This window comes from Bufo gargarizans, chromosome 4 (assembly GCF_014858855.1).
Source record: "Bufo gargarizans isolate SCDJY-AF-19 chromosome 4, ASM1485885v1, whole genome shotgun sequence".
In the NCBI taxonomy this organism is placed as follows: Eukaryota; Metazoa; Chordata; class Amphibia; order Anura; family Bufonidae; genus Bufo; species Bufo gargarizans.
The window spans coordinates 429,038,440-429,110,528 of NC_058083.1; the positions used below are offsets into that span (position 1 = coordinate 429,038,440).

At 44.6% G+C, this 72,089-nt stretch overlaps 1 protein-coding gene across 1 annotated transcript; it reads right to left on the reverse strand.

Annotated features, from left to right (window-relative positions):
• Positions 1–30,998: 30,998 nt before the first annotated feature.
• LOC122935472 (heme-binding protein 2-like) lies at positions 30,999–45,598 on the reverse strand. Its single transcript, XM_044291239.1, has 4 exons — positions 45,452–45,598; positions 38,528–38,657; positions 37,042–37,213; positions 30,999–31,224 (listed from the first exon to the last, which is right to left on the reverse strand). The coding sequence occupies exons 1-4, from the start codon at positions 45,596–45,598 to the stop codon at positions 30,999–31,001; spliced, it is 675 nt and encodes a 224-aa protein (XP_044147174.1).
• Positions 45,599–72,089: the final 26,491 nt, after the last annotated feature.

Genomic DNA, 72,089 nt, shown 5'->3' on the forward strand with positions numbered 1-72,089 from the left:
GCGGTATTATGTCCGCCCAAAACGCCTGACAGTGACTGAACGGAAGGCATGCTGATGCAAACTGAACGGATTTCTGTCCATTTAGAATGCATTGGGATATGCCTGATTAGTTATTTTCCGGCATAGAACCCTTTTGACGGAACTCTATGCCAGAAAAGAATAACGCAAGTGTCAAAGTACCCCTAGCATGCTTGACAATAAAATACAAAGTAATACTTACATATGTAGTGAGTAATATCCTAGTTCCGATGCTTCCTGGATTCACCGCTGGTCTTTGCTTCTTGGAACATCTCTATACAAACATGTGACAGCCGGTGATTGGCTGCAGTGGTCACATGTCCATATCGAGAGGGACCGGGATATGCACATGTGAATGGAGCCTTAGTAGTGGAAGTGGGCAGAAGGGAGCAGATAAGTGTGTTTCTTGTTTCATATATGCCATATTCCAGAGCCTAATTATAAAGGGGGTTAAAGCTGGAAATCCCCTTTAAGGTCTGGGGCAGTGGTCCTCTGTACAGCTTCTTTTCTAGAGTCTAGAACCAGCTGGAACAATGCTACTAGCAGATCTCTTATTCATGTCAGTAGATCCTGCTGTGCCGCTTGTATGAACTAAGTAACGGAGCCATTCACTGATTCCGGATGGATCATTCCAACCAATAGTGTAGATATTGTTGGGATCGGTATATATGGGATGGGGGTTAGCAATGACAACATTCAGAGGCTTCAGAGGTTAAAAATATAACTTGGCTTTATTTGGTCCAGCAACAAAACAATGACCTCACATAGAGATCAGTTCACAGATAACAGTATTCAGAGCACAGACGTTCCATTGGGGCTACTGTGCCTTCCTAGACTCAGACCTTGACTGGGCTTGTCAACAGTTTCATGCACCAGTAAGGAGTCCAGCAGCATTGCCTGGGGTAATTGGGGGGAAGGGTGGGATGTACTGGAGGGGGAGGGAATGGCAGGTCCCACTGCCAACCTACCTGCCATTCCAAAAAAATCCAGGCCCGGAAAACAAAGGTACTAAAATCCTCAGTAAAGAAAATTTACTGAGGAAACCCAACTTTCCTGGATTTTTCATCTCACCTACATTTAAAAAATGTAAATGAGATTTACACCCCCTCCAGGTGTCTCCAATCTACCTATGTATTCTATGATAGATAGACAGACAGGGGGACAGATAGAGGGGAAGACAGACAAACAGAAAGACAGACAGACAGATATGGCCACTGTAGATGTTGTTCCAGGGCTTACGGACTAATGGGCATGATGGTACTAAGTTAACTCCATTTAGTCCATGGACCGGCAGCTGCAGCAGGTGTTTTTTTTAATCCATTTACGGAACCGGTTCAGGCGGGATGTTCTCATAGTGATCTTCTCTGTTTTTGATGTTCTCTTTGTGATCTCCTCCTCTGTTTTAGATGTTACCTTCATAATTTTCTCCTCCTCTGTTTTGAATGTTACCTCCATGATCTTTTCCTCCTCTGTTTTAGATGTTCTCTTCATAATTTTCTCCTCCTCTTTTTTGGCAGCTTTAAGTTTTTTAATAATTGGCATTTCTTTCTTGATGTTATCCATTTGTGGTCTGATGTTGTTTTTCTTAATTTTCAATACAGGTTTTTGTACAACTAATAAATGAGAAGGAAACCATCAGCAGGTAGTAGATATAACAGAATCTATCCTTTTAATATTGTGAGCAATGGAGTAATATAGCGATGCAGCTAATCAGCAGACATGAGTTGTCTCATCTCTTAATTCTAATAGAAGGACCCCAATGTGTGTGATGAGCAGATATGAGAGGTAACCCTAAGCTCTGCCTGTACCTTATATATGTTATTATATAGAAATGATTACCTGGCTTCTCCACTCGAACCATCGCTAGATCAGTTGCCTGTTTTTGTTCACGCCGGCGCCAGGCCTTGTACTTGTAACTGTGAGACAGAGAAATGTCCTGACATGAGTCGGTACAGATGACAATCTTCAGTTCCCTATCAGAATATACCCATGACCCCCCTCCCCCACTACAGGGGATGAGATATAAAGGTGCAGTATGTAACAGGCAGGAAGGATATAGTGCCATAGTCTATATCACATCATAATACAGCACCGGGAAAGGGGGGACAGCGGTTACCTGATTATATCCCTGCCCCATCCGGCCCCTGTATTATAACCTTGCCACAGTAGTTACTGAGCCCCCTGTAGGTCAGACTGTACAGTGTATAGAGAATATTGTGATGTGTAGAGTAGAAAAAAATTGGAAACTCACCAGCAAAAGATGACAATTGCATCGGCAACCAATAGAAATATGCCTAGAGGCAGGACAACGCGGTACATGACTGGTAATAAAGACACAAGATGCTCGTTATCAATTCTTATCATAGAGAACATATTCTACAAGACATTGTCCAACATCTCTAGATCCTCCTGATGCCAGCAGTGCCCTTCACGAGGACATCATCAGGTAGGCACTGGCAGCTTGGATGGGCATGGAGGGGGTAATTGCTGGACTGTGGGCTGATAAAGTCTGTATAATGGCACATCATTATATGTTCCAGCATCACTTTATAGGACTAATCCACCAAAGGAGCAGCTTAGTGACTTTTCTCCTCCACTACAGTCAGGGCTTAGTAGAGGATGATGAGAGCATAATTAGGAGAGGAAGGAATTGACTACTCACTGTTATTTGCACCGGCGCTGTCCGGACCGGGGGTTGTCCTCCCTGATCCTGGGAAAGTCACTGTCCATGAAAGAATGAAGGAAAATAAAGACATGAAAGCAATAATAGCGGCAGCTGAACCCCAAAACGGGGACACGAGGAGACAGAAGATAACAATAAATCAGTATTTAGCAAGTGCCCACTAGTGGTGGCTACAGAGAAAATGTCATCATTTAAGGCCATTGAATAAGATTAGAAACCTTGCAGCTTTCTTTCTGAAATATCCTCCCTCTTGTCCAGGGGTTGTGTACAGTATTGCAGTTCAGCTCCATCCAAGTAAATGGGGCTCAGCTACAATGCAGCACACAGCCCACTGTCCTATAACCTGAGCTCCAAGCCACAGAGATACCAGCCAGGTTTGCCTCTAGGACCCGTAATCATGTAAGGATAAATACAATATTCAGCCCCCATTCAGTAAGATAAACCCCCAGTGATAATATCCATTACCTGCAGGTGTTTTTGTGGGCTTTCCGTGTACATAAAATGTAAAAAATAAAAGCAATAGAATAGCAATTCTTCTGAAATCCATTGTCTCCAACAACTAACCCTCAAAAGAATCCAGTGCACCCCAACACATAGAAGCCTCTACATAGCATTGTGATGCCACACAGCTTCAGTATTCTAAGGGGGCCGGGCTTCTTTCTACTGCTGATGTCATCCGAGATCTAGTCTGAATGAAGAACTGTATATAGAGCAGTAATGTTTAAAGGGGAATGCCACTTTTAGTAAACCTTTAATAAAGTCATAAGGATTTTGGGGTTATTTATCAAACTGGTGTAAAGTAGAACTGGCTTAGTTGTCCATAGCAATCAATCAGATTCCCACCTTTCATTTTAGACTGCTCCTTCGGAAAATGAAAGGAGGAATCTGATTGGTTTCTATGGACAACTGAGCCAGTTCTACTTTATACCAGTTTGATAAATGATCCCATTATGTATATTATAGCATCAGACTACACAATTATGATACAGAATTTATACATTCCGAACTCCTAGGTGGCAATGACGACTCTCCTTCCCTCTTTTTTTTTTCTTTTTTTTAAGTCTATGGGGGTCATTTATTAAGATCGGCATTTTATGGTTCAATTTGTTTTTATTGAAAACCATATGCTTTTGAATATATTCAATATGAGAAAGTTACATTGCGCATATGCAATATGCGAAAATTACATATTAAATCAGCATACAGAAAATAGAATCAACAATCATCAATACCAGATGAATGGGGTAGGAGGGGGGAGACAAGACAAAGGATCCAGGGGGGAGGGCGAGGAGGGAAGGAGGGGGAAGGGATTGATCTAGTAATCCATACCAGATATAATTGCAGTCAGACTAGACAGGATACTTTAAGTAATAGAACCTGAGGACAACCAACCCGAGAAACCTGGAGATGCACGGAACTGGTACCAGGCCTCCCATTGTTTAGAGTGAGCAACTCCAAGACCCTGGTCTTCTGCACCCAGCTCTTCCAGGCGTGCCAAAGAATCTAAAGCACCCACCCAAGTGACTCTGAGGGGGCTATCTGATGATCGCCAAGCTCTGGGAATTATTTGACGCATTGCTATGACAAAAAATCTAAGGATACCCTTCCTAACTATCTTAATTCTGCCCGGAAAAACTGAAAGGAGAGCTATCTGGGGCGACATAGGAACATGGATTTTGTATAGATATTCGTATAGCTTGAAGATGTCGTTCCATAGTGTTGCTACTCCCGTACACTCCCACCAGATGTGCAACATAGTGCCCCTATCTTTCGAACACCTCCAGCACGTGTCTGGCACTGAAGGATAGAACTGGTTTAGCTTAACCGGAGTCCTATACCACCTAGACCAGATCTTATAATTGAGTTCCTGAATCTTACAGGAGATCTAAGACTTATGGATGAAAAGGAGAGATCTCTTCCATTGATCAGGTGTAAGAGGATATCCCAGTTCAGATTCCCATGAAAGCATAATTTTCTTAGTTGGGGAAGGGAATTCTTCTGTGTCATCCCCGATCTCTCCCGAGTTCAGAATGGCATATATAAGAGATATAGAATGCCCAGGAGCAGAAGTAGCTAGGCATAATTTCTCGAAATCAGACAATGAGGACTGTAGTTGCATACCGGGTGCCAGAGATCCAGTGAAACTGCGTAATTGTAAGTAGTGAAACCATCGCCCAGGTGAGTCAGGGATACTATGGCCTAAATCTTTAAGATCTTTAATCCCTCCAGTCGAATATATATCTTTGACCCTGATCTGGGGCTTGGAGTGTAAGCCGAGAGCCGGTAGAGCTAACAATGTGGCTGGCATCAACGGATGACCAGATATGTTTGTGAGAGGGCCAGGGATTGTAGCCAACCGGGTCGTGGAGGCAAACTTGGTCCAAATGTGTACTAGAGAAGATAGGAAAGGCGTGTATATAGGCATCTGGGTCAGTGTATTTGTAGGAAACCAGAAAACGCTTGGGATAAGGCCAGGAGCTAGAGCGTGTTCTAATTCAACCCAAAGCTTTCCCTCAAGATTATGGGTTAGGTCAATCACGCAATTGGCGACCGCCGCTCTGTAGTATGATAGGAAGTTAGGCAGTCCCGTGCCTCCATGTTCCCTGGACCTGACCATAAGATTGTAGCTCAACCTGGCTTTGGATCTACCCCATATAAAACGGGAAGCGAGTTTCCTTAGACGTGTAAAGTAAGAGGCTGGGATCCGACAGGGGATTGTCTGGAATAAATAAAGAAGTCTGGGCAGAACGTCCATTTTTAAGGTGTTTATTCTGCCAAACCACGAAACATTTAAAGCTGACCAAGCTTGTAGGTTATTTTCAATGGTGTGAAGTATAGGGAGGTAGTTGAGCTTGAACAAGTGGGAAGTGTCAGAGGAGACGTAAGTTCCCAGGTGTTTAAGCTTACTTGGGGCCCATTTAAAAGCGAATGCGTCTTTGAGTGCAGTAACATCTCGAGAGGGGAGAGAGATATTTAAATGTTCAGACTTTTGGACATTGACCTTGAAGTTGGATAACGTCCCAAAAATCCGAAATTCCTTCAGTACCGAGGGTAGACCAATTCTAGGGGCTGTTAAGTACATCAAGAGATCGTCGGCAAACAGTGACAGTTTATGTTCTATATTGCCAATGTGTAGGCCTCTAATTGCATCATTGGCTCGCAAGGCATTCGCTAGGGATTCCATAACAAGAATGTAAAGAAACGGGGGGAGAGAGGACATCCCTGCCGCGTTCCATTTGATATAGGGAAGGCATCCGACAGGACACCATTGACACGCACCCGAGCAGAAGGGCCAGAGTATAAGGCCATGATTCTATTTATCATCCTGGGACCCATCCCAATATGAATCAAAGTCCTTTCCAGGAAGTGCCAACTGACCCTGTCGAATGCCTTCTCCGCATCCACCGAGAGAAGACACATGGGGATCTTTAGTTGTTTAGCTTTAGAGATCAGACTTATAGATTTGATGGTGTTGTCACGGGCCTCTCGTCCTGGAACAAATCCTACCTGTTCTCTATGAATACATTTCGGTATGTGGGGGTGTAATCTTAAGGCCAGTATTTTGGCAAATATTTTCAGGTCGATATTAAGAAGGGAGATGGGCCTATAATTGGAGCAAAGGGAGTGGTCCTTATCTGGTTTGGGAATGACCGAAATATGTGCTTGTAGGGTTTGAGAGGGGAAGGGGCATGTGGCAGATATAGAATTAAATGCATCTAGGAGTATGGGAGCCATATCCTCCGTAAAGTATTTATAGAAACGTGCGGACAACCCTAGATCGGCATTTTAGACACCGGTCTCTTTTAACCCTATAACTGGCGGTGAATCTGCCAAAGTAATGAATAGGCGACGGCATTTAACAAGAATGATAGTCCTTATAAATCTTCAGCCCCAATGATAGGACAGTGTAAAGGGGTCCTTAGTCTGGGCCTGTGCAAACCAACCTTCATGTCCAGGAAAGCTACCAGAACCTTACAATACAACACTACATAGAGTAACAGAGTAAGGCCTCATGCACGTACCCGTATTGCACCATCTGGATCCCTCTGCGGAATCCGCACGGATGTTGCCCGTGCTTTGGGGACCGAAAATTGCGGCCCTACATGCACGGAACGGCCTTGTGCATGAGGCCAAAGAGGGAATAAGCAGAGTCAAAAACTTTTATTCTGTATATTTATAATTAGAAATATGTTATCCTGCCAAAATATTACCATGCAATGTATAGGACAATTTAAATAGTACTTAAATATACATGAAATAAAAATATACTCATTGCTAAAAAAAAACATAGTGCACCAAAAAGGAGTTGTTGGAATGAAACTTTGTATGTGTGAATGTAATGATGATAAATGTAAGTGATCATAATATTAGAGGGAAATGATAACTTTATCGTGGAAGAGGAGACTCTAGGACTCTGTTGGGCTTCCTCTAGCCAGGATACAGGATGAGATTCAGTTTGGTATGGAGGCATACAGATTCTGTATGGTATCCTGTGGCACATTTACCTACAGATGTTGCGGCTGGGCCAGTAAATCCTGCACATATGTAGGTTGCTGAAGCTGACATCCCAGCAGATCCTATAAATTCTTAAAAAATCAGGTGACAGGGCAGGGCAAGGAAGTGTTGTAATCTGAGGAGACCTGTCAAACCCTTGCTGTTTGCTGGCTTTATCCTGCTGAAATATGGCAGTTGCTAGCCCTGCATGAGAGGAACACATGTGTCCGCAGGTTGTCCTGCACATATCGCTCTGCTGTTAGTGTCCCTCGTATTACTGCAAGAGTCACCGTCGTATGCGATGGCTCCGCAGATCATCACACTAGCAATTGGGACAGTGTGTTGCTCCACAGCAAAGGTAGAATTGAAGAGCTCACCATGAGGCCTCCATACTCAAACTTAACTATCATGGGTTCTCAAACAGAACCGGGTTCATTGGTTAAGACAGATGATACAGTTCCAGTCCATAGCAGTACAGGTTTCTTATTAATGCAAACAAAGTGATGGTGGCTTGCTGTTAATGGCAGGACATGTAAAGGGCGTTTTGACACCAAATTTATTTCTGCTATGCACCTGGAAATGTTCCAGGTGTAGTTCTCAAGACCTGGGAGTACTAGTGTTGTAAATGGTTGTAGTGTAATGCAATGTAATGTAATGACATGTTATACACCTTGTATACCAGCAGATGGGGTATTATTGGCAGTGTTTGGCAACAAAAAATGGGGCTTACCCTCCCATTCCTCCCTGGTCCAACTTCATGTCAATGGAGGGGCAGAGTTAGAGCAGTTTAAAAAGAAGAGAGTGATAAGTGATCTATATCATGCTCATCTAGGCCACGAGGACCACAGAGGAAGAGTGATCAAGCAATTAAACTATGCACACTCTGCTGCAAGGTGAGGGGAAACACGTTAAGACAGCACTACCACAGTGCAGGTGTAACACCCCACAGTGATGTTACCACTCCTGCACCCTGCTACTTTATTTATTGTGCTAAAACAATGTTACGTACAGTACAGACCAAAAGTTTGGACACACCTTCTCATTCAAAGAGTTTTCTTTATTTTCATGACTATGAAAATTGTAGATTCACACTGAAGGCATCAAAACTATGTGGAATTATATACCAAACAAAAACGTGTGAAACAACTGAAAATATGTCATATTCTAGGTTCTTCAAAGTAGCCACCTTTTGCTTTGATTACTGCTTTGCAAACTCTTGGCATTTTCTTGATGAGCTTCAAGAGGTAGTCATCTGAAATGGTTTTCACTTCATAGGTGTGCCCTGTCAGGTTTAATAAGTGGGATTTCTTGCCTTATAAATGGGGTTGGGACCATCAGTTGCGTTGTGGAGAAGTCAGGTGGATACACAGCTGATAGTCCTACTGAATAGACTGTTAGAATTTGTATTATGGCAAGAAAAAAAGCAGCTAAATAAAGAAAAACGAGTGGCCATCATTACTTTAAGAAATGAAAGTCAGTCAGTCCGAAAAATTGGGAAAACTTTGAAAGTGTCCCCAAGTGCAGTCACAAAAACCATCAAGCGCTACAAAGAAACTGGCTCACATGCGGACCGCCCCAGGAAAGGAAGACCAAGTGTCACCTCTGCTGCAGAGGATAAATTCATCCGAGTCACCAGCCTCAGAAATCGCAGGTTAACAGCAGCTCAGATTAGAGACCAGGTCAATGCCACACAGAGTTCTAGCAGCAGACACATCTCTACAACAACTGTTAAGAGGAGACTGTGTGAATCAGGCCTTCATGGTAGAATATCTGCTAGGAAACCACTTCTAAGGACAGGCAACAAGCAGAAGAGACTTGTTTGGGCTAAAGAACACAAGGAATGGACATTAGACCAGTGGAAATCTGTGCTTTGGTCTGATGAGTGCAAATTTGAGATCTTTGGTTCCAACCACCGTGTCTTTGTGCAACGCAGAAAAGGTGAACGGATGGACTCTACATGCCTGGTTCCCACAGTGAAGCATGGAGGAGGAGGTGTGATGGTGTGGGGGTGCTTTGCTGGTGACACTGTTGGGGATTTATTCAAAATTGAAGGCATACCGAACCAGCATGGCTACCACAGCATTTTGCAGCGGCATGCTAGTCCATCCAGTTTGCGTTTAGTTGGACCATCATTTATTTTTCAACAGGACAATGACCCCAAACACACCTACAGGCTGTGTAAGGGCTATTTGACCATGAAGGAGAGTGATGGGGTGCTGCGCCAGATGACCTGGCCTCCACAGTCACTGGACCTGAACCCAATCGAGATGGTTTGGGGTGAGCTGGACCGCAGAGTGAAGGCAAAAGGGCCAACAAGTGCTAAGCATCTCTGGGAACTCCTTCAAGACTGTTGGAAGACTATTTCAGGTGACTACCTCTTGAAGCTCATCAAGAGAATGCCAAGAGTGTACAAAGCAGTAATCAAAGCAAAAGGTGGCTACTTTGAAGAACCTAGAATATGACATTATTTTCAGTTGTTTCACACTTTTTTGTTATGTATATAATTCCACATGTGTTAATTCATAGTTTTGATGCCTTCAGTGTGAATCTACAATTTTCATAGTCATGAAAATAAAGAAAACTCTTTGAATGAGAAGGTGTGTCCAAACTTTTGGTCTGTACTGTATGTATTTTGTCCAGGTCCTCCACAATGTGCATTCCTAATATCTTTCTGCAACTGTTATGTTCATGCCTGGTTCACCAGCAGGTGGCAGCAAACACTGCAGTGCTGTATTTAAGTAGAATTAAACTCTCCATTCCATTCTAGCGTGCAGGGGCACGTCTCTGCTGGACGTGCCCATGCCAGTCAGAGCACCTTAAGATCTGCTGGCCATGGAGGCCAAAGCTTGAAGCCTCAGGAGCCAGTAAGAAAGTTCCCTGGCATAACCCAAGACTACAGAGAAGAAGTGCAGCATACAGAAGAAGCTGAGTTATACAGCCAGCCTGTCAGTACAGCAGTATCAAAGAGAAGGATAGAGCAGAGTTGAGTTTGCCTGCCAGTTTAATTCTAAAGCCTGCAGGAAACAAGACAAAGCCTGTAAACTGTTTGAAGAAACGTTTATTCAAGTAAAGCTGCCACTGAACTTCATCTCAAGGTCTGGACTCAAGTTATTTTTTTCAATCCCTCCATTATTCCCCTTATTTATTGCTTTAGAGCAAAATCCTGGGGTACAGCGGTATCCAGGTAGGAGCACCGTGACATGCATAAAGAGACATTTAGGCCTCACTACACCACTCGGCATTCCTACACTTGGGACGCGGTGTATAGGAGGGGCCTGGGGGGAGGCGTACATTGCACAGGACAGGCATAGCTAAAAGCCTGTATCAAACACTGGATGCCTACAGCTACAGGTACCAGAGTACAGCTGTGGAGAATGGAATCAGGAGAGAGAGACATTTTCAGCTAGTTACCTTCTGATTGTCATCTTCTGCCACTATGATCTGGAAGGAGAAATTGCACTTTATGAACTGTGGTTACATCTGCTGCTAATAAGTTTTTTTGCAGTTAGTAAAGAAAGATGTTCTCTGTCCTATAATCTCTGCCTGGTTCCTTCACATCACTTATTCACTGCACTGAACCCCAGGTAGCAATGGCCTTAGGGAGTACACCGTTACACAACATAACAGTATCTCATCAGGGCCACTACAACTCCCATCCACTGTAATGGCTCCTCAGGGGTCTTCCTGCATTAACCCCTTAAGGACTCAGCCCTATTTCACCTTGAGGACCAGGCAATTTTTTCCAAATCTGACCAGTGTCACTTTAAGTGATGATAACTTTAAAACGCTTTGACTTATCCAGGCCATTCTGAGATTGTTTTTTCGTCACATATTGTACCCCTAGAGTAGAAACTCCATAAAAGTGACCCCATCTAAGAAACTATACCCCTCAAGGTATTCAGAACAGATTTTACAAACCCTTTAGGTGTTCCACAAGAGTTATTGGCAAAACTAGCCGATCCTTCACTAGGTTCATTCAGTCCCTCGCCAGGGTGTTTTGAGGGTTTGAGGTTTATGTTTGAAAACTATATAATTTACAATTTTTCATGCTGATTCTGTTTTTTGTTTATTATCCTAAAACATATGCATGGAGATACTATGCGTGAAGGTGACCAGCATTTGAGTATGTGTTCACATGCATCTATGTATACATACAACTTATGTGTATTATTTGAGCTTCATGTACCAATATATATTGTAATAACTCTGTAACGTGCATTCACACATAAAGCGGAAGTATTCTTTTGCTTATAAAAAATAAAGAATTATAAAAAAAAAAGAGTTATTGGCAAATGGAGATGACATTTCTGAATTTCAATATTTTGGCAAATTTTCCATTTTAATCCATTGTTCCCAGTAACAAAGCAATGGTTAACAGCCCAACAAAACTCCATATTTATGGCCCTGATTGTTTACAGAAACACCCCATATGTGGTCGTAAACAGCTGTACGGGCACACGGCAGGGCGCAGAAGGAAAGGAATGCCATACAGTTTTTGGAAGGCAGATTTTGCTGGACTGTTTTTTTTGACACCATTCCCATTTGAAGCCCCTTGATGCACCCTTAGAGTAGAAACTCCAAAACAGTGCCCCATTTTAGAAACTACGGGATAGGGTGGCAGTATTGTTGGTACTAGTTTAGGGTACATATGATTTTTGGTTGCTCTATATTACACTTTGTGAGGCAAGATAACAAGAAATAGCTGTTTTGGCACCGTTTTTATTTTTTGTGATTTACAACATTCATCTGACAGGTTAGATCATGTGATATTTTTATAGACCAGGTTGTCACGGATGCGCCGATACCTAATATGTATACTTATTTTTTTATTTATGTAAGTTTTACACAATGATTTCATTTTTGAAGCAAAAAAAATCATGTTTTAGTGTTTCCATAGTCTGAGAGCCATCATTTTTTCAGTGTTTGGGCAATTACCGTGGATATTGAATGATTTTTGCAGGATGAGATGACGGTTTTATTGGCACTATTTTGGGGTGCGTGTGACTTTTTGATCGCTTACTATTACACTTTTTGTGATGTAAGGGGACAAAAAATGGTTTATTTAGCACAGTTTTTATTTTAAATTTTTTACAGTGTTCCTCTGAGTGGTTAGGTCATGTGATATGTTTATAGAGCCGGTCGATACGGACGCGGCGATACCTAATATGTATCCTTTTTTTTTTATCCCCCTATTTTTTACTAATTTTGTTTTAACTTTATTTGGGGAAAATGACGTTTTTGTTTATTTTTACTTGAAACTTTTAATTTTTGGGGGGAAAACTTTATTTTTTCAACTTTTTTTCACTTTATTTTTTGTCCCACTTTGGGATTTGAAATTTTGGGGGTATATTCCTTTACAATGCAATCCAATACTTCTGTATTGGAATGCATTGGCTGTATGAGTAATACTGTGTATTACTCATACAGCTTCCGGTGCCTGTGAGATCCAGGGGGCTGGATCTCACAGGCTCTTCACCGGAAGGCAGTGCAGATGCCTGAGGAAGGCATCGCGCTGCCTTCCATGCCATCGGGTCCCCCCCACAGCCCCATGGGGACTCGATGGCACCGCCGCCGCACTATAGAAAGCCGCAAACTGCAGGTCTGAATTGACCTGCGGTTTGCGGCAATCGCCGACATGAGGGGGTCACGGGATTTCCCCCGCTCATTTAACCTAGGTGCCTGCTCAATGATTTGAGCGGGCACCAGGTCCCGATCACCGCCAGCCGGGAGGATGTGATCGGAACTATACATGACATACCGGTACGTCATGGGTCCTTAATGACTTGGGATCCATGCCGTGCCGGAACGTCATGGGTCCCTAAGGGGTTAAAATAAGGTGATGAGACATTCTCTTTTCCTGGACATGTCCACTTGTTTAGCTTAAAAAAAAAAAAGTCCTGCAAAGATATTTAAAATGGCCAGTAATGTCCGGCATTTTTAAGGTAGGGGGCATACTTAAACTTTATTTCAGTGTTTATTTGTGTTTTTTTATAGTCAGTTACAGGACAGGACAGGGATTGTTGAGTATAACTCTGCTAGGGCTGTTATTACTCACCGCACCTTGGTCTTGTGCTCCGGGTGTCCGCCGTTTCCTGACAGCATTCAGCGTGAGGTTGTCGTACACTAAGTATTAACCCCTTAGGGACTAGGCTCATTTTCACCTTAAGGACCAGGCCATTTTTTGCAAATCTGACCAGTGTCACTTTATGTGGTGATAACTTTAAAACACTATGACTTATCCAGGCCATTCTGAGATTGTTTTTACGACACATATTGTACTTCATGACACTGGTAAAATGGAGTAAAAAAAAATGTGGAAAAATTTTCAAATTTCCAAGTTTCAATTTCTCTACTTCTATAATACATAGGAATACCTACAAAAATAGTTATTACTTTACATTCCCCATATGTCTACTTCATGTTTGGATAATTTTGGGAATGACATTTTATTTTTTGGGGCTGTTACAAGGCTTAGACGTTTATAAGCAAATCTTGAGATTTTTCTGAAATTTTCAAAAACCCACTTTTTAAGGACCAGTTCAGGTCTGAAGTCACTTTGTGAGGCTTACATAAAAGAAACCACCCAAAAATACACCCCTAAAGGTATTCAAAACAGATTTAAAAAGTTTGTTAACCCTTTAGGTGTTCCACAAGAATTAATTGAAAATAGAGATAAAATTTCCTTCATCTAAGGACCAGCTGTCGTATGAGGAACTAGTGTCTGAAAAGTCATTGAAGGGGACGGCTGTGTGCTAGTGTCAAGAGTCATATATGCATAATACAGTCAAACAATGGTGAGCGTCATTAGAAAAAACATGACAAAGACATGTTTACAGCAAGCATGATTGGGATATGATTAAGAAAACATGGTCAAGACATGAGTTAGAAACAGTTGGTTGTGAAATGATTTTAAGAGACGCATGATTAGAGCAGGGAACCAAAACACGACTACAATGGTGGGGTCAGTACATAATCACAGGGAGGTATCAATCGCAGGATGCTACATGATTAGGGAGTACTACATGATTAGGGTATACTGTCACCTTTAGAATCTATGTATTGGGTGCAATATCAGGGTCGTCTGGGTTGCCTCATGGACGGTACCCCTGTTGCACTACCACAAATTGACCCCCTATATTCACCCTGTCAGGAGGTGAAGGCATTCGAAGTATCACGTGTGGCCACAGAACGTGTGGCCACTGTAACAGTGTGTCATCCACAGGTCCCCCATAACAGTGTGTCATCCACAGGTCCCACATAACAGTGTGTCATCCACAGTTCCCCCATAACAGTGTGCATGCACAACATTATCGTCCATGTCCAGAATTCCTATTGAAAATGGAAAGTAATAAAAATCCACGCCAAAACTGCATCAAAAAGTGTTTTATAAAATGCGTCAGAAAAAACACATCCCAGAAAAAACTGAGGCGGATTTTGCATTTGGTTTTTTTAAGCACAGAAAATACTATGTGTGAACATACCGAAAGATGCTGCCGGATCAGCAGTTTACAGTAGAAAGGCAAAAGAGAGATAATGTGGCGTTATACAATCAGCTGCTGTGGTTGCAACCGCTGTCTGTGCTGCTAGTCCAATATTTCAGGATTTGGGGCTCCACTTTCAATTTTGCCCTGGGCCACACTTTGTCTAAAAACGGCCCTGGGGTTTGGTATGGTGGGGTCGTTTCAATTTTTTACCTCAGGCAGCAGAAAGGTTTGGTGCACCCCTACCCCTTCCCAAAGCGCTGAGGGAAGGTGGGGGGCCTAAGCTGAACTCTTGTACCAAGGCCCATGAGCCTTTAGCCACGCCTCTGACCCTCGGGTTAGCCCTAATTCACATATCACTTCTTCATACACAGCACATGTATCCATTTTCCAGCTCTTTCTTCCTGACAGCACCACAGGTGGTTGTTCCCCTTTGACCCTCTTGGGACAGGAAACAGAGAGGTTAAAAGGTCCCTTCCACCTCCACCCACCGGTGTTCTTCCTGTTCCTACAGGGGATAGACGCAGAGAGGTTTCCTGCTCTAGCATTGAAGAGATTCTACAAGAACTTTTAGGGCCTAAGGCTGGGTCTAGGATCGGGGATGACCGGCCTCTCCTTCCAGGTCTCGAATAGTCTTGCTAACACCTCTCTGGGAAGAGGTCCCTTACCAGCCTGGAACCCACCTGGAGTCAGAGCCAATAGGTTCTATGATGGCCTGGGTCGATCGGTGGGTTCTCCTCGTTCTTTCCCTATAAGTGGCCGTGCCAGTACCTTCTAAGCTGGAGGTCCCCTGGCTTGCTCCTAACCCCCATGATGTGAGTAATGCACCTGGTGGTGACCTCATTATGGACAACTATGGGGTTATGGAGCTTAGATCTGCTGTTCCTTAATGGAGTTCAGCAGGATCGCGCCTCAGTCCGCCTGAAACAGTCAGTAGCTGGGATAGTGCCTTGTCTTCTTACCAACGCTGCGTATGCGAGTATTAGCAGAGGCTGCATGACAATATTAGTGCTTGTTTTGGTAGCACATACTCCAAGATAGGTGGTAATAACCTAGGGGCAAGACCTTTCAGGGAGCTGATTAGGGATATAAAATTTGATGCATTGCGGATTTGATCATTATTCCCAGGTTTAGTAACAGTTTGGTCAGATGTGGTTTATAGGCATGTGTGGCATGGGGCTCGGTAAGCGGATCACTTGAACAAAGCCCTTGTAAAGGTGAATCAGGCAGTTGGGAGATTTATGTTGAGGAATAGGGCCATAGCTGTGAGACATGCGAAGTTGGAACAAGACTCTGGGGCATTTTTGCAGAGTGATGGGGTGCATCTCAATGCGATTGGTATGGATTTGTGGAGTCTGGGATTGCAAGAGGGCATTGAGACTGCCTTAGGAATTTGGAGGGACGCACATGCCTTTGGGTTTAGGCCTGTGCATTCTTGGTGGTGGGAGGTCCTTGGAGTTGGTGGAATAACAGGTTCTGGAGGATGGGAGGGCTCCATGGTTAGGGCTGGTCTCCCCTGGTTGATATGTTCGGGGCAGGGTTTTTAGGTCCATCAGTGATTCCTCCAAGCTGGCACTTATCGGCTTTACATAAAACTGAAAAACCACAAAGCTGCTTTCATAGAGAGATTTATCAAAGTGGTGTAACGCAAAACTGGCTTAGTTGCCCATAGCAACCAATCAGATTCCAACCTTCTTTTTCCAAAGGAGCTCTGAAAAATGAAAGGTGGATTTGATTAAACTCTTCTGGAAGCAGTGATTTTCTGTTTTTGCTTTTTTGTTTTTCATTCCCTGCTTTCCCGAGCCATATATTTTTATTTTGCTGTTCACATAGCCATACGAGGGCTTGTTTTTTGCATGACAAGTTGTACTTTCTAATGCAGCTATTTCATATGGCATACAATGTAGAGGGAAGCTGGAATAAAATTCCAAATGGGGTGGAATTGGGCGAGGGAGATCTTTATTCCGCCAGAGTTTTATGGGTTTGGTTTTCACGCCTTTCACTTTGTGGTAAAACTGACTTGTAATCTGACTTCATTCTCCAGGTTAGTATGATTACAGCAATACCACATTTAAAACGCAAGAAAGACTATATAATATCAACAAAAGGAACTTTTTTGAAAAAATATTTTTTCTCGTCATTACCGTATTCTGACCCCCATAACGTTTTTTTTATAATTATATCTACAGAGATGTGTGCAGGCTAATTTTTTTGCAGGACAATTTGGAGTTTTTGCCGATACCATTTTGTGGTGTGTTATTTGATTACATTGCAAAAATGTATTTATGAAAAGTGAAGTGATAAAAATAAAGACAAATCAGCCATTTTTTTATTTTATTTTTAAATTGTTACGCCATTTATTGTATGGGATACGTTTTATATATTTTAATAGGACAGGCATTTTCACACATGGCCATGCCCATGATATATTTTTTTTTATTATTATTTATTTTGATTTTGGGGAAAGTGAGGTAAATTTTATTTTTAGACTTTGTTAGTTCCCAATTGGACCCTAACTAGCATTTATTAGGCTACTTTCACACCTGCGCTAGGTGCGGATCAGTCTGGTAACTGCACAGACGGATCTGCACCTATAAATGCAAACGATGGTATCCGTTCAGTACGGATCAGTCTGCATAACTTAGTCAAAAGAAGTCTAAGTGTAAGGCCTCATGCACACGACCGTTGTGTGCATCCGTGGCCGTTGTGCCGTTTTCCGTTTTTATTTTCGGGAAATGCACCGTTTTGCAGCCGAGACCGTGATCCGTGTATCCTGTCCGTCAAAAAAATAGGACCTGTCCTATTTTTTTGACCGACAACGGTTCACGGACCCATTCAAGTCAATGGGTCCGTGAAAGAAAACGGATGCACACAAGATTGGCATCCATGTCCGTGATCCGTGGCCGTAGGTTACTTTCATACAGTCTGCATAAAAGCTTTTTTTCAGAGCTGAGTTTTCACGAAGTGAAAACTCAGATCGACAGGATATTCTAACACAGAGGCGTTCCCATAGTGATGGGGACGCTTCTAGTTAGAATATACAACGAACTGTGTACATGACTGCCCCCTGCTGCCTGGCAGCACCCGATCTCTTACAGGAGGCTGTGATCCGCACAATTAACCCCACAGGTGCTGCACCTGAAGGGGTTAATTGTGCGTATCATAGACCCCTGTAAGAGATCCGGGGCTGCCAGGCAGGTAAGTGACAGCAGCCAGCAGGTAAGTGACAGCAATGCGCCGCACAGACCTGTCACTTACCAGTAGGAGGAGCTCCCGGCCGGACACAGACATTGCAGCAGCCAGCAGGTAAGTATGATGCTTCTACTATTGCTAAGTAACCATGGCAACCAGGACTGCAGTAGCGTCCCGGTTGCCATGGTTACCGATCGGAGGCCCAGCGATTAAACTGGGACTCCGATCGGAACTCCGCTGCCACCAATGAATAAGTGGTGTGAACTGGCCCTACTTATGATAGTGCTCTGTGGCTAGCGTAGTCAGTGAGCACTGTGATTAAACACTGTGGCTTGCAATGTGATGAGACACTGTGGTTGCCAGGTGGCATTGAGACTGGCATAGTGGGAGGGAATTATGGCTGCTAATGTGATGAGGCAATCTGGCTAGCAAAGTCAGGGGGCACTGTGTCTGTAAATTTGATGAGGAATCATGGCTGGTATAGTCAGGGGGCATTATGGCTTCTAATGTGTTGAGGCAGTGTGGCTAGCAAATCACAGCGCACTGTGGCAGGAGATGTGATGAGGCACTGAGGCTGGCATAGACTTCCGATCGGAGTCCCAGTTTAATCGCTGGGGCTCCGATCGGAACTCTGCTGCCACCAATGATCGGGGGGAGAGGGGAGGCCGCACACTGCCACCAATGTTATTAATGCAATAGAGGGAGGGAGGGGGGGCCGGGGGAGGCCGCACACTGGCCACCAATGATATTCAAACTGGGGAGGGGGGGTCCGCCCCCTGCTGCCTACAGGGGGCTATGATACGCACAATTAACCCCTTCAGGTGCGGCACTTGAGGGGTTAATTGTGCTGATCACGGCCCCCTGTAAGAGATCGGGTGCTGCCAGGCAGCAGGGGGCAGTCATGTACACAGTTTGTAGTATATTCTAACTAGAAGCGTCCCCATCACCATGGGAACGCCTCAGTGTTAGAATATACTGTCGGATATGAGTTTTCACGATGTAACTCATATCCGACAGTATATTCAAACATAGAGGCGTTCCCATGGTGATGGGGACGCTTCAAGTTAAAATATACCATCGGATTGGAGAAAACTGGTATAAAAGAGACTCCAGACTTTACATTGAAAGTCAATGGGGACGGATCCGTTTGCAATTGCACCATATTGTGTCAACGTCAGACGGATCCGTCCCCATTGACTTGCATTGTAATTCAGGACGGATCCGTTTGGCTCCGCACGGCCAGGCGGACACCAAAACAACTTTTTTTTCATGTCCGTGGATCCTCCAAAAATCAAGGAAGACCCACGGACGAAAAAACGGTCACGGATCACGAACCTACGGACCCCGTTTTTGCGGACCGTAAAAAAAAACGGTCGTGTGCATGAGGCCTAAGTCAAACGGATCCGTCCTGACTGACTTTCAATGTAATGAGGGACGGATCCGTTTACAATTGCACCAATATTGTGTCAATGTAAACGGATCCATCCCCATTGACTTACATTGTAAGTCAGGACGGATCCGTTTGGCTCTGCATCGCCAGCAGCGTTTTGGTGTCCGCCTCCTGGGCGGAATTGAGGCGGAACGGAGCCAAACTGATGCATTCTGAACGGATCCTTATCCATTTAGAATGAATTCAGGCTGAACTGATCCATTTGGGGCCGCTTGTGAGAGCCTTGAAACGGATCTCACAGGCAAACCCTGAAACAGCAGTGTGAAAGTAGCCTTAGATTGCAATCTGCTCCATTATTCTATACAGAAATTACTATATTACGGTTCAGAGCTGCCATCTGCTGGCTTGAATTGTAATATGCAAGTAATGAGCCTGGAAGCCTAGTACAGGATCAGGCTCATTACTTACAAGGAACACCTTCCTTGTTCTCTGCCGGGTTTTAGCCCTCTCAGACACTGTGGTCAAATCTGAGGGGTTAAATGTCGGCGGTTAGTATTACTGCCAATTGTAAACATTAGCTGCAGTTGTCTTTAAAGACCCTGCATCTGCCATACATATGGATATCAGGAAAGTGTTTATAAAACTCCCCCAGAGTGTGATCAGTGATTGTGAGCCAAAAGTAGATGAGGGTCAAGAACAGGTACCAGTGGCATGCCTGGGGGGGAAGGGGTGCCAGAAGCAATGAGCCCTTCCATCATTTCAGATGGAAGCGCTCATTGCTGAAGCACTGATGCCCACATATTGCGGCGGGGAACGGAAACGCATAGTTTCTTGCCCTGCCGCCGATCAAGGCCATAGTCTTTCGGCCTAGTAGGCCTGAGGCCTATGGGTAGTGAAATTCCAGTGAAAACGTGCGTGGGGGGGGCAAATTATTATATGGGGCAATGTGGGGGGCAAATTATTATATGGGGCAAATTACTGTGTGGGGGGAGTGTTGCGGGGCGGGGGAACTACTGTGTGGGGCAAATTACTATATGGGGGCAGTGTGGGGGAAATTACTATATGGGGCTGCATGGGGGGGGCATTGCTATTGGAGGCATTGTAGGGGCAATTCTATTATTTCTGGGGACCCTCTACAGGGATTATTACCTGGTGCACAATATAAGGTGTTATTACTGGGGGCACTCTAGGGGACATTATAGTGTCTACAGCAGCTATAGAGACATTTGGGGTAATTTATCAAACTGGTGTAAAGTAGAAATGGCTTAGTTGCCCATAGCAGCCAGGATTCCACCTTTCATTTTTTTTTTTAACAGCTCTTTTGGAAATCCAGTTCTACATTACACCAGTTTTATAAATGACCCCAATTATGTCTACTGGGGTCACTATTTTCAGCAGTATAGTACCTGGGGCACAACAGGCACAGTATTGGGGTGGCAGCAGGATGACACTGTGGGGACACCAGGATGGGGAGGTTGATGGAAAAACGGAGAAATATAACACATTTGTGTTACTAAGGCCTCATGCACACGGTAATGCCGTTTTTTGCGGTCCGCAAAAAACGGAAGGCACCCGTGTCGCCTTCCGCAATTCCGGAACGGGCGCCAGCAATACAAATGGCTATTCTTGTCCGCAAATCACGCAATCAGTTTTTATCCAGCCCATATGAAGAGAGTAATACCAAAAGGGCAGTTTCTCAGATTGCGGTGTAATTGCACTAACCTAACCGACTTCAGGACAGCTTCGGCAGATCTGACATCGCAGTTCCAGAAAAGGGGCTATCCCAAGAAACGTATATCTCACGCCTATGAAGAAGCTAAGGGTACTGACCGAATGGTATTATTCACTCCAAAACCAAAAACCAGGGATGGTAAGATACATTTAATTACACGCTACAATAATCAGTGGTCAGCATTATACAAAATTTTGGAGAACCATTGGTTCTTGCTTACTTCAGATCATAGGTTGACGCTCCAGATGGACGACAAGCCGAAGATCATTGCCCGTAAGGCACCCTCTCTCAAGGACCAACTTGTATACAGTCACTTTCAGCATCCCACACGGGGACTAAATGGAGGCATCAAATTGAAGGGTACACACCCTTGCGGCCAATGAAACGTCTGCCCATTTATGTTGGGGAAGGACAATTTTATGAACGGTAAGGAGTGTGTACGTTTGAACCACTACATAAATTGCCGCACCAGGAATGTCGTGTATGGGATCATTTGTCCATGTAGGAAACTATACGTGGGGCAAACCTCACAAGAACTGCGGAAACGGATGCAACAACATATGTCCAATCTCAGTTTGGCCGCTCAGGATCGGGCCGATGAGGAGAAATCTCTTACCTCTGTGGCTACACATTTTTTGGACCATCATGGCGGTAAGTATAATGGTTTACAGGTGGTGGGTTGGGAGAAAATCAATTATAGCATCAGGGGTACACGTATAACACAATGTTTGCTTAAAGCGGAATCCCGATGGATTTACAATTTAGACTGTTTGTCCCAGCAGCGTCTAAACGAGGAACTTCTATTTACAGGTTTTTATGCTAGGTAATGCTCTGTATTTTTCTAATTTTTCTTTTTGTTGGTTTGTTTCTCTAGATGCACATGTTTCTCACCATCACGTGACTATTTGGTCTCTTATCCTGGGCTTGCTGGGCTATTCCCTTCTCTGCATTTCAGTCCGGGAAGGACCCGATTGCTGCCTACTTGAAAGAATCTGACTGGACCACCATGGAAGAGGATTATTCATGATGATTTTTTGATCGGACATGTAGTGGATGATCCATTTGATATGTTTTATCTTTATTAGCTGTGTATACTCATTTGGTGCAGCACCTCCCTGAATGTTATCTCTTGAAATGCTCCCTCACCCCTGTGGCCTTGGTATGGGGGTGCTGTGGGCGACAGCACAGAGCGATTTTCTTGTCTAATTCACTTTTTCCCCTTTTTTTCTTCTTCTCCTCCCCCCTTTTTTTTTCTTCCAATTCATGTGGAATAGGGAGTCATCTAGGAGAGAATAATGTATAATACAATATCAATTGAATAAAATTTAGATTGAAAATAATTGTTGGACATATTAACATTATAAAAAATATATAAAATACAAAAAAGCTAAACATATTAATTATTCAAAAATCATCATTTGAAAAATAGTAAAAACCTTTTATATAAAATATTATTAATATAAAAAAATAACAAAAAAATAAAAAAATATATAAAAAAATAAAATTATTAAAAAATGTAAACAAAATATAATAAATTTAATATAAAAAACTATAATAATAGAAAATAGCAATACATAAAATAAAAAATGTAAAAAATAAAATATGAAAATATGAAAAATAATCAAAAATAAATTATATATCCTTGGATGAAAATATTTTTAACAAAAAGGAAAGAGAAATCTAATATTGAGAATACAAACAGACGAAATTAAATATTATAAATCAAATATAAGCAGGCTGGGGTAAGGGAAAAATAATAGCAAGGCATTTGTATTTCTTCACATCATTCTGGGTGTAAATCATGCAGTTGAATTAAGGCTAGTTTCACACTAGCGTTCGTCGGTCCGCTCGTGAGCTCCGTTTGAAGGAGCTCACGAGCGGACCCGAACGCCTCCGTCCAGCCCTGATGCAGTCTGAATGGAGCGGATCCGCTCAGACTGCATCAGTCTGGCGGCGTTCAGCCTCCGCTCCGCTCGCCTCCGCACGGACAGGCGGACAGCTGAACGCTGCTTGCAGCGTTCAGCTGTCCGCCTGGCTGTGCGGAGGCGAGCGGATCCGTTCAGACTTACAATGTAAGTCAATGGGAACGGATCCGCTTGAAGAGGTCACCATATGGCTCAATCTTCAAGCAGATCCGTCCCCCATTGACTTTACATTGAAAGTCTGAACGGATCCGCTCAGGCATCTTGCGCACTTAGAAAATTTTCTAAGTTATTAATGCAGACGGATCCGTACTGAACGGAGCCTCCGTCTGCATTAATATGATCGGATCCGTTCAGAACGGATCCGATCAAGCGCTAGTGTGAAAGTAGCCTAACACGTCAAGTCTTACTTGACTGATGGTTAATTCTGCACATGAATTAATCACGAGAATATAGACGACAGAGAGGGCTGGTCGTTGGGGGCCCTCTGGTTCTGTCATCAGGAGGCGGTACAGCTCCGCCTTCCTCGCGGAAGCGGGATGACATATTCCCCTCCTGTTGAGCTCTGCAATGAGCTTTGGGATGGTCCAGCTTCGCAGAGAGGGGCTGCTGGCGCGCCCTGACACGGAAGTCCCGGGTAAAGATAGGCTATCGTCTGTTTCTGGAGCCTGAGACATCTTTACGCTGCCTGAGGAGGTATGACAACGCCAGATGAATAAAAATTTCCCCCCCCCTATGGACAACAAGACGACACCCGTCAGAGGACGGGTTGGTACGGAAATGTGTTTTAATCGATACTTACCCGAATGACTCACGCTACTATTCTCAGAGGTGAGCAGAAACCTATGAACGGAAGCTCGTGAGAAGACATGCTTGACGCCGGGACAAGGTGCAACAGCAGCCTCTGGCTGAACCTACCTGCACAAGGAGGAGCCTGGTGACACGATAGAAGCTTGATTGAAGCTCTGGAGGCCTGAGGCTCTGTTTACGTGGAGAAATAAGTTGTGTTGGAACGAGACCCGGCGATCAGTATGAATGACCGGCCCCTATGGCGCGAAGGGAACCACGAGACTCAGACTACCTACCTCGGGGGAGACAACCTGTTGAAAATTTTATTTATTTTTTTTCGAAACAGGGAGCACCTGATACCCGAGTGAACCAGGAACACCACACCTGAGCGAATCAGGGTACACACCAGACCTGAGCGATTCAGGGAACACACCAGACCTGAGCGATTCAGGGAACACACCAGACCTGAGCGATTCAGGGAACACACCAGGCCTGAGCGATTCAGGGAACACACCAGGCCTGAGCGATTCAGGGAACACACCAGGCCTGAGCGATTCAGGGAACACACCAGGCCTGAGCGATTCAGGGAACACACCAGGCCTGAGCGATTCAGGGAACACACCAGGCCTGAGCGATTCAGGGAACACACCAGGCCTGAGCGATTCAGGGAACACACCAGGCCTGAGCGATTCAAGGAACACACCAGGCCTGAGCGATTCAGGGAACACACCAGGCCTGAGCGATTCAGGGAACACACCAGGCCTGAGCGATTCAGGGAACACACCAGGCCTGAGCGATTCAGGGAACACACCAGGCCTGAGCGATTCAGGGAACACACCAGACCTGGAACGTTACCCCTAAGTGACTAAGGGGAGGCAGCCGCCGGAGTGATTCAGGGAACCTGAGCCCTGAGCCATGGCACAAGCGACTCTTGGGGACATGACACCTGCGATGTGGAAAAAACATAACCTGAGTGATTCAGGGAAGACATGACACATGCGATTCTTGGGGAAATGACACCTGTGATTTGGAGAAAACATAACCTGAGCGATTCAGGGAAGACATGACACCTGCGATTTGGAGAAAACATAACCTGAGCGATTCAGGGAAGACATGGCATGACACCTGCGATTTGGAAAAAACATAACCTGAGCGATTCAGGGAAGACATGACACCTGCGATTCTTGGGGACATGACACCTGTGATTTGGAGAAAACAATAACCTGAGCGATTCAAAGAAAACATGGCATGACACCTGCGATTTGGAAAAAACATAACCTGAGCGATTCAGGGAAGACATGACACATGCAACTTTTGGGGGCATGACACCTGCGTTTTGGAGAAAACATAACCTGAGCGATTCAGGGAAGACATGACGTATGCGATTTGGAACCGTGAAACCTGAGAATCCGAGAACATGACACCTGAGCGAAACAGGGAACAAAACCTCCGCGATTCAGGGAAGCCAGAGCACCAGCAAGCTTCAAGAATACCACAAAAAACACAAACGCCTGTGCAGTTCAGGGGACGTATGGCCCCTGACTGATTCCAGGAATTTGCGTACTGAAGGAACCCTGGAATAAACACAAAACGTACCCTGCGCGATTTGCGACCCCAGTGCCATGGGGACACTGGGCACCGTTGAGGCCGCCGCAGGCTGGCAGAACCCACCCCCTGATCTGTGGGGAACAGAGGATTGTGACACGCCACGCCGCCTGCTAGCCACCCCAAGCTCCCCGGGAACAGCCTGCCTGCCCCCCCCCCCATGCTGACTCTGAGTGACAGGGACAGCTGGGGTGCACGTTGGAGAACCCAGCATGGCTAGCAGGAGCGGCGCAAGCCCAGGAAGACAGGAGGTGACCGGGATCCCGCCGCCTGACCGGACAGATGGAGTCCATATCTGCAGGGAACCTGTCCCTCACCTGAGGACCGTGGCTTCAACTAGACCCCAGTGCTGCCGTACCGACCGACCGATGTCATTTGCTTATTGATGTGGGGGTTTGTCTATGCGTTTGTGGTGAGCCAGGGTGGCATGTGCTGATATATGGTTCACATGGCCTTGATCTGTTGTATACAACAATTTTAACCTATTTTGTGTTGTGTCTGTCTTCTTGAATAAATTTGTACTATTTTAGATGTGCGGCTCCTGTTTCGGTATTCTTTTTCTTCTTCTTTGCCGGACAAACAGAAATATAACACGTGTTACTAAGGCCTCATGCACACAGCCGTGCCGTTTTTTGCGGTCCGCAAAAAACGGAAGGCACTTGTGTTACCTTCCGCAATTCAGGAACTGGCACCGGCAATATAAATGGCTATTCTTGTCCACAAATCACGGACAAGAATAGGACATGTTATTTTTTTGCGGTGTCGCGGAACGGAGCCACGGATGCGGACAGCACACAGTGCTGTCCGCATCTTTTGCGGCTCTATTGAAGTGAATGGGTCCGCATGCGGACCCAAACAACGGCCGTGTGCATGAGGCCAAACTCTGTAGAGACCAGATGTGGCTGAAAGAATTTGTCAGAGGTCTGAGGAGAAGAAAGAAGGTCTACGTGACAGATGTCCCTGGATGTGAGAGGTATGTGGTCAAGTATTGGAAACATTCTAGGCACACCACTGACAGGTGCAAATATTTCTATTATACCTCTATGTAGCCTCCACTCCTGCTTTAGGCTCAGTCACTGACTAAACACTATGTAAAGAACAGCCTTTACCCTGGGTTCAGACCTGAGCGTTCTGAAACGAGCGCTCTGTATGCACGATTGTACAGGCGTTTACAATCGTGCATACAGAGACAGGCGTGCACACATTGTCACGCGTTCCCAAATATCTATGTACGGGAACGCATGACAAACACCCCAAAAAAAGCTCAAGAACTTGTTTGAGCGTCGGGCGTTTTACAGCACGATCGTACGTGCTGTAAAACACCCAGGTGAGAACCATTCCCATAGGGAAGCATTGTTTTCTCCTTGTTGAGCGTTTTACAGCGCGTAGGAACGCCATGTAAAACGCTCAGGTGTGAACTTAGGGTTAGAGAAAGAGCTGAACAGTAATTTTAAGGCCATAGTCCCTAACCTTTCTTACCTTAAGGCCTGTTGCATACTATTGTATGGCTTTCAGTATTATGCGGTCTGTTTTTCACGGATCTGTTCCGTTTCCGTTCCGTATTTACACAAAAAAAATCTCTGTATTGTTTGCGGATTGCAAACAGTAACATAAGATTTGTAATGGTTTTAAACCGTAAACACATGGGCAAAATTGGACATGGATCCGCAAAAAACTGATTTCATATGGATGCATGCCGTATTGTTTGCGGACCCATGGGTCATTATATGATGGCAATAATAGGACAAGTTCTATCTTTGAGTGGATTGGATATACAGAAACTGAATGCATATGGAGGATATCCTTTTTTTGCGCAACTATTGAAATGAATGGTTACGCATACGAACCGCAAACAGAATCCGCAAAGACTGAAAAAAATAAAATGCTCGGGTGCAAGAGGCCTAAGAGGCACATTCAGTGCTAAGAGATGGCCGAGAGCCACACTTGACACAAAGATTGTAGCAACATAACCAACAAGAAAGAGCTGGAAAGGATTCCAAACAATCAGTTCACCGAGACCCAGCGCTGCATGCTTGCTGCTACTCTTTCAAAATCTGGATTAGACATGCAGTCACTTAGGTGGGCTCTACATTTGAAGTTCAATATCATGACAGAAAATCCAGATTCCCCTTATAGTGCCCAAAGTAGTTATAGTTGCTCTTTGTACTGTCCCACGTAAGTATAATGCCCCTTTTAAGTATGCCTCTAGTACCCTACAAATTGTATATTGTGCATTTGCTTCTGGATGTAGAGGTTAGCAAGGAGCAGTGCTAAGCATCTTGCTCCTGCCATATTGGTAGAAGAGGGCTGGACATGCTCTCTGCCAAGAGGGGGAGTTTCTGTCCAGAGAGGAGGCACCCTGCAGAGCTTCTGCTCAAGATTCTCCAGGGAGAACTAAACCAATTTCCTTCAAGTAAAGCCTTGAGATTCCAGACAGCAGTGTGAACTGCTACCATCAGCTTTGAAAACCCTGCTGCTAGGTGTGGGATTACAGTCAAGCCACCTATCACCAAATGGCAAATATTACCTAAGTGCTGAATTGCCATCAACCAACCTGCCTCCATAGCCATACTGGTACGAAAGGAGATTTGCACTTTTAAATACACACAGTAGCAATACGTTTCAAGTTCCATGTTCAACTCTGGCTTCATTCTTCAGTACTATACTCCTACTGCACTGATCCCCAGGAAGCATAGGCCTCGGCAACACTTCATTAGGGACACTACCACTCCTATCCTCTATACCAGCTCCTTGGGTGGGTCAGGGAAGACTATAATTCCCCCATTAAGTTTAATACCTCACTGAAGTGCCACAGTAGGTATAATGCCCTCCTTTAGTGCAGCCAATAGGTTTAATGCATGTCTTAAGTGCACCCAGTAGATTACATGCCCCTCTGAAGCTCCCCCGATGGCTCACTAAAGGGGTGCATTATAGCTAACCTACTGTCCTATAGGCCTCAGACCTAGTAGCCTTGACCTACGAGTGTAAATGGTATGGTAGGGCGGGGGACCCATTGGCTCCCATGTTTCAACCTCAAAAAAAAATAAAAATAAAAAAAGCAGCACACTGCAAGCCATCAGGTGTTCCCAAGCCATGTATTGGGAAGTCGCTGGTTTAAGGGTTGACCAATTCACTTCAAAACCATGGATTTGGGAATTAACCCCTTACTGTCCTAGTCCACAAGCAGACAGACCTTAACCCCCTTCATTGCCCTAGACCAGGGATACAAACTCTTAAATATTTTTTTATTTTTTTTGAATGCCAAAAACCATGAGCCATACTGGCATTTGTCCCTTCACTGCTGCAGACCACCAGAGAGCTTTTCCTTAGACCCTTCACTGCTTCAGACCAACCAATAAAATTTAATTAACCCCCTTAGTCAACCAGGTATACTAACTTTTTTTTATGCCCTAGACCACTAGGGATGCTGACACTAGACCAGGCATCCTCAAACTGCAGACCTCCAGCTGTTGCAAAACTACAACTCCCAGCATGCCCGAACAGCCTACAGCAGGGCATTGTGGTAGTTGTAGTTTTACAACAGCTGGAGGGCTGCAGTTTGAGGATGCCTGCACTAGACTAAGGCCTCCTGCACACGACAGTATTTAACGTCCCACAAAACGTGGTTCCGTTGTACCGTGACCTTTTTTTCTTCTGTGATTTTTGGAGGATCCACGGACATGAAAAAATATATATCCAAGTCAAGTTTGCCATTGAAATGATAGGAAAATAAATGGACGACAATCGTGTGCATCTGATTTTCACGGACCCATTGACTTGAATGGGTCCGTGAACCGTTGGCCATGGAAAAAAAGTCATTTTTTTCACGGCCAGGAAACACGGATGCGGCTACCAAACGGTGCAGTTTCCGATTTTTTCCACGGACCCATTGAAAGTCAATGGGATCGCAGAAAAACACGTTAAACATGACAACGGCCACAGGTGCACACAAAGGTCGTGTGCAGGAGGCCTAAAAGGCATACAGACATTAGCTTCACTGCCCTAGGCCACCATGTTAACGCTGGGTTCACACCTGAGCGTTTGCAATGGAGCGCTCTGTATGCGCGATTGTATGGGCGTTTGCAATCGCGCATACAGAGACAAGCGAACACCTATTGTTGTGCATTCCCGAAAGTCTATGTACGGGTATATGAGACAAGATGCCCCAAAGAAGCTCATGTACTTCTTGGGGCGTCATACGCGCTGTAAAACGCCCAGGTGAGAACCATGCCGATAGGGAAGCATTGGTTTCTCCTTGTTGAGCGTTTTACAGTGCGTAAGAAGGGGCTGTAAAATGCTCAGGTGTGAACCCAGCCTTACAGACAAACCTGGATGCTCTTTAAAACCATTTGTCCATGTGCTGTGTGGCCCCATATTTCTAGCTGCTATATATCTATTAGGTTATTGTATACAGAGGATCCTCTGGTGGGCCCAGTTTGGATTGGGGGGGGGGGGGGGGGAATATAGGGGCCTTCAGAATAATTCTCTGGTAGACCAACAGAACCCCAGTCCCAGATTTGAGAGGGCTAAACATTGGCATGCCAAGGGCAGCGCTGTGTCCGAGCATTTACAGATCATATATACCAATTACTATAGCTTTACCATGTTAAAGATTTTCTACATTAAGAGCCAATACATATTACTGGTGCCTTAATGAAAACAGTACCATATTATGTATTAGCTTTCTAAGCATAGAAAGCCATTAGTGTTTATGACATGTACAGTACATGCTAGGAGACAGCTCAGCCTTAGCATGCTGATGTCTAACCCCTGTCAATAGTATGCATTTTTCACACATCTCTGGATCCATAGAACTGAAAAGGGGCTTGTGTGATAACAGAAGACATCACAATGCAATTTTTTTTTTTTCGCTATGCAATGTAGACTTCTTCACGCACAAAAAAAATAAAAATAAAAATTTGAACGTGTGCAAAGTCAGTTTTCCCTGACAATCCTTATTGCTCAGTTGAAAGAGGCATTTTTCTTTTCCGGCACTGAGTTCTGTCCTAGGGGCTCAATACCAGAAAAGAACTGATCAGTTTTATCCCCATGCACTTGCCTGAACGCCGGATCCAGCATATTTTCCCATAGTAATGTATGGGTCGGATCCGGCATTCAAAATAACAGATCAAGCCTTCCGGTCTACGCATGTGCAGACCGAAAAAAAAAAAAAAGCCAGCTCCGTTTTTCCGGATGACACCAGAAAGACGGATCCGGCTTTTCAATGCATTTGTAAGATGGATCAGGATCCTGATCAGCCTTACAAATGCCATCAGTTGGCATACATTTTGCCGGATCACTCTGCTGCAAGTGTGAAAGTAGCCTTAAGGTGGCTGCACATGGTGCGATTTACTACTGTTCATCAGGGCTGCCGCATGTCCAAGTTTTGGCAGCTGACAGGCACTGACATTCTGGCACCTCATTTGTCTCAGCTGCACCTCAACATTTAAAACACTTCCACCCCTTAATATTTGATATTAAAACCACTGACAGAGTAAGTGAACAGCAAGCAAGTCCAGTCAGGTATACAAAGCAAAGACAGACACAATGCAAAAATATTTTAATGCTGAAAAATCAGTTACAAAACACATCCATAACACAAGGCAATAAGATTTAAACAGCCACTTTTTTTTGCAAGTTAACCCCTCAGCACCATTTAATGAAATGTCCTTGTTATCAAATATGAAGAGAATCACACCCAGGGCAGAGCAGCAGATAGATCAAGGAATTCCCACTGCCGAGAGGACTTTGCCATGTACCACACTTCATTGTGGCGGCTGAAAAAGTCAAAAGGAGAATTGTAGCCAGCACTTACGAAGTATGTATCATCAAACTGCAGACCAAGGAACCTCAGGTTCTCTGCTAGGGCTTTAGCTTGTGTGACATACATAGCATTAAAGGCATATCCTCCAAAAGTCCTGAAAAAGAAATTGAAAGCTCAAACATCCAGCAGAGGAGGAACATACATGGTATACAACTACAGATCAGGTTCTTCTTAAGGGTTATTGCTATATCCAGGACACCTTCTCCAATGAAGCTGCACAGATCTAGTAAGGCTACTTTCACACCTGTGTTCGGAGAGGACCCGTTTTGCACAGATGGATCCGCACCAATAATGCAAAGGCTTGAATCCATTCATAACGGATTGATTTGTTGCATTATTCTATAAAAAAAAAAAAATCCAAGTCAAAATGGATCCGTCCTGACTTGCATTGAAAGTCAACGGGGACGGATCAGTTTTCAATTGCACAATATTTTGTCAGTGAAAACTGATCTGTCCCCATTAACTTAGGCCCCTTTCACACAGGCGAGTATTCCGCGCGGATGCGATGCGCGAGTTGAACGCATTCCACCTGCAATGAATCCTGACCCATTCATTTCTATGGGGCTGTTCACATGAGCGGTAATTTTCACGCATCACTTGTGCGTTGCGTGAAAAATTGCAGCATGCTGCTCTTTTCACGCAACGCAGGCCCCATACAAGTGAATAGGGGTTGCGTGAAAATTGCAAGCATGTGCAGATGCGGTGCGATTTTCACGCACAGTTGCTAGGAGACAATCGGGATGGAGACCCGATCATTATTATTTTCCCTTATAACATGGTTAAGGGAAAAATACAGAATGCATAGTACAATAGCGCTCATGCAGCCCGGCATCTCCTTCTGTCTTGATCTTAGCTCTGTGTAGCAACAAGGACCTTTGGTGACAGTAATCACATGATCTTTTACCATGGTGATGGATCATGTGATGACCGGAGTGACATCACAACAGGTCCTGTTGCTACACAAAGCTAAGATAAAGACAGAAGGAGATGCTGGCTACGCAAGAAAGTGGACTAAGGCGAGTTAAAAAATTTTTAACCCCTCCAGTGCTATTGTACTATGCATTCAGAATGCTATTATTTTCCCTTATAACCATGTTATAAGGGAAAATACAGTCTACAGAACACCGATCCCAAGCCCGAACTTCTATGAAGTTCGGGTACCAAACACATGCGATTTTGCACTCGCACGGAAAAATCACGGGTGTTCCCGCAACGCACCCGCACATTTTCCCACAATGCCTCTGTGAAAGGGGCCTTACAGTGCAAGTCAGAACAGATACATTTGGCTCCGCATCGTCAGGCGGACACCAAAACGCTGCAAACAGTTGTGTCCGCCTCAAAAGCGGAACAGAGACCAAACTGATGCATTCTGAGCAGATCCTTAGCCATTCAGAATGCATTGGGGCTGAACTGATCTGTTTTGGGCCGCTTGTGAGAGCCCTGAAACAGATCGGACTAGATGGATAGAATCCAGATGTTAGCTGAAGGTCTATTGGAAGACTCTAGCATTTAACCCATTCTACATCTCTCCCAACAAGGTGGTGCTGTTTATTGGACAGGTTGCAAGGGTTTGTGGGAAAAGGTGTGGTTTAAATAGGTCTCCATACGCCAAAATATTGGAACTTTTGTTGTAAAGCTAGCTTCACACTAGTGCTTGTGCAAATGGCAGCCAACAGTAGTTTTAGTTATATTTGCCAGGTTGTGGCTGGATCTCCACTAGACCTCTGTATAGTTAATGGAGCTGGAAGGCAACACTGTAGCTTCCACCAATGCCAGAATACAGAGAGGATCACACTACAAGCACTAGTGTGAAACTGGCCTAAGCCAATATATAGGCGGTGAAATTAGCAGGGCTATCTTTACCAAGGGGCAAAAGGGGCAGCTGCCCCGGGCCCAGTTGCTCCTGGGGGGCCAAGGCAGCTGCCTCTTGATCCCTTCTAGCTACTGCCCCGGGTGTCAAGCTGTCTGTGTACTTTAATGTTGTGATCTAGGACCTTAGATGACATCACCACCATGTGACCAGTAACCTAGCAATTACTGGTCACATGGCTATGAGGTCCTCACAGGTCCTAGCAGGAGTGTTGCAGAAGTTAACTGTGGAGCTTTTTTGTGTGAAGATTACATCAGAAAAAAGGTGACAGGGGCTGTTATGTTAATATACTGTAAACTACTGTGTGGGGGGGGGGCCCCTGTAAACTACTGTGTGGGGGGGGGGGCCCCTGTAAACTACTGTGTGGGGGGGGGGCCCCTGTAAACTACTGTGTGGGGGGGGGGGCCCCTGTAAACTACTGTGTGGGGGGGGGCCCCCCTGTAAACTACTGTGTGGGGGGGCCCCCCTGTATACTACTGTGTGGGGGGGGCCCCCCTGTATACTACTGTGTGGGGGGGGCCCCCCTGTATACTACTGTGTGGGGGGGGGCCCCCCTGTATACTACTGTGTGGGGGGGGCCCCCCTGTATACTACTGTGTGGGGGGGGGCCCCCTGTATACTACTGTGTGGGGGGGGGCCCCCTGTATACTACTGTGTGGGGGGGGGCCCCCCTGTATACTACTGTGTGGGGGGGGCCCCCCTGTATACTACTGTGTGGGGGGGCCCCCCTGTATACTACTGTGTGGGGGGGGCCCCCCTGTATACTACTGTGTGGGGGGGGCCCCCCTGTATACTACTGTGTGGGGGGGGGCCCCCCTGTATACTACTGTGTGGGGGGGGCCCCCTGTATACTACTGTGTGGGGGGGGGGCCCCCCTGTATACTACTGTGTGGGGGGGGGCCCCCCTGTATACTACTGTGTGGGGGGGGGCCCCCCTGTATACTACTGTGTGGGGGGGGCCCCCCTGTATACTACTGTGTGGGGGGGGGCCCCCCTGTATACTACTGTGTGGGGGGGGCCCCCCTGTATACTACTGTGTGGGGGGGGGCCCCCCTGTATACTACTGTGTGGGGGGGGGCCCCCCTGTATACTACTGTGTGGGGGGGGCCCCCCTGTATACTACTGTGTGGGGGGGGGCCCCCCTGTAAACTACTGTGTGGGGGGGGCCCCCCTGTAAACTACTGTGTGGGGGGGGCCCCCTGTAAACTACTGTGTGGGGGGGGCCCCCTGTAACTACTGTGTGGGGGGGGGCCCCCTGTATACTACTGTGTGGGGGGGGCCCCCCTGTATACTACTGTGTGGGGGGGGGCCCCCGTATACTACTGTGTGGGGGGGGGGCCCCGTATACTACTGTGTGGGGGGGGGCCCCGTATACTACTGGGGGGGGGGGCCCCCTGTATACTACTGTGTGGGGGGGGGGCCCCTGTATACTCTGTGGGGGGGGCCCCCTGTATACTCTGTGGGGGGGGGCCCCCTGTATACTCTGTGGGGGGGGGCCCCCTGTATACTGTGGGGGGGGGGCCCCCTGTATACTGTGGGGGGGGGGCCCCTGTATACTGTGGGGGGGGGGCCCCTGTATACTGTGGGGGGGGGGCCCCTGTATACTGTGGGGGGGGGGGCCCCTGTATACTGTGGGGGGGGGGCCCCTGTATACTCTGTGGGGGGGGGGGGCCCCTTGTATACTCTGTGGGGGGGGGGGCCCCTTGTATACTCTGTGGGGGGGGGGGGCCCCTTGTATACTCTGTGGGGGGGGGGCCCCTTGTATACTGTGTGGGGGGGGGCCCCTGTATACTGTGTGGGGGGGGCCCCCTGTATACTGTGTGGGGGGGGCCCCCTGTATACTGTGTGGGGGGGGCCCCCTGTATACTGTGTGGGGGGGGCCCCCTGTATACTGTGTGGGGGGGGGCCCCCTGTATACTGTGTGGGGGGGGCCCCCTGTATACTGTGTGGGGGGGGCCCCCTGTATACTGTGTGGGGGGGGCCCCCTGTATACTGTGTGGGGGGGGCCCCCTGTATACTGTGTGGGGGGGGCCCCCTGTATACTGTGTGGGGGGGGGCCCCCTGTATACTGTGTGGGGGGGGCCCCGTATACTGTGTGGGGGGGGCCCCCGTATACTGTGTGGGGGGGGCCCCGTATACTGTGTGGGGGGGGCCCCCGTATACTGTGTGGGGGGGGCCCCCGTATACTGTGTGGGGGGGGCCCCCGTATACTGTGTGGGGGGGGCCCCGTATACTGTGTGGGGGGGCCCCTGTATACTGTGTGTGGGGGGCCCCTGTATACTGTGTGGGGGGGCCCCTGTATACTGTGTGGGGGGGCCCCTGTATACTGTGTGGGGGGGCCCCTGTATACTGTGTGGGGGGGCCCCTGTATACTGTGTGGGGGGGCCCCTGTATACTGTGTGGGGGGGGGCCATGTATACTGTGTGGGGGGGGGCCATGTATACTGTGTGGGGGGGGGCCCATGTATACTGTGTGGGGGGGGCCCATGTATACTGTGTGGGGGGGGCCATGTATACTGTGGAGTGCTATACTGTGGGGGTCTGTATACTGTGGGTGCGGTATTGTGTGGAGTGCTATACTGTATTGTGTATAAATTGGGGTGCTGTATACTGTGAGGTGCTATACTGCATACTGTGGGGTGCACTGTAACACTAGGGTGAGCCGAGCCCTGGTCTCCTTCCTGCAGAGCAGTGCCCACTTCCAGCCCGAGCCCAGCTGCCCAGAGCACTGGTCCTGAGCCGCTGGAGTCTTCAGAACTGGAAGTATTTACAGTCATTCACTGGACTCTACCAGATGTGTGGATTTTTTGTGTGTGTGTTGTGGTGGAGGGCGTGATTGTCTGCTAAGGTGTGGGAAGGTGGGATCCAGGGGGCCCAAGTAAATTTTTGCACAGGGTCCAATCAATATTAAAGACGGCCCTGAAAATTAGACAGCCTAAAATTTGTAAGATATTTTATCCAACATCAACTATGATAAATCTGGTGCCTTTTAAAACTAAGTTCACAGTCTTTTAATAGATATATCACAAAATGTTGGATATTTGGCCTTCAGGTGAATTTTATGGAAAATTTAAGAGGGTCATGCTACGGCGATATTACATCATGAGAGTAGGACATTTAGGTAGAAGCATGCAATGGCGAGTTCCTCATCACAATTTATTGAAAACAAAAACACTCACCTGGCCATGAGCATCAATTACAGCTTGACAATGTCATGCTGTTCACAAGTCAACTTATTGTCTGCTGAGGCATGGCATCCCACTTCTTAAAGGGCAGCCTTCAGGTCATTGAGGTTCTGGTGTACAGAGTTACAAGCCTCTACACGGCAACTCAGCTGATCCCATAGGTTTTCAATGGGATTCAGGTCTGGAGAAAGTGCAGGCCACTCAGATTGAGGTACCTCAGTCTCCAGCAGCTGTTCCCTAGTGATGCGACCTCGGTGAACTGGTGCATTGTCATCCATGAAGATGAAATTAGGCCTGTGTTGTTCATGTAGAGGCGCAATGACTGGATTAATGAGGTTATTTAAGTAGTGTAGGCTTGTCACTATCATTCACAAAGTGTAGGGCAGTTCTGTATTGACTAGACACCTGCCCACACTGCAAAATCACCACTAAAGGCTTGTCTGGTAACAGTGGCTGATTCATAATTGGCGGCCATCATTTCTGCTCAGCGCGAATCGACTTAACAGTTAACAGCACTGAAGCCCGCTGGTCCGTAAGTTTTGTAGTCCGCTGTGTGCACACCAGACCCACTGACTTGCTCTGCATGTTGTAGCAAAGTATAGGACTTAATTTTCTGCATTTGCAGAAGCCCTTCTGCATCATGCTGAACACAGACCCCTTGCAGAGTGCACACTGCCGGTTACCATGTTTTGCGGACTGCAAAACATTGTTGTGCGAGTGAGCCCTAAAAAGGATCTAAAACAGCCAGGATATTTGCATTTTTAATGCAATGTGCACGCCATAGTTTGATTTTTCTTTACATGTTTGCTTGCTACAACGGAACAAATAGGCCATGATCTGAACCAGTAGTGACTTACTTCACATATACAGAAGCTGCAGGAAATGTATCCAGGTAAACTTCAGGGTCTGTAGGTGTTGGAGGTTTCTTCACTTCTTGTGGCACATAGAAGGACATTGTGGCATTACCAGCAGGTGGTTGTTTTAATGGCATATACACCATCATAGGTACTGTCCTATTCATCTTCAGTCCTATAAAAGGAAACAGATTGGTGTCAGTATGCACTATACAACATATTGATGCCAAACTGTCTACACAGCCTCAAAAAAAAACATCTCACTGGACAGAAATCTCAATACCTTTTGCATCAGGGCAAACACCTTGTTCTGCAAGTCAACTACAGAACAGCAATATACACATACTTGATTTTTCTGCTTAAACAACTTAGTGTCTAATTTTGTACAAGTCCAAAGTTAGTTTTATTTATATGAACGGTGTTAATACACAAAAGCATGTGTTTAGACCTCTCCACATTGCAGGCCAGATGCATAGCCTTGTATGGAAAATTCCTACACCAGCATAATTTAGCGTTAATACAAAATTTCTCCCCAATATATTATGCTGTAGTTTTAAGCTCTAGAGACTAGGATGTACCGTTGTTGCCTTAAAACTTCCCGAGATTTTGCTCAGCAGCCGAACCTTTTCTGGTTCATTTCGGATACTGTTTTACACCAGAGAAAAGTTCTGAAACTGTATATTTTAAACACACAAGATATTAGGCCCAAGTCTTTTAGTTGTGCAGATATTGCATTATTTCCAAAGTAATTTGTTAGTAGCAGTGCCTTTTGTGTTTATGGACACTGTATTGCACATCCCTATCTTTAAGGGGTTTTCCCCCCCGAGATTTAAATACTGATTACCCATTTTCTGGATAGGTCATCAGTATCTGACTATGGGAGTTGCCACTGCCTCAGCTGCTGCTCCTCCTCCCCTACTGACACCACTATACCCATAGATAGCGGATCCACTGCCAATGTTCCATGCCATCCTGCCACTACTATTGTGGCCACATGCCTTTTATTGTCCTACCCTTTCCACATCCACACTGCAGTTCTGCTGCTCCCAATTAAAAGGGAGAATTTTTATAGGCTTGTTCACAATGAGCCACTTTTTATTCTGACAATAATTCTGTGTGTTGTATAGGTAGGCATTCTGATCCAGTCAAGGCATGATTTTTTTTTAAAGTTTGGTTCCCAACAAGCCACTTTATCCCAAAACAGTTTCCAGGGCAATTGAAACCAATTTGGCTTGGCCCAAACTGAACTTTCAGAAAAATTCTGCAAACCTGAACCGAATGTCAGGTTCACCCATCTCTACTTTGGATGCCTTTATTTTTACTTTTTGCCATTATTGTTCCGGCACAATGCCAGTCAGATTTGTCACCATTTACTTCTAATTGAACCCATCACAAAACCAATAATTTTGATGGAAAAAATAAATAAATAGTACTGCAAAACAAAGAACCCCTACAATATGTTAGCAGAACCTTATAGAACATAATATACCTTCAGCATTGTTCCCATTGATATACATAAACAGACGATGGAAGCCAGTCACCATTCCTATGCCGATAACGTCCTGTTTTAGTGAAGTTGTGACCCAACGAGTATTTTGGTAGTGACGGAGTTCAAAGTCCTGGAAATTAAGAAATTCAGTTACAGAAATACAATGATTAAATTGATAGCAACTTGGCTGACCAGTTAAAAAGGTAAAGATGAGTCTTAGGCCTAGTTCACACGTCAGTGATTTCCATCAGTGATTAATCGCGAGCCAAATACCAGGCTTGGAGTCTCCACAGAGATAAGATGTAATGGAAAGACCTGCACCTGGTTTTGGCTTACAATCGCCGATGGAAGTCACAGATCAATTAACTGAAGTGTGAACTAGGCCTTGAAGCGTAAAGGAGTAGGAAAATAAAAAATGAAACTGCATGGTACAAGCAAAAAAGGCAAGATGCTTCCTTCTCTTAGGCTACATGCACACAGTGAAAAGCGGATACGCGATGGATATTTTTTTTATAACTGCAGTCACACATCCATTTTAAGAACAGTGGCAGTCTTATGGGACTATTCACACAGCAGTTTGACAGCCAGTGAACAAGAGAATTTAAATGAAAAAAAAAATTGAACATGTTCCATTTTCACTGATAAGCCTTCATAAAATTGAATGGGACCATTTTTTAAGCACGCATTTCTCAGAAAGGCTTTTAATGAATGTCTCACTGATTAGTAACAGTTCATCCGTGTTTAACTCTCTTGTCAATGTCATGTGCATTTTGCCTTATTGAACTGTTCACTAATCTGAGTAGTGAAGCAAGAACATCTGCTCACTAAAGGATCAGATGATAACAGTCTATGGAGAGGCGGAAGAATGGAGGCAGGGCTGCTGGAGACAGGCAGAAGCAAAAGGGACTGACAGACTACAGCTGGTGTATAAGGGATTTATAAACTTATTCACTCCTGGAATCACATCTAAACTGCTCGGTACAGCTGTAGATAGTTAGGGAGCAGGTCTCCCGTTTATCCATGTCCTGTGTATGGGAAGAGGGAGGGACCCAGGTGACAGGTTCCCTTTATAACTCCATGCAAGTACCAACCTCACAAATAATGCAGAGCATTCATAATACAAGTGTCTCTACATATAGTGTAGTGCCCTGGAGCAGGGGTACTTTGAAGTCTGGATAGTTGCACCCATGTTTCCTCTCTGCAAAGTCATCAATTCCTCACCATCTCACTTTAAAGTGTAAACTTGCACTGTTTAATGCTGTGTAACTGCATGTTGTGATATATCCTGTTCATTTGCACAGCACTGTGGAAAGGGTTAATGAATACTGAGACTTTTGGGACATTTAGTTAATAATGAAGCTGGTAAATTTAAACCTTATGGTAGCTGTGGAAAGAACTTGTTTTTGGAGGGGGAAAAAAAAAAAAAAACGACCTTTTGAATGTCTGGTTTAGCTCTGTTATGTCTGAAACAGTCTATAAGAGACAGAAGTTGTAACATTGCATTTGTTTGTGCTGAGTTTCTCCACCACTCACACTAGAAGGTTCTAGTTCAACCATAATAACCATTGTATAATTAGGAGAGCAGTCAAAGCTCTAGTGCTTAGAAGAGGAGACGCTACAAAGATTAGACAGACAGATCTCAGGCCTTTCTGCCAGAGAGGAGACTGCAGAAGGCCCTATGCATCGCCTGTATTGTTTGGCACCCGAATTCCTCCAGTAAAGAAGCACACTTACTGCAGATACTGACTATCTGAACTTATTTCCCATTGGGGTGCACCACAATCCCTCCCAGATCATAACATATGACACCTTGACAGTGTCTGACTCAAAATGGACAGCCTCCCCCACCCCTTTTGTATGAATGTATTATCACAGTTCTGATAGATAAATATCAGATGTCAGGTAGTCACTAGTGTAATTAAATTTTTATTTATTTTTTAAATAAATCACTTACGCGCCACCAGCAGCTGTTCTGTGTGGTCCTGGTATCTTCTCTCTGGGCTCCCGACAAGTTTGAGTGCCTTTCCCGCTGAGCCAAACTTGTCGGGAGCCCAGAGAGAAGATACCAGGACCACACAGATGAGAAAGGGAAGCTGCTGCAGACGGGACCAGGTGAGCATAAGTTATATTTTTTTTGAGCGAGAGAAAGAGCGAAAGAGCCATCTCTCCCCCTCAATGTCAAATTTCTCCCCGAGTTCTGGTGGGGAGGGGAGCACTATAATGTAGCTTTGCTTGTGTTGGCAAAAATCCTTGCACCGGCCCAGAGTCCGGTCTCTGTCATGAAGTTTGATAGGGCACGTGCAAGGGTGATATTTTTCCCTTCCTCGTCCCGCCTAGCCTTATTGTCAATTGCTTTTTACAGGCACAATCTGGGTGAGTTTTAATGATAATCCGTAAAAGGTACTTGTGTGAATGTACCCCAACCTCCAGTCTACTGAGCTTATGCTGTAAAGGCAGCCAATAATATTCATTTCATACAATCCTGCTCTTTAATACGATCTGTTAGAGGTTGGACTTCGAGCACCCCACACACACACACACACTCCGACTCCGCTGTTCTTGGCAGGTATGGCTGAAAATACACACGCGTGTGGGGGTTTAAGTATAGAACAGGTTCTATTTTTTGCATGGCTGTGGAATGGACATATGGATGCAGACAGCACGCGGTCTGCTGGCCACATCTTTTTTGTGGCCCTATTAAATGGGTCCACATACAAAAAAAATGCAGATGAAAGCCATGGTTGTGAGCATGAGCCCTTAGTACGGAGGTTCATTGGCGCATGATGCACCAGGATTTTCAAGCACACATGCCTCTTCAGTTTTGGTACATTCTCTGGAGGTCTAAACCAGTAAATGAAATGTACACCCACAAGGAACTGAGGTATATTTCAGGTTTATTGTCCACCAGGTTTTCAGACACTCAGATTTTGGAGGAAAAAACAAATTTGCCAAGACTCAGGTGTTTCTGGGCAGGTAGGTCCAGGGGCAGTGCTTATATGCCCCAATTTTACAAACTCAAGTTTTGGCAAGTATGCCACCCTCTAATGTGGTTTTCATTAGTGCCATTTTAGGAACATTACCCACACATTGAAATGATGCATTACCAGTTTAACTCTTTAAAAGCAGCTCTGTCACCAGGCTCAACTATATTAATAGCTACATGCATACGACTGTTGTGCGTTTTGCGGACCACCATTAATTTAACTGCCTATTCTTGTCCATTTAGGTTATTTTTATTTAATGTTTTTGTAGTCCATGGAATGGAGCAACGGATGTAGACAGCACACGGAGTGCTGGCCGCATCTTTTGCGGCCCCGTTGGAGAATGGGTCCGCATCCAAGCCGCAAAAACTGCGGCTCGGATGTGGACCAAAACAAAAAGTTTGTGCGCATGAGGCCTTAGCAAGTACATATTCTATACTATATGCACTGTAGCTTTACCACAATGAGATCTGCTTAGAAAGCCAATATACATATTACTGATCTATTCACAAGTGCAATATATGATTATAAAGACACCAGTAATACAAGTTAGCTTGTAAGCATAGGAAAAACACTTCTCCATGTAGTGATGCTATAGCTTGGTTGTAAGTGAATGGTTTTGAATGCAGAGATCCCAGGTTCCAATCCTGGGAGAAACGTCTAGCGTTTGAGTTTTTTTTTCTTCCACATTTAATCCATAATAAAAAAATTCTATGGGGGACATTTATTAAGACCGGCAATTGATAAGGTATGACAAGTAGACAAAAATGTGTTGCCTTCCTTTTTTGGAAACCACTCCCAAGAGAGACCTGCAGATGAGACCATGGAGGGTCAACAAAAGGACCTGCCATTCACCCTAGGGTCTCCTCCTTTAAAAGCTTGTCAGACTACTGCAGGGTGTTGCCATGCCATTTTGGTTTCCATTGGCATCCTTGCAATCTTATCTTTCAAAAGTTGGGCAGCAGCCCTATCCAGGTATTAATTTAGAAACCAGAGCATCACAGATGTCATCCCACCACCAGCAGTTTCGCAGTAGCAGGGCTTTGCATGCTTGAAACACTGAGCTCAATTCCCTCTGCAGGTTCTACACTCGTGTTTGAAGAGACACAAATAACAGTCCCCTTGGTTGAATTGCCAGCAACAACCAGACCTCTGCAGGCAAACCCCCGGCTCCAATGAGAGCGGGAGCCCACACTGCCACCATTAGGCACAAACACGTCCTTGTGGTCTCAGCAGAGACCGATTCACTGCTTTTCCCTGCCTAAATTGCTAGTCATAACACAGCCAGGCAGCCCTGCCATAAACTCAGTTAGCTTTGCCTATTGAGCCCATATAGAAAAGAAGGGGCAGAACAATTCTATGGTGCACACTCCCCAGTAACACTGGCCAAAATAGCAAAGGCCTGAAGCCAGTTAGAAGTTCAGGTTATCAGCCGATATGGATTCCTCTCCTAGTCTCCCCTGGCTTCAGCCTGTTCATGCTCCCCTTGGAAAAAGTCAAAATGAAGAAATTTCCACAGTTCTTTCATATTTCCCCCACCCCCAGGTTTAAAATGGGCCATCAAAAGCCACAACTCACCCCTAGCCACATCCGAGAGACATACTAAAAGTTTGCCAGCCATTAGTCCCCTAGCCCAGTGTTTCCCAACCAGTGTGCCTCCAGCTGTTGCAAAACTACAACTCCCAGCATGCCCGCACAGCCAAAGACTGTCCAGGCATGCTGGGAGTTGTAGTTTTGCAACAGCTGGAGGCACACTGGTTGGGAAACACTGCCCTAGCCCCCCATTGGGGCTGCCGCCACACTACAGGACACCAAGACCACACCAATAGGGGAACTATCCATCCAAGCGCTTACCCATAGGCCGAGGCAATATGAAATAAAAAAAAATATATTTTTTTTTATCCACAAAACCCAGCTACAAACTGCCCAAATTGCACCAACTACCAGCAGAACACGGAATCCCAGAAGCACTGAAAACAGACAGGAAGAGAATAGCAGTGGACTGGATCCCGTCCAGAGTCAGCCTGGCGAGAACAGCCAAAATGCCAGACTGAGAACGCGACTCCATGGATGGACAGGCTTCCCTCTTCCAGGCTGTTCACTTTGTCCCCTCCACAGCAGCAGGGCAGACTTCACCGGACCCTTGTGCAATTCCAGCATAGGACAGCTAGAATCCAGGAGGCTGGCAGCAGAAGCTGAATAAGAATTGCCACCTCCCATGCACTGGAACTGACGGGAGGCAGAGCTAGGCCTCACACAGTGACTTCCAGCCTCGCTATGGGCTCTGGCAGAAGAAGCAGGCCTCCAGTGCTGCCCCTCATTCTGGCTGATGGGAGGGCACAGTCATGACTAGTCTGGACAATGCTGCTGCAGGGGAGAAGGAACAGGCTGAGCATGTGCTCCCCCTGCAGCAGGCCCCAGCAGTTCTTGCAGATTGCTCCTGGGCAGACAGTGGGGAGGTGCATTAGCCGAGGACACAGGGGGTCCACTATGGGGCTCCTAGCACAGCAGTAGGACATCAGGGCCAATACTACACCATATGGAATAATGCACACTTGAATCCCCTCATGTGCATTGTTTCTCAGCCAATAGGAAACAACATTTTTCAGGCTACATGCACATTTTAGGCTGGGATCACATGTAACTGACTACTGAAATGCTCATCCACTTTGATTTGCCGCATAAAAATCCACAGCTATTCTCACACCTGCTGCATATAAAAAAAATATAAGTGTGGTATTGCAGACTTCTCTGTATAAATTGACACGCTGCAGAGTTCTTCTTCCTCCTCAGTGGAGTGGGTGAAAACTGCTGGCTTTGGCTGAATGCACACAGCCGTGTTCCGCGGCCGATAGCGGTCCGTGGTATGTCGGGCTGGATTCCTGTTCAGAGCAGGAGCACACGGCATCATTGGTTGCCATGCCGCCGTGCACTTCATGCAGCTGCTGTACAGTAATACACTATATGAGTGTATTACTGTACAGCAGCGGTGGCATGAAGCACACAGTGTCATAGCAACCAGTGACGCCATGCGCTCCTGCTCTGAACAAGAATCCAGCCCGGCATACCACAGACCGCTATCGGCCGCGGAACACTGCTGTGTGCATTTGGCCTAAGTTACCCCCAATAATTACTCCAACGAATGGAACCCATTTCCAGTAGTATTCACAGCCATAGACACACAAGAGAGGATCACTCAGAATCCTGGACTGCATATACGCCCAGGGTTGTCAACCAGGACTTCTTTTCTGGACAACTTATCCCAAAATCACGGACAGCCAACAGCTTCCTACAGACAAGTTGGAAAGCCATAATAAAGTGATAAAGATAATACAGTCTATAGCTCAATACACTGATCAGAACTATGGAATGAGAATTACCACCAGAAGGATCTAGTCATGTGCCACCAGCCTCAAAATATTTTTTTACACACATCTATAGTCACCCATTTTCACAGACCATCCAGAAATTTCTGGACGGTTAGCAACAGTGAATGTGCAGCAATAAATAACCATACTGCAGGAGGACCACTGCGATTACAGGTAGATTTTCCATCCCAGTCATGCAGAAGTTACCACCATGCTTTCCCAGTTACAGGACATGATTTTTAATCTAATTGACAGAAGATAACTGGTCTCTTTGATAAATCTCTCCACAAACTGGTGGAAATGAGTTGGCTTAGTTGCCCATAGCAGCCAATCAGATTCCACCTTTTTTCCAAAGAAACTCTGAAACATGAAAGGTGGAATTTGATTGATATGGACAACTCCTCCAGGATTTCCTTTATACCGGTTTTGATCTATCTAGCCCATCAGGTGGAAGTGTTAACTAATAGGTGAATGCACAACAATAAATCATTAGACATGCCATGGCTCCAGCACTTAACAAGGAGTAAATTTTGAAATCTGCCCCACTACACCCACAGCCCCTTCCCCATACTTACATTAAATTGTTTCACCAGCTGATACTTTGGACAATCATAATGGCCACAAAATGGAGGCAACTCATTCTGACCGGCAACATCAGACGCTTGCACTGCAAGCCCCAGTACAGAGAGCAGCCCCAGCAGAAGTCTTCTCCTCATCTCCATGTCTGTATGTGTCTGTGGAGGAGCTCAGCTGCTGATATAGGAGGTGGATATGGGTGGAGCAGAGAACTCGTTTAACTTTCCCAATCAGCAAGTTAAAGGGAGTCTGTCACTTCCATATGGCCATATACAGTGCTTACATTCTCCTATCGCACACCTATACATGAATGAAATGGTACCTTTGGTATTTTCTTTACACTTGCAGAAGCTGCAAAAACTAACTTTGATTTATAGGCAAATGAGCCCTCACAAGTGCCCATTGGCGGCGTTCACTGTGTTGGTGCTCAGGCTGCTCTGCCTTCTTTCATTGTTCCCATGCCCCAGCTTCTGCATATGCCCGCCCTCCTATTCCCTTGCGTCATCCTTCGGTCCGGCCGAGATCCCGCGCCTGTGCACTGCCTCGCCGGGCCGGAGCATGCGCACGGCGATACCCTTTGTGGGCACGGCATCGCTTTAACTACTGCGCATGCGTCGGCAAACGCTACATTGCCGCTGGTTTTGCGCGGGATCTCGACCGGCCCGAAGGATGACGCAAGGGAATAGGAGGGTGGGTATAGGCAGAAGTTGGGGCATGGGAACAATGAAAAAAGGCAGGGCAGCCTGGGCACCAACACAGTGAACGCCACCCCTGGGCACTTGTGAGGGCTCATTTCCATATCAATCAAAGTTCATTTTTCCAGCTTCTGCAAGTGTAAAGAAAATAACAAAGGTACCATTACATTCATGTATAGGTGTGCTATAGGGCATGGTAAGCGCTGTGTATGGCCATGTGGAGGTGACAGACTCCCTTTAAAGTAAGGGCTTAGTGCTCCACAGATCGCAGATCTACAAAACACAGATCCCAGCCGAGTACGTGCTGTGATTTTTTTTTTTACTTGTCGACAATATGGACAAGAATAGGACATGTTCTATTTTTTTGAGGGGCCATGGAACGGACTTACGAATGCAGACAGCACCGCAAAAAAAAAACGTGGATGCGGAACAAAACTGTGGCCACATGCAAGAGCCCTTGGGCTGAGTTCACATCACCGTTTGGGCTGGTTTCACACCTGCAGTGTGAATTCCGGCAGAGAACGGCCTGCTGGAATTCTCCAGATCCAGCATTGCCAGATACAAACGGTATGCCTGCCAGCCCCATTAAAGGAGTTGTGTACCTTCAGCAAGTGGTACTTATCATGTAGAGAAATTTAATCCAAGGCTATTACTAATGTATTGTGATTATCCATATTGCCTCCTTTGCTGGCTCGATTCATTCTTCCATCACATTGTACACTGCCCGTTTCCATGGTTACGACCACCCTGCAATCCATCAGTGGTGGCCTTTCTTGCACACTATAGGAAAAAATGTCAGTCTCTCTGGTGACCAAGACCGTGGGAGTGCGCATAGGCTGGAATTTTTCCTATAGTGTGCAAACATGCCCATCACTGATGGATTGCAGGGTGGTCGTAACCATGGAAAGGAGCAGTGTATAATGTGATGGAAAATTGAATCCAGCCAGCAAAGGAAGCAATATGGACAATCACAATACATTAGTAAGTGCCTTGTATTAACTTTCTCTACATAAATAAATGCTGTTTCTGAGACCCACGGTATTGAAGTTGCAATTCTTATTTTGGCCACAGGTGGCAGGCCAACATAAGAAATGGGCAATTCTTCATCATGGATCTATATGAAACATAATGGTACAGAATAAACAAATAAAAATATATAAAAATTGAATATAAAAATTTAAATCACCCCGTTTTACTTAGAATAAAAAATAAATACATAAATAACAAAAAAATATAAACACCATGGGCATCCCCGCATCTGAAAATGTCCGTACTATTAAAATATAAAAAATGTTTTCCTATACGGCAAATTGCGTAACGGAAAAAAGGGTCAAAATTGCTGTTTCGCCGTTTTTTTCATCGCTTCTCGTACCCAAAAAAATGAAATAAAATGTGATCAAAAAGTCAGACACACTAAAAAATGGTATCAATAAAAAACTATAGATCGTCCAGCAAAAAAAGAATTTGCCCCCACACAGCTCAGTAGATAAAACTTATGGGGGTCAGAATATGGTGATGTTAAAAAAAAAAATTGGGGGAAAGTTTTACTGTATTTGCGTCCTATAAGACACACTTTCCCCCCACCCCCCAAAAGGGGGGGAAATGTCAGTGCGTCCTATGGGGCAAATACTAATGATCTAATTACTACTAATACTAATTCATTTATTAAAGAGCTGATTAGTACAGGAGGACTGGAAAACGGTGAATGAAGTATTCCCAAAGCTCTGTACTCACCGCTTCCTGGTCCTTGGCCAGTCGCTGTGCTGTGACTGCACACAGCGCGAGGACATTGGACCTCTGTGACCTCATGCTGTGCGCTTCGGGTCACAGCACAGCACGCAACAGGAAGAAGAAGAGCTGGTTCCTAGGAGCGGCAGAGTCTAGAGCAGGAGGGGTAAGTGAATTTTTATTTTATTTTATTTGCTCTGAGGTATGGGGGTCTGATTTGAGGCATGGGGGTCTGATCTGCAGTATGAGGGTCTTGTCTGAGGTCTAAATGGGCGGTGGGGGGGTCTTATTTATATTGGAAACTGCTACAAAAGTAGACCCAAGCCATACATACAGGTACTTTATATCATTATTAAAATGTATTTTAAGACCTAATAAATGGGTTTAAAACTCTCAGTTGTGTTGCATTCTCTTCCTCATTAGTTGGATATAATGGCACTGTTGTCTTCACAGCGCTCCTATTGTAGCAATGGGCCGTGGCAGGCTGCTTGCTGCGCACTGCTACCAGCCCCCTCATTGTCTCTGTCCCTTGCTACTATAAAGTTTAGACCCCGGTTTATAATCTATAGAATGCTACACCTCTGTACTTAAAATCCCTCAAACTCTGCCCCCGACATGTTTCGCCAGTTACACTGGCGTCCTCAGGGGAACAGGCACTGCCCATTCGGGGGGCAGAGTTTGAGGGATTTTAAGTACAGAGGTGTAGCATTCTATAGATTATAAACCGGGGTCTAAACTTTATAGTAGCAAGGGACAGAGACAATGAGGGGGCTGGTAGCAGCGCGCAGCAAGCAGCCTGCCACGGCCCATTGCTACAATAAGAGCGCTGTGGAGACAACAGTGCCATTATATCCAACTAATGAGGAAGAGAATGCAACACAACTGAGAGTTTTAAACCCATTTATCAGGTCTTAAAATGCATTTTATATACTATGTATTAAAAGTTACGTCTTAGCAATAACAAACAAGAGACATATGTACAAAAGGCAATTATTAGTCAAAAAGACAATTTGTAAATAACTATTTATATTGGGGCTCTTATCTGAGGTCTGATTGTGGGTCATTCACATTGGGGTCTGAGCTGAGGTCTGATTGTGGGTCCGATCTAAGGTCTTATTGGGTCTTATTAACATTGGGGGTCATTCACATTGGGGTCTGAGCTGAGGTCTGATTGTGAGTCCGATCAAAGGTCTGATTGGGTCTTATTAACATTGGGGGTCATTCACATTGGGGTCTGAGCTGAGGTCTGATTGTGGGTCCGATCTAAGGTCTTATTGGGTCTTATTAACATTGGGGGTCATTCACATTGGGGTCTGAGCTGAGGTCTGATTGTGAGTCCGATCAAAGGTCTGATTGGGTCTTATTAACATTGGGGGTCATTCACATTGGGGTCTGAGCTGAGGTCTGATTGTGGGTCCGATCTAAGGTCTTATTGGGTCTTATTAACATTGGGGGTCATTCACATTGGGGTCTGAGCTGAGGTCTGATTGGGGGTCATTTACATTGGGGTCTGAGCTGAGGTCTGATCTAATGTCTTATTGGGGTCTTATTAACCCCTTAAGGACCCTGGGAGTTTCCATTTTGGAGTTTTTGTTTTTCACACCCTGCCATCCCATAGTCCTAACTTTTTTATTTTTCCATTCACATAGCCTTATGAGGGCTTAATTTTTGCGGGACAAGTTGTACTTTCTATTGGCACCATTCACGGTTGCATACCATGTAGTAGGGAGCGGATTTTTTTTTACCAAATGGGGTAGAATTGGGAAAAAACACAATTCTGATAAAGGTTTATTTTTTTTTACACTGTACAGTATGCAGTAAAATTGACCTTGTTATCTTCATTCTCCAGGTAAGTATGGTTCCAACTATACCACACTTGTATAATTTTTTTTTTTTTTTTCAGAACCATACTCTGACCCCTATTACTTTTTTGTAGCTATGTGTTTGGGACTGTGTGAGGGCTCATTGTTTGCGGGACGCTCTGTTCTTTTCAGTGATACCAATTTTAAGTGTGTGTGACTTTTAGATCACTTTTTATAAAAAAAAAAATATTGGGTAGTTGAAGTGACAAAAAATGGCAAATTGGGTGTTTTTATTTTTTTCCCCGCTACGCCATTTTCCGTATGCCATTAATATTGTTATATTTTAATAGTATGGGCATTTTCACATGCTGCAATGCTCATGATGTTTTATTTTTATTTTAAGGAAAGAGGTGTGATTTGAACTTTTAGTTTGTTTTTTTCTTTATATTTGTAAAAACGTTTTAAACGTTTTTTTAAGTCACCTTGGGTGACAATAACTGCCAATTAGTGATGAGCGAGCATGCTCGGCCGAGTACTGGTTTGGCACGAGCATTGGCCGAATACCACGTTTGCTCCGCCCCGCACGTTTGGCGCCTCCTGAAGCATCCAATCAGCATTCAGGTAAGTAATTCCCTCCAGTGCAATGCCATAGCCATGTTAGCTATAAGCCATACACTGGTTGGCCAGCCGGAACACGTGGTACTAGTTTAAATAGGAGCCGACATCCTGCGCTCAAATCATTCAGCGTCAGAGAGAGCCAACAGTAGGCAGGGACATATAGCGGTTTGCTGAAATTACAACGATTGAACTCCCAAAAACAGTCCTGCACTAAAGTGTGTGTTTGACAGCAGTGCAGCATATTTTTTTTTTAACAAGGGTTAATTTCAGCAGTATTAGGGACTGGCTTCTGCAGGAAGGGGCAGATAGTGCAGGGCTGGAAAATCACCGTGTTCAGTACCAAAAAGCTTTCAAAAGAAAGAAATATTACATATCAGTGAGATTTACAGTACACCATCAGAAAGCAGTGTGTTTAGCAGAAATTCTAAAAAGGGGCTTATTCACTAGAGTGTGCCTGCTAGTGAGATACACACCGCTCCATCATAGAAATGTATTTTTCTGTGGAAATTAACCTAGTTCGTGTCACATCTGTGTGCGCGCTCAATACACAAATGTTATATACAGTATTCCAGCAGAGAATTATTTGTATTTTGGACAAATTTCCATACTTTGGGTCACATCTGTGTCTGCATTTAGGCAGCAACCCTATATACAGTAATTCAGCAGAGAATTATTTCTATTTGGGACAAAAATCCCTAGTGTGGGTTTCATCTGTGTGTGAATTTAGGCCGCAACCGTTATATACAGTAATTCAGCACAGATTTATTTCTATTTGGGACAAATTTCGCTAGTTTGGGTGACTTGTGTGCTTAAATTTTGACTGCAACCATATGTACAGTAATTCAGCAGAAAATTCTCTCTATTTGGGACAAATATCCCTAGTTTGGGTCACAACTGTGAGTGGATTTAGACTGCAACCCTATATACAGTAATTCAGCAGAGAATTATTTCTATTTGGGACAAAAATCCCTAGTGTGGGTTTCATCTGTGTGTGAATTTAGGCCTCAACCGTTATATATAGTAATTCAGCTCAGATTTATTTCTATTTGGGACAAATTTCACTAGTTTGGGTGACTTCTGTGTGTGAATCTAGTCCGCAACTGTATATACAGTTAGTCAACAGAGAATTATTTCTATTTGGGACAAATTTCACAACGTTTGGTCACATCTGTGAGTGAATTTAGGTCACAACCATATATACAGTAATTCAGCAGAGAATTCTCCCTATTTGGGACAAATATCCCTAGTTTGGGTCACAACTGTGAGTGGATTTAGGCAGCAACCATATATACAGTTATTCACCAGAGAATTATTTCTATTTGGGACAAAAATCCCTAGTGTGGTTTTCATCTGTGTGTGAATTTAGGCCGCAACCATATATACAATAATTCAGCACAGAATTCTTTCTATTTGGGACAAATTTCAATACTTTGAGTCACATCTATGCGTGAATTTAGGCAGCAACCATATATATAGTAATTCAGCAGAGAATACTTTCTATTTGGGACAAAAATCCCTAGTTTGGGTTTCATCTATGTGTGAATTTAGGCCACATCCATTATATACAGTAATTCAGCATAGATTTATCTCTATTTGGGAAAAATTTCACTAGTTTGGGTGACTTCTGTTTGTGAATTTAATTCGCAATTGTATATACAGTTAGTCATCAGATAATTATTTCTATTTGTGACAAGTTTCACTGGTTTTGGTCACATCTGTGCGTGAATTTAGGCCGCAATCGTTATATACAGTAATTCAACATAGATTTATTTCTATTTGGGACAAATTTCACTAGTTTGGGTGACTTCTGTGTGTGAATTTAATTCGCAATTGTATATACAGTTAGTCAACAGATAATTATTTCTATTTGGGACTAATTTGACTACTTTTTGTCATATCTGTGCGTGCATTTAGGCCGCAACCATATATATAGTTATTCACCAGAGAATTATTTCTATTTGTGACAAGTTTCACTGGTTTTGGTCACATCTGTGCGTGAATTTAGGCCGCAACCGTTATATACAGTAATTCAACATAGATTTATTTCTATTTGGGACAAATTTCACTAGTTTGGGTGACTTCTGTGTGTGAATTTAATTCGCAATTGTATATACAGTTAGTCAACAGATAATTATTTCTATTTGGGACTAATTTGACTACTTTTTGTCATATCTGTGCGTGCATTTAGGCAGCAACCATATATACTGTTATTCACCAGAGAATTATTTCTATTTGGGACAAAAATCCCTAGTGTGGTTTTCATCTGTGTGTGAATTTAGGCCGCAACCATATATACAATAATTCAGCACAGAATTCTTTCTATTTGGGACAAATTTCAATACTTTGAGTCACATCTATGCGTGAATTTAGGCAGCAACCATATATATAGTAATTCAGCAGAGAATACTTTCTATTTGGGACAAAAATCCCTAGTTTGGGTTTCATCTATGTGTGAATTTAGGCCACATCCATTATATACAGTAATTCAGCATAGATTTATCTCTATTTGGGAAAAATTTCACTAGTTTGGGTGACTTCTGTTTGTGAATTTAATTCGCAATTGTATATACAGTTAGTCATCAGATAATTATTTCTATTTGTGACAAGTTTCACTGGTTTTGGTCACATCTGTGCGTGAATTTAGGCCGCAACCGTTATATACAGTAATTCAACATAGATTTATTTCTATTTGGGACAAATTTCACTAGTTTGGGTGACTTCTGTGTGTGAATTTAATTCGCAATTGTATATACAGTTAGTCAACAGATAATTATTTCTATTTGGGACTAATTTGACTACTTTTTGTCATATCTGTGCGTGCATTTAGGCCGCAACCATATATATAGTTATTCACCAGAGAATTATTTCTATTTGTGACAAGTTTCACTGGTTTTGGTCACATCTGTGCAGTGAATTTAGGCCGCAACCGTTATATACAGTAATTCAACATAGATTTATTTCTATTTGGGACAAATTTCACTAGTTTGGGTGACTTCTGTGTGTGAATTTAATTCGCAATTGTATATACAGTTAGTCAACAGATAATTATTTCTATTTGGGACTAATTTGACTACTTTTTGTCATATCTGTGCGTGCATTTAGGCCGCAACCATATATATAGTTATTCACCAGAGAATTATTTCTATTTGTGACAAGTTTCACTAGTTTTGGTCACATCTGTGCGTGAATTTAGGCCGCAACCATTATATACAGTAATTCAGCATAGACTTATTTCTATTTGTGACAAGTTTCACTACTTTTGGTCACATCTGTGCGTGAATTTAGGCCGCAACCATATATACAGTTAGTCACCAGAGAATAATTTCTATTTGTGACAAGTTTCACTGGTCTTGGTCAAATCTGTGCGTGAATTTAGGCCACAACCATATATACACTAATTCATCAGAGAATTATTTATATTTGTGACAAATTTCAAAGGTTTAGGTCACATCTGTGTCTGCATTTAGGCTGCAACCATATATACAGTAATCCAGCAGAGAAGAAATTTTGCTGGTGGCAAATTTAATAAAGTTGTCCAACATCTATACAATAAAACTTTTAATATGAAGAAGGCGAGCACTAAGGGACGGGGAAGTGGGCGTGTTGCTGACGGTTCAGGCAGAGGCCGTGGCCCTGGGCGCAATGAAAATGTGCCAGCTGCCGGTGAAACTGGAAAAAAGAAAAAAAACACTGTACCCAGTTTTATTTCACAGTTAACTTGGCATCGCAGGACAACACTGTCCAAGTCGGACCAGTGCGACCAGGTGGTCGGTTGGATGACAGAAGATTATTCTTCCACCCCCTCTTTCACCAAGACCCTCATCCTCCTTCCTCCCACCATGTAGAGTCAGGAGTCGGAGAAACCGTTGATAACACGCTCAGACATTTCCAGGACCTATTTTCATCGCCTTCACTAGATTTGGCCCTCTCGCCAAGCACGCTTGAAGAGGCACAGATCTTGTGCCCTGATTCACAACCTCTTGACCTATCACAGGGTCAAGAAGATGAGGGTAGTGAACGTCAATTATTTGTTCACGAGGTGGATGAGGCTGAGACACAGTTGTCAATGATTGAGGTTGTGCTTAGGTCAAGTCAGGAGGATGGGGATGAGGAAGTGGAAGAGGAGGCGGTGAACGATGAGGTCACTGACCCAACTTGGGAAGTTAAAAAGCGGAGTGAGGAAAGCAGTACAGACGGGGAGGGATCTGCAGCACCGCAACAAGCTGTAAGAGGCAGTGGGGTGGCAAAAGGGAGAAGTTGACCCACACCAAAGAGGCCCGCAACCGTTACACCGAGCACCCACATGCATAAGTCTCCCTTGCCAAGGGATAGGTGTTCCGCAGTATGGCGCTTTTTGGCGGAAAGTGCAGACGACAAGCGTGGTAGTTTGCAACCTGTGCCGTACCAAAATGAGCCGGGGTGCAAACACCAGCAACCTCACCACCACCACATGATCCGCCACATGGCATTCAAGCACCCTAATCAGTGGGCCGAACGCCTGGGTCCACAATCTGGATCTGCCGGCCACCCTCTAATGCCTCCTTTTCCCCTGTGTTACGCACTGCTGGCTAATCCCCTGTCAAAGCGCAGGTCCGGATGCACCTGGGCCTTTGCATGCACCATTAGCAAATACATCCACTTCCCTGTCCTAGCACAGCGTTCAATTGTCCTTACCCCAGGCTTTTGAATGCAAGCGGAAATACCCAGTCACCCACCCACTGTCCATAGCTCTAAATGCGCAACTTTTTAAATTACTGGCCCTTGAAATGCTGTCATATAGGCTTGTGGAGACTGAGGCCTTCCGCAGCCTGATGTCTGCGGCCGTCCCTCAGTACGCGGTCCCCAGCCGCCACAATTTTTCATGGTGTGCCATGCCCGTCTTACACCAACATGTGTCCCAGAACATCAGCCGTGCCCTGACTAATGCAGTTACTGGGAAGGTCCACTTCACCACGGACACATGGACAAGTGCTGGTGGGACGCTACATTTCCCTGACAGCACACTGAGTGAATGTTGTGGAGGCCGGGAGTGAGCCATACCCTGGGATGGCACAGGTGCTACCCATGCCCAGGATTGCGAGCCCTACGTCCATCAGTGTCTCCGCCAGCATCTATGTTACTGGCTCCCACCTCTACTTCTCCTCCTCCACCTCTTCCGCCGCTACCTCCACCACTTCTACCTCCAGCAGTCAGCCATCAGTCGGTAGCTGGAAGCAGTGTAGCACTGCTGTGGGGAAACGTCAACAGGTCGTGCTGAAGCTGATCTGCCTAGGGGACAAACAGCACACCGCTGCAGAGCTGTGGCAGGGTATAAGGGACCAGACCAAGCTGTGGCTGTCGCCACTCAACCTACATGCAGGCATTGTTGTGTCGGACAATGGGCGTAACTTGGTGGTGGCTTTGGAGTTTGGCAACCTGATGTACGTGCCATGCATAGCACACGCATTCAATTTAGTGGTTCAGCGCTTTATTAAAACATGCCTAAATTTGACAGAGCTACTAGTAAAGGCGCGCCGCTTGGGTGCCCATTTCCGCGGAGTGGGCATTGATGGCAGAGCTCTGTGAGGTGTTAACAAACTTTGAGGAATCCACACAGATGGTTAGTGGCGATAATGCTATAATCAGTGTAAGCATCCCACTTCTGTGTCTACTCAAACGATCGCTGCTTACAATTAAGAACGACGCTCTAAATGTGGCAGAGGTGGAAATGGGGGAGGACTTTAATGTGGGTGATAGTCAGACCACCGACATTTTGTCTTCTTAGCGCGAATTAGACCATGAGGATGAGGAGCTGGAGAATGTTGCCTCTGCTACAGAGGGTACTACCGACGGAACTTTAATTCCACAGTTTCGACGTGGATGGGCACAAGGGGATGAGGAGGAGGAGATGGATTCATGCTGACGTCAACATAGATGTCTTGCCTGTTGGTACTCTGGCGTACATGGCTGATTTCATGTTAGGCTGCCTTTCTCGTGACCCTCGCGTTATACAAATTTTAGACAACACAGATTACTAGGTGTTCACCCTTCTTGACCCCCGCTACAAAGAGAACTTCTCATCTCTCATTCCTGCGGTGGAGAGGGCAAGTAAAATGGTGCAATACCAGAAGGTCCTTGTTGAGAAATTACTCCAAACATTTACATCTGACAATGCTGGCGGCAGAGTCCGTACTTCCTTTGGCAACCGAGGAAGGGAAACAAGGGGAACACACACCAGTTCCAACAAAGGCAGGGCAACACTTTCCAAGGCATGGGACACTTTTATGACACCCCACCAGCAACCTCACCCTGAAGCGTGGCCTAGTGGCTCACAGAGGGACAAGTTTTGGAAGATGGTGAAAGAATACATACCAGACCGTGTCAGCGTCCTGAATGATCCCTCGGTGCCTTACAACTACTGGGTGTCCAAGCTGGACACGTGGACCGAACTTGCACTCTATGCCTTGGAGATGCTGGCCTACCCTGCCGCCAGCGTATTGTCTGAGCGTGTATTTAGTGCTGCTGGTGGCATTATAACAGATCTGCTTGTCCACTGGCGTCAGATAAAAATGAACAAGGCCTGGATTGCCCCTGACTTCTCTACTCCACCAGAGGAACGCTGAGCTAATGAGGAACAAACACGCAATTTAAATGTATGCTTTACAATGTACTCAATCCACAAGATTCAGATGTGGCGGCCGTCCCTCAGTACGCGGTCCCCAGCCACCACAATTTTTCATGGTGTGCCATGCCCGTCTTACACCAACATGTGTCCCAGAACATCAGCCGTGCCCTGACTAATGCAGTTACTGGGAAGGTCCACTTCACCACGGACACATGGACAAGTGCTGGTGGGACGCTACATTTCCCTGACTGCACACTGAGTGAATGTTGTGGAGGCCGGGAGTGAGCCATACCCTGGGATGGCACAGGTGCTACCCATGCCCAGGATTGCGAGCCCTACGTCCATCAGTGTCTCCGCCAGCATCTATGTTACTGGCTCCCACCTCTACTTCTCCTCCTCCACCTCTTCCGCCGCTACCTCCACCACTTCTACCTCCAGCAGTCAGCCATCAGTCGGTAGCTGGAAGCAGTGTAGCACGGCTGTGGGGAAACGTCAACAGGCCGTGCTGAAGCTGATCTGCCTAGGGGACAAACAGCACACCGCTGCAGAGCTGTGGCAGGGTATAAGGGACCAGACCAAGCTGTGGCTGTCGCCACTCAACCTACATGCAGGCATTGTTGTGTCGGACAATGGGCGTAACTTGGTGGTGGCTTTGGAGTTTGGCAACCTGATGTACGTGCCATGCCTAGCACACGCATTCAATTTAGTGGTTCAGCGCTTTATTAAAACATGCCTAAATTTGACAGAGCTACTAGTAAAGGCGCGCCGCTTGGGTGCCCATTTCTGCGGAGTGGGCATTGATGGCAGAGCTCTGTGAGGTGTTAACAAACTTTGAGGAATCCACACAGATGGTTAGTGGCGATAATGCTATAATCAGTGTAAGCATCCCACTTCTGTGTCTACTCAAACGATCGCTGCTTACAATTAAGAACGACGCTCTAAATGTGGCAGAGGTGGAAATGGGGGAGGACTTTAATGTGGGTGATAGTCAGACCACCGACATTTTGTCTTCTTAGCGCGAATTAGACCATGAGGATGAGGAGCTGGAGAATGTTGCCTCTGCTACAGAGGGTACTACCGACGGAACTTTAATTCCACAGTTTCGACGTGGATGGGCACAAGGGGATGAGGAGGAGGAGATGGATTCATGCTGACGTCAACATAGATGTCTTGCCTGTTGGTACTCTGGCGTACATGGCTGATTTCATGTTAGGCTGCCTTTCTCGTGACCCTCGCGTTATACAAATTTTAGACAACACAGATTACTAGGTGTTCACCCAACCTCACCCTGAAGCGTGGCCTAGTGGCTCACGGAGGGACAAGTTTTGGAAAATGGTGAAAGAATACATACCAGACCGTGTCAGCGTCCTGAATGATCCCTCGGTGCCTTACAACTACTGGGTGTCCAAGCTGGACACGTGGACCGAACTTGCACTCTATGCCTTGGAGATGCTGGCCTACCCTGCCGCCAGCGTATTGTCTGAGCGTGTATTTAGTGCTGCTGGTGGCATTATAACAGATCTGCTTGTCCACTGGCGTCAGATAAAAATGAACAAGGCCTGGATTGCCCCTGACTTCTCTACTCCACCAGAGGAACGCTGAGCTAATGAGGAACAAACACGCAATTTAAATGTATGCTTTACAATGTACTCAATCCACAAGATTCAGATGTACCGTTTTCACCTCCAAAAAAGGGTATTTGTTTGAATCTTGTTTTCTCATCCTCCTCCTCCTGTTCCATACAGTATATATGCCCTCAGTACAATGTTTTATGGTGTTCGCTCACCTTTAGGCCCTCACCTCCAATGTTTCACACAGTCTGCTCAACTGTAGGCCCTTATGACAATGTTTTATGGGGTTTGCTTACCTTCAGGCCCTCACCTCCAATGTTTCATATGGTCTGCTCACCTGTAGGCCCTCACTACAATGTTTTATGGGGTTTGCTCACCTTCAGGCCCTCACCTCCAATGTTTCATGCGGTCTGCTCACCTGTAGGCCCTCATTACAATGTTTTATGGGGTTCGCTCACTTTCAGGCCCTCACCTCCAATGTTTTATATGGTCTGCTCACCTGTAGGCCCTCACTACAATGTTTCATGGGGTTTGCTTACCTTTAGGCCCTCACCTCCAATGTTTTATGGGGTTCTCTCACCTTCAGGCCCTCACCTCCAATATTTTCCAGGGTCAGCTCACCAGCAGGCCCTCAACCATTATGTTTAAGAGGTTCAGCTCAGCAGCAGGCCCTCACCTGTAATGTTTTAGAGGGTAACCAGCAGGCCCTTGTGCCTAATGTTTTTTGAGGGTCACCAGCAGGCCATTAATTATAATTTTTAAAGGGTGTGTATGATGCCCTCCTTTATGTGTAATCAAAGGACAATTGGAGTGTCGGTTCCTTGTAATTTTTGGCAGCCCTTTCACTTAGTGCATAGGCTGTATGAGTGTAGGAGTCCCACTACCTGAACAATTGTGCCACCATGTGAATGAGGCCCTCCTTTAGGTGAAATACAGGCTGTATCGGATTGCTTCTTCCTTATAATTTTTGGTAGCACTTACACTGTATATACCATTGAATCTACAGGAATGAAAGTTTCCTAACAATTTTTCCTCTAAAAAGGATCTTTTTTTGTGGGGGCGGGGTTTTGGGCATTTTTTTGTCAGTCTAAAAATGTTGTACAACTTGGATAACATGGTTCCCAGAAGCAACAAGATGCATCCAGACATGGTCCCCCTGCTGTTCCTGATCGATTTCAGAGGTGTTTCCATCACTTTCAGAACTTTTCCTATGGTCTAGGCACCCTCCCCTTATCCGAGCAGGGGGTGTTTGGTTGTCTCCCATTGACTTCCATTATTCTCTGGGTGCTAAGCCCAGCGCACGAATATCGCGATGTGTTCGGACCGAACATCCAAACACTTTGGTGCTCGCTCATCACTACTGGCAATCATTTGATTGCCAATAGTATTCAATGATGGCTAAATAGCCATCATTGAAGAATTAATTTGCACTATATCAATACAAGGCTGCCACCTAGTGGCCTGTATTGATATATACATCTAATTGACTCTGAAGCCGGCTTAAGGCTTCGGTCAATTAGATTGAGGTAACGGGTCACCCGATCTCAGCTGGGGAATGCTGTTACTGGACCGGATACGCGCGACTTTCGGTTCCGGTCTACGCAGATGCCGTGGTCACATTTGACCATGGCATCTGAAAGGTAAGATGTATGCGATCAGCCTTATGGCTGATCACATGCATTTGCCGCAGGTCTCTGCTATTTAAAATAGCAGAGACCCCGCGGCTAAGGCGCCCATTGCACGGGCGAGCAGGCGCCATATATACGGATCGGACCCATGACGTACAGATACGTCATGAGTCCTTAAAGGGTTAAAATTGGGGGTCTGCTCTGAGGTCTGATTGAGGGTCTTATTAACATTGGGGGTCTGATTGGGGCTGTGAGCTGCTGCCTAATGAAAAATATTTTTTTCTTATTCTCCTCCTCTAAAACCTAGGTTCGTCTCATGGGCAGCTGCATCTTATAGGGCGAAAAATACGGTAATATATTTTTACACTATTTAGACATAAATAACCTATAGATATGTGGTATCGTTGTAATCATACTCGCCCAAAACGAACGCTGTAGGACAAGACCCATAAAATAGTGGAGGAATTGTAGTTTTTTTTTCAATTCCACCCCATTTGGAAATTTTTTTACCACTTCCCACTACATTGTATGCCATATTAAATGGTTATGGCTCAAAGAAGATAGGGAAGAAAAGTGAAAACACAAAAACGAAAAAAAAAAAAAACGCATCCAAGGGATTAAATGCTATTTGCTAAAGTTATACAACACCTTTAAGTATAATGGGATCTGGCAGAGATCCGGGCGCATTCCGGCAGCATGCAGCGGTTTGTGTCTGGCCAATTGCCGGCATTGTCTGCTGGAGGTGTGAAACCAGCCTTGGTTTTCTAATCTTATGATCCGTCAGAAGAACAGAGAAATTAAAACAAATGGATCCTTTATTTTGAGCACCAGTCATGCTCACTTAGCATTAGCTTGCACTTGAATTAACTGATCCGTCTTTTTTTGAACATCAGTCATGATCAGTTTGTGTCAGTTCCATCAGAGATCAGTTATTTTTGAACAGAGAAAAAGTTAAAAAAATTAATCTGTTAAAAATTAACAGATCTCTGACAGCACCCATTTTGCTTAGGGGGGGTCCCGAGGAGAATAAAGGTGCCATTTGTTGCACGCAGTGCAAAATTGTAAGGCCCCACCCATTAGTATAAGCCCCTCCTACATATATTAGGCCACTCCAGACAAACGCCATACAGCTGAAATTGTATAACTATACCATAATGATGTCTAAAGGAGGACACTTAGAGCAGAACAATGCATTTTGTATTTTGCGGGTACACACTTCATCAGATTCAGATTACAATCTTGTTGCCTGTATAGAGCAGGATAGATAATTGCTCTATACAGGCAACAAGATTGTAATCTGAACCTAATGAAATGTCCTCCTTTTCACAACACTTCTAACCACCAACCAGCTTTTCAGAGGTCCTCAGTGGTCATAGACCATAGACCTTGTAGGCCCTCACTACAATGTTTCATGGGGTTTGCTTACCTTTAGGCCCTCACCTCCAATGTTTTATGGGGTTCTCTCACCTTCAGGCCCTCACCTCCAATATTTTCCAGGGTCAGCTCACCAGCAGGCCCTCAACCATTATGTTTAAGAGGTTCAGCTCAGCAGCAGGCCCTCACCTGTAATGTTTTAGAGGGTAACCAGCAGGCCCTTGTGCCTAATGTTTTTTGAGGGTCACCAGCAGGCCATTAATTATAATTTTTAAAGGGTGTGTATGATGCCCTCCTTTATGTGTAATCAAAGGACAATTGGAGTGTCGGTTCCTTGTAATTTTTGGCAGCCCTTTCACTTAGTGCATAGGCTGTATGAGTGTAGGAGTCCCACTACCTGAACAATTGTGCCACCATGTGAATGAGGCCCTCCTTTAGGTGAAATACAGGCTGTATCGGATTGCTTCTTCCTTATAATTTTTGGTAGCACTTACACTGTATATACCATTGAATCTACAGGAATGAAAGTTTCCTAACAATTTTTCCTCTAAAAAGGATCTTTTTTTGTGGGGGCGGGGTTTTGGGCATTTTTTTGTCAGTCTAAAAATGTTGTACAACTTGGATAACATGGTTCCCAGAAGCAACAAGATGCATCCAGACATGGTCCCCCTGCTGTTCCTGATCGATTTCAGAGGTGTTTCCATCACTTTCAGAACTTTTCCTATGGTCTAGGCACCCTCCCCTTATCCGAGCAGGGGGTGTTTGGTTGTCTCCCATTGACTTCCATTATTCTCTGGGTGCTAAGCCCAGCGCACGAATATCGCGATGTGTTCGGACCGAACATCCAAACACTTTGGTGCTCGCTCATCACTACTGGCAATCATTTGATTGCCAATAGTATTCAATGATGGCTAAATAGCCATCATTGAAGAATTAATTTGCACTATATCAATACAAGGCTGCCACCTAGTGGCCTGTATTGATATATACATCTAATTGACTCTGAAGCCGGCTTAAGGCTTCGGTCAATTAGATTGAGGTAACGGGTCACCCGATCTCAGCTGGGGAATGCTGTTACTGGACCGGATACGCGCGACTTTCGGTTCCGGTCTACGCAGATGCCGTGGTCACATTTGACCATGGCATCTGAAAGGTAAGATGTATGCGATCAGCCTTATGGCTGATCACATGCATTTGCCGCAGGTCTCTGCTATTTAAAATAGCAGAGACCCCGCGGCTAAGGCGCCCATTGCACGGGCGAGCAGGCGCCATATATACGGATCGGACCCATGACGTACAGATACGTCATGAGTCCTTAAAGGGTTAAAATTGGGGGTCTGCTCTGAGGTCTGATTGAGGGTCTTATTAACATTGGGGGTCTGATTGGGGCTGTGAGCTGCTGCCTAATGAAAAATATTTTTTTCTTATTCTCCTCCTCTAAAACCTAGGTTCGTCTCATGGGCAGCTGCATCTTATAGGGCGAAAAATACGGTAATATATTTTTACACTATTTAGACATAAATAACCTATAGATATGTGGTATCGTTGTAATCATACTCGCCCAAAACGAACGCTGTAGGACAAGACCCATAAAATAGTGGAGGAATTGTAGTTTTTTTTTCAATTCCACCCCATTTGGAAATTTTTTTACCACTTCCCACTACATTGTATGCCATATTAAATGGTTATGGCTCAAAGAAGATAGGGAAGAAAAGTGAAAACACAAAAACGAAAAAAAAAAAAACGCATCCAAGGGATTAAATGCTATTTGCTAAAGTTATACAACACCTTTAAGTATAATGGGATCTGGCAGAGATCCGGGCGCATTCCGGCAGCATGCAGCGGTTTGTGTCTGGCCAATTGCCGGCATTGTCTGCTGGAGGTGTGAAACCAGCCTTGGTTTTCTAATCTTATGATCCGTCAGAAGAACAGAGAAATTAAAACAAATGGATCCTTTATTTTGAGCACCAGTCATGCTCACTTAGCATTAGCTTGCACTTGAATTAACTGATCCGTCTTTTTTTGAACATCAGTCATGATCAGTTTGTGTCAGTTCCATCAGAGATCAGTTATTTTTGAACAGAGAAAAAGTTAAAAAAATTAATCTGTTAAAAATTAACAGATCTCTGACAGCACCCATTTTGCTTAGGGGGGGTCCCGAGGAGAATAAAGGTGCCATTTGTTGCACGCAGTGCAAAATTGTAAGGCCCCACCCATTAGTATAAGCCCCTCCTACATATATTAGGCCACTCCAGACAAACGCCATACAGCTGAAATTGTATAACTATACCATAATGATGTCTAAAGGAGGACACTTAGAGCAGAACAATGCATTTTGTATTTTGCGGGTACACACTTCATCAGATTCAGATTACAATCTTGTTGCCTGTATAGAGCAGGATAGATAATTGCTCTATACAGGCAACAAGATTGTAATCTGAACCTAATGAAATGTCCTCCTTTTCACAACACTTCTAACCACCAACCAGCTTTTCAGAGGTCCTCAGTGGTCATAGACCATACACTTTTCCATCTCATATATACTATTTAATATATAATACAGGATGTAACTCAGGATCAGTATAGGATAAGTAATGTATGTACACAGTGACTCGACCAGCAGAATAGCGAGTACAGCTCTGGAGTATAATATAGGATGTAAGTGAGGAACAGCATAGGATAAGTAATGTATGTACACTGTGACTGCATCAGCAGAACAGCGAGTTCAGCTCTGGAGTATAATACAGGATGTAACTCAGGAACAGCATAGGATAAGTAATGTATGTACACTGTGACTCCATCAGCAGAACAGCGAGTGCAGCTCTGAAGTATAATACAGGATGTAACTAGGGATCAGTAAGGCTACTTTCACATCTGCGTTTTAAATTCAGGTTTTGAGATCCGGCAGAGGATCTCAAAACCTGAAAGGCTTCTTTCGCACTGGCGTTAGGCTTGTCTGGCTGATCCCCTGCGTGCTGCGCTATTTGTCCGACCACCTCTCAGCATGTTTGCTGTGCTGCAGCCGCATCTCCCATCCATCCCTATTATAGTGAATGGGGCCGGGCTGGACTTCCGGCAGCACATGTGTGCAAGCATTATTACGGTTCCATCAGGAACAGCGTGCCGGGCAAACCTAACGCTAGTGTGAAAGTAGCCTTATTTATCCAATAAGACCTTTGTTACCAGTTTCCGGGTAACTCAATCAGCCAATTAAGGCCATCACTAGGCACATCTGCCAGTGAACCAATACTAATGGTGGGAAAATTTCCCGCCAACAGCTCAGACCTTGCTAATAATGCCATGGCCCATGGGTATCCCTCCTCAATGTCCAGAATCCTACATGGCATTACCGGTATATTAGTCCCATAAATAACCATACTTAAATGAATAACAGTAAAACCATTAAATATAAATTTTAATAACAAAAATTAGACGACTTAGTGTGTAGGTAATTTGGCCATGGCTTATTTATTAAACTTACTTTTGAAACCAAATGCAACTTGTTTAGAGCCTAGTCATAAGTTCAGCCTACGTTCTATTAATAGTCAATAGTCAACTGATAAGTACCTCAGTCGTCACATTAAAAATATCAAGGGTCTAGTCTAAATAGCATTGAGAAAATGAGAACCTATAAAAAATTATTAATAACCCGTAATCAATAATGCAGTTCAGATATGAAATATATAAAAATGTATTGAAACAAAAAAAAATAGAAATTATACATACAGTAAAGATGAAAAAAAGAAGGTGAAAAGAAAGGGGATCATGATGTCAATGTCCCTCTATACCACGGCAGATTGGAGACAAAACAGGTGGAAATACCAGACTCCACTAATCCTAAATATTTAACAATAACTATTGACAATGATCCACTAACACCCCTATAGCTTATACATTTAAAAGATATACACTCACCTAAAGAATTATTAGGAACACCTGTTCTATTTCTCATTAATGCGATTATCTAGTCAACCAATCACATGGCAGTTGCTTCAATGCATGTAGGGTTGTGGTCCTGGTCAAGACAATCTCCTGAACTCCAAACTGAATGTCAGAATGGGAAAGATAGGCGGTTTAAGCAATTTTGAGCGTGGAATGGTTGTTGGTGCCAGACGGGTCGGTCTGAGTATTTCACAATCTGCTCAGTTACTGGGATTTTCACGCACAGCCATTTCTAGAGTTTACAAAGAATGGCGTGAAAAGGGAAAAACATCCAGTATGCGGCAGTCCTGTGGGCGAAAATGCCTTGTTGATGCTAGAGGTCAGAGGAGAATGGGCCGACTGATTCAAGCTGATAGAAGAGCAACGTTGACTGAAATAACCACTCGTTACAAAGCATTTGTGAAGCCACAACACGCACAACCTTGAGGCGGATGGGCTACAACAGAAGGAGACCCCACCGGGTACCACTCATCTCCACTACAAAGAGGAAAAAGAGGCTACAATTTGCACAAGCTCACCAAAATTGGGCTGTTGAAGACTGGAAAAATGTTGCCTGGTCTGAAGAGTCTCGATTTCTGTTGAGACATTCAAATGGTAGAGTCCGAATTTGGCGTAAACAGAATGAGAATATGTATCCATCATGCCTTGTTACCACTGTGCAGTCTGGTGGTGGTGGTGTAACGGTGTGGGGGATGTTTTCTGGGCACACTTTAGGCCCCTTAGTGCCAATTGGCCATCGTTTAAATGCCACAGGCCACCTGAGCATTGTTTCTGACCATGTCCATCCCTTCATAACCACCATGTACCTATCCTCTGATGGCTACTTCCAGCAGGATAATGCACCATGTCACACAGCTCAAATAATTTCAAATTGGTTTCTTGAAGATGACAATGAGTTCACTGTACTAAAATGGCCCCCACAGTCACCAGATCTCAACCCAATAGAGCATCTTTGGGATGTGGTGGAACGGAAGCTTCGTGCCCTGGATGTGCATCCCTCAAATCTCCATCAACTGCAAGATGCTAGCCTATCAATATGGGCCAACATTTCTAAAGAATGCTATCAGCACCTTGTTGAATCAATGCCACGTAGAATTAAGGCAGTTCTGAAGGCAAAAGGGGGTCCAACACCGTATTAGTATGGTGTTCCTAATAATTCTTTAGGTGAGTGTATAACCAAGTGACAACTGAATCTAAATGTTAATGCCCCGTGCAGGATTAACTATATCGGCTTGTGTGGATAGTAATATGACGCAGAGTGTTCATATACTACTTATAGTCACATAATGTGCACATATTATATAATAAATACAAAAATGAAAAAGTAATATAAACAAAAATATGTGATAATACTAATATATATATATATATATATATATATAAAACGAATAAGAAGGCAGCACTCCAAGTAGTGAAAAAAGTGGACGGTTTATTCACCCAACCAGCAGCAACCGTCCACTTTTTTCACTACTTGGAGTGCTACCTTCTTATTAGTTTTATCTACACTAGGAGCCTTGGTCTCAGGTCCCTTGGGAGGATTTGCACCCACACATATTTTTGTGTGCTGCTTCTTTTCTTTTCTCTTCTATATATATATATATATACAGTACAGACCAAAAGTTTGGACACACCTTCTCATTCAAAGAGTTTTCTTTATTTTCATGACTATGAAAATTGTAGATTCACACTGAAGGCATCAAAACTATGAATTAACACATGTGGAATTATATAAATAACAAAAAAGTCTGAAACAACTAAAAATATGTCATATTCTAGGTTCTTCAAAGTAGCCACCTTTTGCTTTGATTACTGCTTTGCACACTCTTGGCATTCTCTTGATGAGCTTCAAGAGGTAGTCACCTGAAATGGTTTTCACTTCACAGGTGTGCCCTGTCAGGTTTAAAAAGTGGGATTTCTTGCCTTATAAATGGGGTTGGGACCATCAGTTGCATTGTGGGAAAGTCAGGTGGATACACAGCTGATAGTCCTACTGAATAGACTGTTAGAATTTGTGTTATGGCAAGAAAAAAGCAGCTAAGTAAAGAAAAACGAGTGGCCATCATTACTTTAAGAAATGAAGGTCAGTCAGTCTGAAAAATTGGGAAAACTTTGAAAGTGTCCCCAAGTGCAGTCACAAAAAACATCAAGCGCTACAAAGAAACTGGCTCACATGCGGACCGCCCCAGGAAAGGAAGACCAAGAGTCACCTCTGCTGCGGAGGATAAGTTCATCCGAGTCACCAGCCTCAGAAATCGCAGGTTAACAGCAGCTCAGATTAGAGACCAGGTCAATGCCACACAGAGTTCTAGCAGCAGACACATCTCTAGAACAACTGTTAAGAGGAGACTGTGTGAATCAGGTCTTCATGGTAGAATATCTGCTAGGAAACCACTGCTAAGGACAGGCAACAAGCAGAAGAGACTTGTTTGGGCTAAAGAACACAAGGAATGGACATTAGACCAGTGGAAATCTGTGCTTTGGTCTGATAAGTCCAAATTTGAGATCTTTGGTTCCAACCACCGTGTCTTTGTGCGACACAGAAAAGGTGAACGGATGGACTCTACATGCCTGGTTCCCACCGTGAAGCATGGAGGAGGAGGTGTGATGGTGTGGGGGTGCTTTGCTGGTGACACTGTTGGGGATTTATTCAAAATTGAAGGCATACTGAACCAGCATGGCTACCACAGCATCTTGCAGCGGCATGCTATTCCATCCGGTTTGCGTTTAGTTGGACCATCATTTATTTTTCAACAGGACAATGACCCCAAACACACCTCCAGGCTGTGTAAGGGCTATTTGACCACGAAGGAGAGTGATGGGGTGCTGCGCCAGATGACCTGGCCTCCACAGTCACCAGACCTGAACCCAATCGAGATGGTTTGGGTTGAGTTGGACCGCAGAGTGATGGCAAAAGGGCCAACAAGTGCTAAGCATCTCTGGGAACTCCTTCAAGACTGTTGGAAGACCATTTCTGGTGACTACCTCTTGAAGCTCATCAAGAGAATGCCAAGAGTGTGCAAAGCAGTAATCAAAGCAAAAGGTGGCTACTTTGAAGAACCTAGAATATGACATATTTTCAGTTGTTTCACACTTTTTGTTATGTATATAATTCCACATGTGTTAATTCATAGTTTTGATGCCTTCAGTGTGAATCTACAATTTTCATAGTCATGAAAATAAAGAAAACTCTTTGAATGAGAAGGTGTGTCCAAACTTTTGGTCTGTACTGTATATATATATTTATATATAAGCCCATAACTAGTATATTAAGAATGGAAGGAAAAACCATGTACACATCACAGGACCAGATCCAAAACAAAGCCGCAAGGAATAGCATCTAATAATGTCTTACATCAACCTGCATAAAATATGCAGTATGGGTTCTCATATATAAGCGAATAATCAGCAAACCCTGAGGGAATATCACCAAATAGTGTCTCTACATCATCCCACATAAAAAAATATGCAGTATGAAATCACTTATATAGGCAAAGTGTAATTGTCTGCAAAAATTACCCATATCCGGAAGAGGTCTGATTCATGTGACAAAAACTGAATACCTGGACACGCGTTTCGCCATCCCACTGGCTTTGTCAGGAGGCAATGATATAGTAAAAAGTGGGCTATTAAATTGGGTAGTTACCAACAAGCTCACCTGTGGTCAATAGTGGTCGCGTCCCCAGCATGATGCGGATAGCGGCATCACAGCTGCGCGCAAGCCCGCCCGCATATCATGTGATGCTGGGCCCACCCCGCATGCCGACACAAGCATCCCAACAAAACAGATATCATGCGTACAACACGCTATCACCATGGAGACAGGCTAAATAGAGCATACTGCAATGCCAAAGCCCAGCGCATGTGCAGGCCGCGTCCGACCACATAAGCTAACACAGGAATAATCAAACAGATCCAGAAAAGAGAAAACGTTATCTACTTTCTAGAACAAAGGCCAAAACACTTCCGGATAATACATTAGAAAATATTTACAAATCAATATAAACAAAGTGAAAATGACATGATTCAATACAGTGACAGAAAACATGATTGAATATAAATAGCAATATCAGGAAAAATAGGAAAATCCAGCTCAGGGATGGTGGAAAAAATTGCAGCTTTATTGTGGCATAAAATCTTTGACAATCAGGAACAGTTCGGTTACGCGTTTCAGACCATAAATAAATAGCGGTCCTTCCTCATGACATATCAAACTTCTAATAAAATTGCACCTTATGAGCTGCTCACACAGCCGACCATGCAATCAATTGATCACATGATCGTGAGAAACAGCACACATGGTGTAATCACTTATGCCTAATCAGCTTGAAAACAATATACAAAAAGTAAAATCACAAATGCTGACGGACAAACCTATACAGGTGTACAGTCAATACAGATAAGTGTAAAAACAATGGCAAAACTATACATGCACTATATAAAGGTATATCGAAAAACACCTAGGCACTAGAATGTCTCTCCTAATAGTGTAGAATTAAATCATGCCTTTTATTGAGACCTTGGGGTTGTCTTGAACCTAGCTGGAAGATCCAGTATGCCTCCCGATTGAGTAATTTCCTCCTATGATCCCCCTCTCTAGTGGGAAAGAAAACTCTCTCAATTCCTTGAGCCACTAGATTGGAAGTATCGCCTCCATGTAAAATTGCAAAGTGTGTACTAACAGCAGACACATTGCGGTTTTTATAGTGTGGAACATCTGAAATGTGCTTGCGAATTCGAGTTTTAATTTCATTTGTGGTGCACCCCACATATTGTAATTGACAAAGTTTGCATGTTATCAAGTAAACTACGAACCTTGTATTGCAATTTAAATAGGACTGTATAGTGAATTCCTTGTTGTTAGCAGCAGATCTAAAATTCCTGGTGGGTCTAGTATGATCGCAACAAGTACACTTAGCATGGCCACATTTGTAACTGCCCTTGTTATTGAGCCAGGTTGATCTCTGCACAGTTTTTTCAGAGAACAAACTGGGACTCAAAAAATTGCCCAAAGTTGGATCCCTTCTCGCTACACATCTCACTCCCTCCGCGACAATATCCATCCACTGATTATTGCAAGATAACAGTGGAAGATATTTCTTGATGATTTTATATATGTGATTATATTCCAAGCTGTATTGTGTCACAAAGGGAGTGAAACCTCTTCTGCGTTTGGATGTGGTATCAACCTGGGGCAATGATTTTGCTTCCGGAAAAAAAACTGAAACTTCAGTGACAGAGGAGGCAATACATTTGTGAGAATAAGCCCTGCCAGTCAACCTGTCTGTGATATTTTTTGCCTCTTGTGCGAACAAATAAGTATTTGAACAGTTGCGGCGGGCTCTAACTAATTTACCCTTAGGGATGTTACGTATTGTGTGAGGTGGATGACACGAGGAGGCATGCAAGATCGTGTTTCCTGCTAGTTCCTTTCTATATGTAGTGGTTATAACTTGGGAAGTGGTGCAGAAAACATATACAGTACAGACCAAAAGTTTGGACACACCTTGTCATTCAAAGAGTTTTCTTTATTTTCATGACTATGGAAATTGTAGATTCACACTGAAGGCATCAAAACTATGAATTAACACATGTGGAATTATATACATAACAAAAAAGTGGGAAACAACTGAAAATATGTCATATTCTAGGTTCTTCAAATTAGCCACCTTTTGGTTTGATTACTGCTTTGCACACTCTTTGCATTCTCTTGATGAGCTTCAAGAGGTAGTCATCTGAAATGGTTTTCACTTCACAGGTGTGCCCTGTCAGGTTTAATAAGTGGGATTTCTTGCCTTATAAATGGGGTTTGGACCATCAGTTGCGTTGTGGAGAAGTCAGGTGGATACACAGCTGATAGTCCTACTGAATAGACTGTTAGAATTTGTATTATGGCAAGAAAAAAGTAGCTAAGTAAAAAAAAACTAGTGGCCATCAATACTTTAAGAAATTAAGGTCAGTCAGTCCGAAAAATTGGGAAAACTTTGAAAGTGTCCCCAAGAGCAGTCACAAAAACCATCAAGCGCTACAAAGAAACTGGCTCACATGCGGACCGCCCCAGGAAAGGAAGACCAAGGGTCACCTCTGCTGCGGAGGATAAGTTCATCCGAGTCACCAGCCTCAGAAATCGCAGGTTAACAGTAGCTCAGATTAGAGACCAGGTCAATGCCACACAGAGTTCTAGAAGCAGACACATCTCTAGAACAACTGTTAAGAGGAGACTGTGTGAATCAGGCCTTCATGGTAGAATATCTGCTAGGAAACCACTGCTAAGGACAGGCAACAAGCAGAAGAGATTTGTTTGGGCTAAAGAACACAAGGAATGGACATTAGACCAGTGGAAATCTGTGCTTTGGTCTGATGAGTCCAAATTTGAGATCTTTGGTTCCAACTACCGTGTCTTTGTGCGACGCAGAAAAGGTGAGCGATGGACTCTACATGCCTGGTTCCCACCGTGAAGCATGGAGGAGGAGGTGTGATGGTGTGGGGGTGCTTTGCTGGTGACACTGTTGGGGATTTATTCAAAATTGAAGGCATACTGAACCAGCATGGCTACCACAGCATCTTGCAGCGGCATGCTATTTCATCCAGTTTGCGTTTAGTTGGACCATCATTTATTTTTCAACAGGACATTGACCCCAAACAGGCTGTGTAAGGGCTATTTGACCATGAAGGAAA

Excerpts from the sequence above, each read along its gene's own strand:
- LOC122935472 (XM_044291239.1), bottom strand. The coding sequence starts at position 45,598 with ATGGAGATGAGGAGAAGACTTCTGCTGGGGCTGCTCTCTGTACTGGGG. Across the intron at positions 38,658-45,451 it reads AGCTGGTGAAACAATTTAAT|GACTTTGAACTCCGTCACTA; the intron begins GTAAGTATGGGG and ends CTTAATTTCCAG. Across the intron at positions 31,225-37,041 it reads GCAGCTTCTGTATATGTGAA|GACTTTTGGAGGATATGCCT; the intron begins GTAAGTCACTAC and ends TTTCTTTTTCAG.